The 72089-nt window shown below is 37.9% G+C and overlaps 1 long non-coding RNA gene across 1 annotated transcript; it reads right to left on the reverse strand.

The window, feature by feature from the left end:
- Positions 1–24523: 24523 nt before the first annotated feature.
- LOC148005201 (uncharacterized) lies at positions 24524–35223 on the reverse strand. Its single transcript, XR_015623464.1, has 3 exons — positions 35032–35223; positions 25640–25688; positions 24524–25108 (listed from the first exon to the last, which is right to left on the reverse strand). It is a non-coding gene; the product is annotated as an uncharacterized LOC148005201 (long non-coding RNA).
- Positions 35224–72089: the final 36866 nt, after the last annotated feature.

The raw sequence follows: 72089 nt of genomic DNA on the forward strand, positions 1-72089 counted from the left end.
GGATTGAAGCTTCCTCACTTGGGCCCTTCTTGAGTTCTGTGGATCGTATCCTGGGTATTTTGAAATTTTTGGCTAATATTCACTTATTAGTGAATACATACCATTCATGTCCTTTTGGACTTGAGCTACCTCATTCAGGATATTTCCTAGTTCCATTTTTGCCTGCAAAACTCATGATGCCCTCATTCTTAATAGCTAAATAGTGTTTCGTTGAGTAAATGAACCAAATTATTATATCCATTCATTTGTAGGACATCTGGGTTGTTTCAAGTATCTGGCTATTACAAATAAGGCCACTATAAGCATAGTGGAGCACATGTTCTTGTGGTATGGTGGGGCATCTTTTGGATATATGCCTAGGTCTCCCCTAGCTGAGTATTCAATTCTATTTCCAATTTTCTAAGGAACAGCCAGATTAATTTCCAGAGTTGTTGTAGCAGTTTGCAATCCCACCAGCAATGGAGGAGTGTTTCTCTTTCTCCACATTCTTGTCAGCATCTGCTGTCACCTGAGTTTTTTTATCTTAACCATTCTCATTGGTGTGAGGTGGAATCTCAGGGTTTTTTTTTTTTATTTGCATTCCCCTGAAGCCTAAGGACTTTGAACATTTCATTAAGTAGCAAAGACTTTCTAAGTACTAGAAATGTTTTCATTGGTGTGTGTGTGGGGGGGGGGTATTGTCTTTGCAGCATATTGATTTTTTCTTTTTCTGTGTTTTATTTTTTAATTGATTATCTTACTAATGTATCCTCAGAGATTAGTCATAAAACTTTCTCTGAGATAAAACAGCATTCATTTCTACATTTTTAGAGTTACTATTAATTTACTTATCCCTTTGTCACTTCCTCGTGAAATCATTACCCTCATCTCTGCTGCATCCTGGGGACCGGCTCTCTGGAAATGAGTGGTTTCCTTAAAGATCTGTGCATACCACACAGCTGCTGTCCCAACAAGACATTGGTATCACTGAGAAGAACTGCGAGCTGAAACCGGACTGCAGCAGAGGATGAAGTGAGGTCTGCATGGCAGTGTGTGTAGACCAGTGCAGGAAGTATCTGAGTGCTTTGTCACCCACTTCCCAGAGGAAAGCCTGGATGGAACTCAGGACCCTAATCTATAGGAAGTCCACGTTTCCTACTCTAGGCCACCCTACAGGCACATAGCACCCTCGAACTTCTCACACCATCTGCTCAATCCTGGTTTATATACATCTCAATTACTTCTCTACAGGAAGAGTATGGGTGAGAAGAAATTTTGTACAGGAATAAGGGCTGATGGATGTCTGGGCTAGCTCTCTATCCAGATGTGTACGATAAACCATCTGACTAATTAGTAGAAGCCATTACTGGGGCACATTGCACATCAGAACTCTCAGGCTAGCTGTCCCTCACTACATTTAGGTGAGATCAGTGAGTCTGACCTCCCACATCATTCTGAACATTGATAGGTATATCCACGGGAGGTATTCTCTACAAGTTCTATCTCCCCTTCACTGCACATTTCTGCTAAAGTCATCCCTGTTGGGTCCTGGGAGCCTCTCCCTTCCCTGGCATCTGGGACCTCCAGTGGTTATCCTCCACTGCCACATATTTTTACTCAATTTCCTGCCCCTCTGTATCTCTCTCCTGTCCCCTCCAGTACCTGATACTGCCCCTTATTTCTTTCCCTTCCTCTCTCCCTCCTGGATACCCCCTCCCTCCACTTCACAAGATCAGCTTGTTCTCAATGCAGAATTGAAGCATCCACACCCTGGTCTTGCTCCTAAGCTCCATATGGTCTGTGGGCTGTATCGTGGGCATTGTGATCTTTGTGGCTAATATTCACTTTTCAGTGAGTGCATACTGTGTGTGTTCTTTTGTGTCTGGGTTACCTCACTCAGGATGAAAATTTCTAGTTCCATCCATTTCTCTGTGAATTTCATGAAGTCAGGAGTCAATTTCACTCATCTCAAAGTTTTTAACCCAGAAATGTTCCTGTACAAAGGAAAGACGGGGACAAAAACTGGAGCAGGAACTGAAGGAAGGCCCATCCCAGGACCACCCCACCTGGGGAGCCATAATGTCTGTAGACAACAAACCAGGACACTGCTGCTATTGTCAAGAGGCACTTGCTGACAGGAATCTGGTGTGGCTGTTCCTTATGAGGTTCTGCCAGCAACTGACTGATACAGATGTGGATGCTTGGAGCTAACCATCAGACTGAGCTCAGGGACCCTGGTGGCAGAGACGGTAGAAGGACAGGAGGAGCAGAGGGAGATTACAATCCCATAGGAAGAACAAAGTTGGCTGGCCTGACCACGAAGTGCTCCCAGGGACTAGACTACCAACCAAGGAATGTACAGTGAGGGATACATGGATCCAGATAAACATGTAGCAGAGGATGGCCTTGCCTGACATCAATGGGAGGGGAGGCACTTGGTCCCATGCAGGTTTGATGACCCAGTCTTGGGGAATGCTGGAGAGGTGGTGTGGGAAAGGGCGGGTGGGGGAACATTCTCATAGAGGCCAAGGGGAGAGGGGAGAGGGCAGATGTGGGATGGGGAGTTTGTGGAGGGGTATCAGGGAAGGGGGATATCATTTGAGATGTGAATGAATGAAATTATTAATAAAGATAAATAAATCTTTTAAATGAGAAAACAGAATTTGTATAAATTATACTTTTTCTATTAGAAATTTGAAATATTAGACAATCATGCATTTTTCTACTCCTAGCTTCTTTATATATTTCTTTTGTTGAGAAAATGTCTCATGTATTCCAGGTTAAAAACTCATAGTTAAAAAGTTCCCCTGCAACAGTGAATAAAATGTCCCTTTCTCTTAGCATCCTCTATAATACTTGTAAATATCTTGATAGTAGCCATTTTGACTGAGGTGAAATGATATGTCAAGGTAGACAATTTAAAGATCTTTCATTATTCCAGGTTAACAGAATTAATTTTATGAAATAAATAATCAAAATGACTTACTTCTGAAAGCATGTCTCCTAGATCCAGAAATACAAACCAAGAATCCATATGCCAATAGAGGCCCAGGGCGACACTTTCTATTTTCTAGTGCCTTCTTTGATTGCCCCTTTCAATGTGATAAACTTTTCATTGTACATATATTTCTCTTCTTTTGTTAAGTTTCTTCCTAGATACTTAATATTCTGTAATCATTTTGAATGGTATATTTATCCTAATTTCTTGTCATAATGTATATGAGATTTACTGTTTGTGGTTTTTAACTTTGGTTTTATGTTCTAAAACTTGTGTTTATATACCTTAAATTAAAATTATTAAAATTAAAATATAATAATATGAAATACAAATTTAACATATCAATGAAGACTTTAAACATAACTGGATATTACAATATATAACCAATAGAACTGAGAAATCTAGGCAGGTTGACAATGACAGATACTAGTGGCATTGTGCTAGTGCGTAACTCACTTTAAATGAGGATATAATGACCTAATTGTTTATCAATCTGGAATGGCTAAAAGGGTGACATGCATATATTTAAATGCCAGTGCAGATGCATAAAATTATTAACTCCTGATGCGAACAACAGAGTTGATTCCCAATAGCACATTACTAAGATTGGGAAGTTTGTATAAGCACAGATTGTTCAGTTCTATCTACACAAATATTAGAATAGAAAAACTACTATTATAAAAGTCAAAACAGGATTGTGGTGAACATTCATGGAGATGGTTGGGCACCACATGAACCAACATTGTACAATGAAGGTCATAATTCACATGCATGTATCGAAGGCTAGAGTTTTTTGGAGAAGAGGAAAGAGTTTCTTGAGTTCAAGATATTTCCCTGGCAGTGGGAACCCTTGATTTTGAGTCTGTTGATTATAGGGATTCCTAAAATGTTGTACCAGAAGCATCAAGATGCTTGATAGCATTCTGATGCAGCCAGACACTGTTGCTTATATACTGTGGCCATGTACTCAAGTACAGATTTCGGGGTCTTCATTTGGGATAAGGGTAGCATTCCCCAAGGGGTCAATTGGTGTTGAGCAATAAGCACATAAAAACACACAAAAATTAACTGAGGACCAGAGAAGAAAGCCTAGATGATCAGTCCAACTTTAGTAAGTTTATGTGGTTCTTTGCATAACTAGAAAAGAGAGCATTGAAGTAAATGGGACTGAATTACAGTGTTTTTGTAAATGGAGACCAAATAGTTGGAGTCAGGACCTACTTCTCCCCCTTTAAACTTATATTAAACACTTAGTGCCTACCATGGGGAATTAGAGTGTAGGCTGGTTAGATGTGTATCCTGAACGGCAAACATCATGAGAAATGCATGAAACTTTTAATCAGTTGGTGTCAGTTCACTACAATGATTTAAGGGAGGTATTGAGTCAGCGAGGGTCATGTGTTTACCACCAGACATACATGCATGCTCAGGTCCACATAAAATTTGATATCTTCCTTGAAAAGCAATACATGGGAGTTGGAGATAACATTGGTAAAATGGACCCAGAGAGTGTTGCTACTGTAAACCTACGTAAACAGAATTCAGAATTCCTGGCTTCCTTTGGGTACATCTATAACCTCCAGAAACTTTATACCACTTAGTCTCTGAGGAATATTATCATGGGAATGTTTAATATCAGACTTACAAAAATCAGGCATTCAACCTGCAAACTTATTGACATTTCTTTGTTTTCTTGAGCACTCTACAGTGAACGTAAATGAGGAAATTTCATGAGGTAACTGCTACATTAAGTCAGTAGTAGAATTATGTCAGTTTACTACTCAGCACGGAGATCCTAATCCTCAGTTCCAGTAATCACATTGAAGGGCCCTAAGAAAAATTGAGTATATCCTTAACAGAAGTGAATGTGATAACTACACATAAGACAGAACACACAGATGCACAGACACACATACATATACAAACACAGACAAGACACAAGCACACACACACACAAATACAAATACATATTAACACATCTAGACATGAGACATGCACACACAGACACATGAACCTAAACATACATACATACAGAAGACAGATACACACACACACACACAGAGAGAGAGAGAGAGAGAGAGACAGACAGACAGACAGACAGACAGACAGACAGACACAGACATGGCCTCACAGGCACACATATAGACAACACTGATGATTTTCCTTGGGCAAGTTAGCCCATTAATCCAACATGGAGCCCGAATGAAGATTTAAAGCAATTAAATTGCAGTGACAAATACTCTGTAGTGTGGGATTCTGATGAATCTTATATTGAAAGTCTCAGTGCACCATTCCCAGGATATGTAATGTCTGTTAGGCTCTTTCAAGTGAACTAATTGTCACCAGGGTACAATTAAAGACACCACATGTGTTGATCACTTTACCCTGAAAGAACTTCAAGTAATTCATCAGAAACCTAAGAAAAAGTAATAGCAGCTTCATGAAGCAATGAGTCTTGTTTCCTGGAGTATAAAGAGTATACAATTGTTACAGTCTTTACAGTCCTCTCATCTTATTCTAACATTCCAAAATTATTTGCATCCAAATACATGTGTGTATATATATATATATATATATATGTGTGTGTGTGTGTGTGTGTGTGTGTGTGTGTGTGTGTGTGTGTGTGTGTGTGTAAAATTAGTGAAGGAATTAGAACTGCAAAAGGAATTCTCTTTTTATTCAGTTTCTCCTTTAGGCCAGCTTAAAGATTTCATAAGCAACTGAACACATAGTCATTTTTCATTAAGTTTTATAATAGGGACACCCACTACATTTCATACCGAAAACTATTTAAATCTTTCCTTAATATTATTCTCAGTTTTTGCGATTTTTTATAATAAATTTTATAGTTTTAGATTTTTCAATTTGGCAGGTAAGTGCAGATCACATTTTATATAAAATGGACAAAATTAAGGTATGAATCACCTCTCAACTCTTAATAAGATCTGTACTCACAGTCACCATGCTGCTGTCTCGAGTCTCTACAGCTCATTATTTCTGTGGCAACCTTTACTATTTGAAATATTACCAAAGCTACACATGAAATAACAACATCTTTTACCTTTGGGTTAAAATGTGAATTTTGGCATATCTAGCTAAGATTAAAAAGGCTACCTCATGGATGTTTATTATGTTCTTATAGCTTCAAAATACAAAATTAAGCAGGACAAATTCAACTACAGAATATAATGGGAAATAAGTGTTACAGACAAATGATGTTCTTGGTAAATCACCATTTCAATATAATTCAAATTGTTTCCATTTCACAGTGAAACAGGAGCAACTTCTTTTATGTGATAAAAAATGTATTATTCCAGAGAAGCAAACTTTTAATTATTCTAAGATGAGGTCAGTCTTCCATGTCCTTACTGATGATCCTGTTTACTGCCAATACCTGTATAAAACCAACAACAGACATACACTATTTTGTGATGTCATGTCTAGTGAAAATGTTAGAGAATTCTTATTTGTCAAGGCTTATGATATAGTTTCAATTTGGACAATTAGATAAGAGCCAAACCAATTGTTTCCTTTCTGGGTTTTGATCAATAGTCAATCCTTAATATCATTCCTATTTTAGTTTTCTTCATTTTTCTTTCAAAATTCTGAGTAAGATAGTTATCCTATTTATGTTTATATATCATTTTGTTAATATTTATTGATTGTTTCTCATATTATTATTATGAATAGGGTTGTGGAGTAGTGAGATGGCTCATCAGGTGAATGCTCTTAACTACCAAGTATGGCAGTATGAATTTGACCCTAGTAGTCAGCACGGAGGAAGGGATGAACCAGAACTTCTCTCTCTCTCTCTCTCTCTCTCTCTCTCTCTCTCTCTCTCTCTCTCTTCTCTCTGTCTCTCTCTTTCTCTCCCTCTCTCCCTCTCTCTTACATGTACACACACACACACGCACACATACACACACACACACACACACACACACACACACACACACACACACACCCCTACATACCTTGACACCCATACCAACACATATACTTAGAGAGAAAGACAGAAAGACACAAAAAGAGATAAAAAGATAATAAAAAAGGAAATATTTCAGTTAAAGGCAGGAAAGTTTTAAGGCCATTAAGTTTGTAAGAAATTACTACTTTATTATCTGATAGGAACATTTCAAAAACTCATTAGCAATGCATAAGTGAGTTCTAGCTGCTCTGTATCCTGGCTGAAAGTGTGTGTGTGTGTGTGTGTGTGTGTGTGTGTGTGTGTGTACAGCCAATTAACAAATTCAACAACTACTGATTTCCCATATTAAGATTTTTCTGTGAAGTCTTTCTTTCACTATTCCATGAAGTATAAAGACTGTTTACATAGCACTTGCATTATACTAGATGCTATAAATATTCAGAGATGATTTAACATATGTGGGTCATTATGTGCAAATTCCCTGCTTGCCAATGTGTATAAGCGACCTCTATGTCTTGGCTCTAGAATCATTTCCCTCTGTTAAGTAGTGACTGCATATAATTTTGTTAATTTTAGCATATTCATAGCACCATGTTATTGTGCTTATACACTTCATCCTTCATGCTGCGAACATGATCACCATGTATCTTTATAAAGTTGGTAGCTGGTGTGAAACTAACAGCTTTGATTAATTTTTGTGTGCTTGTTATCAAATGTTACTCACATTATTCCCTCACTCTCTTCATACCTATTCCCTGTCCCTTGCTTCAGTCAAATAAGAGCTCCCACCCTGCTTTCATGTGTACACAACCAATTCAAACCATCTGGATGCAATTATGAAAGAAAACATGCAATATCTTGTCTTTACCTCTTTCCCGTCTCCCATCCTTTCCCCTCAGTCCTTTTATATCCCTTTATCCTGAAACATATGCCACGATCTACTTTTATGTCACAGTTAAGCTTAGACCCCAGACATGCAGTGAATATGCTGTATTTATCTTTTGAATATTTCTCACTTTATTTAACATGTGAGTCTACACTTATATATCAGTTTTCCTGAAAATGATATAACTTTCTTCTTCTTATGCTTAATAAAACTCTATTTTGCATATATAACATTTTCCTCTATCAGTTTGCAATTTGTACTGGTTTTATAACTTGAGTGATATAAATAAGGCTGTATGTACTAAGCATGAAGAGTAACTGTGTGGTATGCTGTCTTAGACGCGATTGGATGAAGAGTAACTGTATGGTATGCTGTCTTAGACGCGATTGGATGGAGAGTAACTGTATGGTATGCTGTCTTAGACGCGATTGGATGAAGAGTAACTGTGTGGTATGCTGTCTTACACGCGATTGGATGAAGAGTTACTCTGTGGTATGCTATCTTAGACGCGACTGAGTATATGTTCAAAAGTTGATAAGCTGGATCATAAGGTTGTATTGCGTTTTCTGAGCCACACTCACACTTCTTTTCTTTTTTTTTTTATTTTTTATTTTTTTTTATTTTTTATTAACTTGAGTATTTCTTATATACATTTCGAGTGTTATTCCCTTTCCCGGTTTCCGGGCAAACATCCCCCTCCCCCCTCCCCTTCCTTATGGGTGTTCCCCTCCCAACCCTCCCCCCATTGCCGCCCTCCCCCCATAGACTAGTTCACTGGGGGTTCAGTCTTAGCAGGACCCAGGGCTTCCCCTTCCACTGGTGCTCTTACTAGGATATTCATTGCTACCTATGAGGTCAGAGTCCAGGGTCAGTCCATGTATAGTCTTTAGGTAGTGGCTTAGTCCCTGGAAGCTCTGGTTGCTTGGCATTGTTGTACTTTTGGGGTCTCGAGCCCCTTCAAGCTCTTCCAGTTCTTTCTCTGATTCCTTCAACAGGGGACCTATTCTCTTTTTTTTTTCTTTTTTTTTTTTTCGGAGCTGGGGACCGAACCCAGGGCCTTGCGCTTCCTAGGTAAGCGCTCTACCACTGAGCTAAATCCCCAGCCCCCTATTCTCAGTTCAGTGGTTTGCTGCTGGCATTCGCCTCTGTATTTGCTGTATTCTGGCTGTGTCTCTCAGGAGCGATCTACATCCGGCTCCTGTCGGTCTGCACTTCTTTGCTTCATCCATCTTGTCTAATTCGGTGGCTGTATATGTATGGGCCACATGTGGGGCCGGCTCTGAATGGGTGTTCCTTCAGTCTCTGTTTTAATCTTTGCCTCTCCCTTCCCTGCCAAGGGTATTCTTTTTCCTCATTTAAAGAAGGAGTGAAGCATTCACATTTTGATCATCCGTCTTGAGTTTCGTTTGTTCTAGGGATCTAGGGTAATTCATTTCATAGTGGCTGTATCAATTTACATTTTCATGAATAGTATAAAAGTGTTCATTTTTTTGCTAGTATTTCTTTATTTTATTTTATTTTATTTTTTTATTAACTTGAGTATTTCTTATATACATTTCGAGTGTTATTCCCTTTCCCGGTTTCTGGGCAAACATCCCCCTAATCCCTCCCCCCCTTCTTTATGGGTGTTCCCCTTCCCATCCTCCCCCCATTGCCGCCCTCCCCCCAACAATCTAGTGTTTCCTGATAATAGCCATTATTTTAGTGGGAAGACATGAAGATTGTACATAGCTTTGTTTTGCATTTTACTCGTGACTAATGGTGAGGAACACATTTTCAATTCATGCATTGCTCAATTTCACATTATTATTTGAGAACTATCTATTTAGGTCATTTGCCCATATATTGATAAGGTGATTGATTTGAGAATTACTGTATCAAATGTTAGATATTTGATCAGATCTTTACTTTTCCTTCATTCTGGTGATTGTCACTGTGCCGTGCAGAAGCCTTTTATGTTAATGTACCACTACATTCAGTTCTTGCAATATTCACTACAGTGCTATACGGGTGATTCTTGTCTATGATTATATGTTAAGTATTTTTCTTTCTTTGTTTAAAAATTTATATTTATTTATTTACATACCAAATGCTACCCCTCTGTGTTCGTACCCCCTCACAGAGACCTCTCTTATTCCTTTCCCCTTCTCCTCTGAGAAGGCACCCCCACTGGGGGTGGGGTGGGTTTCTAACCCAGGTGCATTAAGTCTCTGCCAGAGAAGGCCATTGAGGCCAGACAAGGCAGCTCAGTTGGGACTACAGTCAGGCTAGCTCTTTAGGGAGAGCCCTTTCCTTATTTCTCTTTAACAGTTTCAATTTTTAGCTCCTCATGAGAACCTTTATATCATTTTGAGACCAGGGTGACAGACAAGAATATAGTTTCTTTCTCTGTGTGCGTACCTAGTGTTTGAAGACAATTGGTGAAGAAGACTTATCTTTTCTTTTTTCCTTTCCTTCCCTTTCCTTTCCTTTCCTTTCCTCTTTCCTTTCCTCTTTCCTTTCCTTTCCTTTCCTTTCCTTTTCTTTCCTTTCCTTTCCTTTCCTTTCCTTTTTTTTGTTTCTTCCTTTGTCATTGCTTCAATCCTCTGTAGTACAATTCACAACTCTTGAACCTGAGTGTTTCCTTCTTGGAGCCAAGACCTCCCAAAAAGACTCCCTTGTTTCCCCCTTGCTTTCTCAAGTTTCTTCCTTTGTTGCAGAAACTTCAATGACTTTCTGTCTACCTATGAGAGGGACTTTCAGCTCAGAAGCTGTGGTTCTGTGGACCCTTGTAAGGACGTTGACCATCTTCTCCCTATTGTGCTGGCTCTCTTATCCATGTTTCTGACATTTACTTCCAGTATTGTCTTTTTTGTCTTCAACCCATGAACTGAATTATCTACTTTTTTCATCTATTTTTCAGATACCACCTTGATGTCACTCATCATTTTTAAAAAAATAAACGTTGGATGACCTGCTGTAGGCCTTAGAACTTCACTGTTTCTTACTCCCTTCATTTTGATCATCATCTACTTATCTACTTCAATAAAGAAGTTTCACACCACGCACTACCAACCAAGGCTCAGAAGTCATCATGGAAGAGAAGACCAAGAGATTGCAGGACACCAGAGACAGTAAATGACTACAAAGGGACAGTGTTCTTTAGTCACAAAGAATTGTGCACACAAACTTATAATGGTTCTTGTGACAGCATGCAAAGGACTTGTGCAAGACCAAAATAGACAAAATGCCCAGCCAGTAGCTGTGTGGTAGCATGGTGGTGATGATGAAGCCTCATTCCATCGTTAAGGCTCTATTGGCGACTGATGGCTACTAGGAAAGAGATGGTCAGCATTCTCAATGACACGGCTCATGGGAGATTGCTCACCTTCCTCTACTTTACCCACCACACAGAGAGTAATAAGTAGATTCAGAAAAAATAAACCATGAAATTAGGATGAAATTCTGGAGGTATATAAGGGAGGAACTAAAGGGAAGATAATGGCAGAGGACTCTCTCTCTCTCTCTCTCTCTCTCTCTCTCTATATATATATATATATATATATATATATATATATAATTTATATTGTAATTCTTAAACAATGAATATTAAAAATTATTTTGTGGGATTTTTCTAATTTTTCAGAATCTTTTGGAATTCAGAATTGGAGAAGTTATGAGCCTGGAATCAATCATGTTGTCTTGTGCTTTTGTATTCCCATGTTTCTGTGCTGAAGTTTGTTTGTATATTGAGATAAACACTTCCTTTAATTTTATTTCAGAGTCTTTTTGGGATGAAGCCCTCCCTTGAGGAATGAATTTCTATATCTCTCTCTCAGTAAGGAGAAAATTAAGATCTACAGCAGTGAATATACTTGAACCAAATAGATATAGAGATATATTGTTTATAAATTAAAGCCAACTGTCAGATCTCACCCAAGCACAGAAATAGGATGAAAATGTGAATAGAATTGAATAAAATAAGAATAGTACAGGGACAGGGTGAGAGGAAAGACAAATTCAGCTGTGACAAAGCAAGGCATGGGCAGAAGAAAGGAGACAACTTTCAGGAAGAAGGGGATCAAAGAACAAGAGGTAAAACATTCTCCACAATAAAGAAGCATAGAAGCAGAATATGTAGCTGAAAGGAAAACAAAAACCTTATATAAGTTGCTTTTTAAAACAAAATGAAAGTAATGAAGTCACTATTCTCTGCTCTCACACATGAAAGTAGTTTTGTCATTAACAAAAGATTCCCTTCCAAGATGATGCTTAACCACAGTCCTCCAAAAAGGTGGACCTCCTCTCTTTGGTGCCTCATGCTGATGGCACTGCTCTGTCACCAAAACCTGAGTGGAATAAAGGTTTACAAGAACAAAGGCTACCCTATGCTATGTCTGTCAGCCTTTTCTCACCAGGGATACCTGACTTAGAACTTAGATTTAGATGAGAATTTTGCTGCTTCTCAGTCTATGCCATGTGCCTTGAGTCATATGCCCTTGGTTTCTCTTTAACTGTGAGCCATCTTATCACCCTCTTGTGACTTCCATCTCTCTCTCTCTCTCTCTCTCTCTCTCTCTCTCTCTCTCTCTCTCTCTCTCTCTCTCTCTCTCACACACACACACACACACACACACACACCCTCCCCCTCTCCCCTGGAATAAATCTTGGTTTCCTTACTTTCTTTTCATTACACCACACAAATGCCGATTTCCCAACTTATTCCATAGTCAGGGAGTGATTATTAGAAGAAGAGACAGATACAAATGTGCACTGTAACATACCTTTTAGAAGTATCATTATTATTTCAGTTTTTCTCTCCATCTTTATTAAATTGGGTATTTCTTATTTACATTTCAAATGTTATTCCCTTTCCCGGTTTCCAGGCAAACATCCCCCTAGCCCCTCCCGCTCCCCTTCTGTATGGGTGTTCCCTTTCCCATCCTCCCCCCATTACCATGCTCACCTCAAGAATCCCGTTCAATGGGAGTCCAGCCTTGGCAGGACCAAGGGCTTCCCCTTCCACTTTCGTTTTTTAAAACATTAAATTTAAATGTTTCTAGTAGAGAACGGTTAGCCATGAGAACATACATAGAAGTAACATTATATGGACTGAGCAGGCTTTATTTAGAAACATATATGCATGTGTATATGCATAAATGTGTACCATAATAACTAGTGGACAAAAACATGAATGTGTAGAAGAGTGGAAGGTGTGTGTGGAAATGGAGAGGAATATGGAGAGGAAAGAAAAGGAAGAAATCTTGCAATATAATCTCAGAACTAAGTTGCAAACAAGTGTTTATAGCCTTACTGTACAGTTTATGAGTGGCCTAGATTTCCCAAGGTAGACAATGCCAGGCTTGAATTCGTAGCAATATTCTTGGCCCTGTGTCCCAAGTGCTTCGTTATAAGCATATGTCCCTATGCACAGCACCATGCCTGTTCTTTGCTTGTTTGTACCTTTGTTTTATCCTTCAAGTATGTATGACATTATCAAGATTTCTTTGGATATTTGGACTTTTTATATTAAAAATTTATAACAGTTTTTAATACACTGGAATCTTGCAGAAGTTGTGACTGGAACTATATTGAGTAGATAGATAACTCTGAGGAAGAACAAACATCTTTTTACCTATATTCGGTACTGTCCACTTTCTCCAGCGTGTTGTTTTTTCCAACAAAGAGGCTCTGTATATTTATTTCTAGCAATTTTGTGCTATTGTGAATGACACTGATTTTTAATTGGTTCAAGTCACATTTTTAATGACTATTGTTCCTCATTATAATTGAGCTAACTATATGGTTTTCATTGTTGATATTAAATACTCTCTTTCCTATTGCCAGGATACATATCCCATTTCATACTAAATTTTGGAAAGTTTGAGGAAACTTTTTCTCATTGTGTACTCGCTCTCAGTAAATATTTTTTATACCCTTATAAATTATAACTATGTTTTGAAGTTTTTATGTTCATAGATATGTAGTAGATGTATAACTATAATTCAATAAACATTTATTCACTTTAGAAATTCTGACCCACCAATATGGTGGTATTAACAAGTGGCTGTCTTAGGAAGGGAATCTGATCATAAGGGTAAAGCATTCATGAGCGTATTACTGCCCTCATAAGAGGACACCCAATACCTCATTAGCTCTTTCTATCGAGTGAGGGTACAGAAAATAACTAGTGTGTGACCTGGAAGAGAGCCAGAACACCACCATGATACAGCATGAAATCAAACTTTCAATTTGAGAACTTTGATAAATGAATATTTGGGGAAGGGGGAGAAAAATCACATTGATTAGTTAAGACAACCACAGGCTGGACACCACACACATGCTAAAAAGTGGACTGTCTTTTAAAACTTCGAATGTAGTTTTTCCAAGCACCACATCACTTCAATAATCATTTACAGAATAAAAGGCTCACATTAGGACGTTGAACAGTAAAATAGGTAATAAATGCTCCAATCTACAACTAAACTTAAAAATCATGAATTTGAGTAGCCATCGGAAACCATTCAGAGTACGAGGCAACGAACCAGTTTTCAGGTAACAACCTGGAAAGCACACCCGGCTCCCACCCCCAGCACATTCTAAATTGTTTTATATTTTATAAATAATTCACTAACAATAAAGCCCATTTTAAAAACCAAAATGTAAACAAACTTCCTTTAAAACTTTTGTCTTGGGAAAAAACACACCATTTTTCCTGGAAGACATTTAGACCTACTAGCCATTCTGAAATAAAGCTGTTTGTTGGTCAAGCCACTTAAATCTAAAGCTATCCCAATCTCTCTAACTGTAAGCCCATGTTGAACCTAACCTGAAAAACTTTTCACCAAAAGGGTATGTTGCTGACTGATGGTTAATTTTGAGATTACCTTCATTGTGACTAGCCTACAGTTTCAAGACCTCTAAAATCCCCTGATATAATGTGGAGACATTCCTGACTTATAACTAGGTGTGGTTACAGAACTCTGGCAAGTCTGCGAGGACCAGGAATCTAAAAGGTAACCTGCACTAAGGACAAAGTGCACAACTCTTGGGCTAACAGTCACTCAGCTCTGTGCATTTTAGCAGTTGACTATAAAGTCAAGAGATGGAATAAAATTTTGAAACAGCAAACTATGTCATCACTTAAAGCTATTTTGCAAAAGAAGTCATCATGTTATTTATATAAGTTCACTCTTAAGGAAAATAGGCTATTAAAGGACTTTTACTTCCCTCATGTTGAAAACTATTGGCAAAGCTTTTATGCAATTAATCTAGAATTACAAAATCTATTGTCTCTAAATTCTAAGGGCTTTCTGAGTTCTCCTCCTAAATCAAGGAATGGAAAGTAGTCGGTTTTAGTTGTGTGAAAAGAAATTATCTCCTTAATGCCACTGACCCAAGAACTAAATATTTCATGTATGTGCAAATTTTATATTATCATAAATACATGAATACTACTTTAAGCTTCATGTGTTTCTCATAAAGCATCACAATCTTCTTCCTGTTCTAAATGGTCTTTGTAAATGTTTTAGTGGCTTACACTATCTACAATGTAAATACAAAACAATTCATTTGAAAAAAATGAATAATAAATTTCTCCAGAAGTATCAGCATAAAAAAATGAACACCAAAACAAATTACAGGTTATGAGACTTTCCCCTATCAGTTTAAACTAAGACAAGAGAATTTTTAAATACTTACGTATGTTATTTTCATCTAGTTGTTTTCCTATTGGTCAGAAAGGGATTTTAGAATATGTAAAAGATTCTTTATGATTTGCAAATTTGGAAGATCTTTTAACTTTTGTAATTCTTTTGCTTCATAATTTAAAACTTTAAAAATTAGCATTTTATGTGGTCACTATCTGACTACTAGTTTATATTTAGTTGCATTTTGTGCATTTTGACTCACTTTAATATCAATACAGGTAAATAGGGTATCTGCTGGTTAGTAAATGCCTAATTTTCCAGTATTTTAATCACCACTTTGTGTATTAAAATTAAGCATATCTCTGGTAGATTATATAGTTACATATTTCTGAAATTTTTATTCTTGCATCCTCTTTCTTTAAAAAGAATTATTGATCCTTTTACATTTATTGTAGTTGCATTACTGCTGAATTTAGGTCTATTGACTACATTTTGCTGCTCAGATATATTGGAAGTATTGATATATTGTTTTAAGAATTAACACTAGGTGAGAAAGGAAGATAATTCTTGTAAGAGAAACCAAAATAACAGCTACTGGTCAGACTAAAGTTTCATTTATATTGTTTGGAATCAGGAAAAAGTATATAAATATGTTTTCTTAAAATGTGTTAAATTTTAGATGGTGACTGAGCATAAGAACTCATTTTTTCTCATCTTTTTAATGGATATTTTGTGTATTTACATTTCAAATGTTTTCCCCTTTGACATAGTAATTATAGAGTATATCTGAAGCTATTATAGGTTTGAAGGTAAGCTGTCTCCCATGGATGCAAAGTATATTAACTGCAATCTGTCTATGGCAAGTTTTTTCTTATATTTTATAAAGATAATGATAACCTACTGTTTACTTTTATTGCAACTCAGGTTGCAGTCAATGTCATAATAACGACCAGAAAGTCTTGAATCATCTGCTAAGGAGTCAGCCAGGAACAACTAATGTTTCTGTTTGTGCTCCTTCAAAGCAAACACAGGCCTGGCCTAAATTAAGCTGGGAGTGATTTTTGCAAAGCAGAGCAAGCTTTATGGGATTCCAAGCTCAGCATTTTAGGCACAATATTCCAAGCTAAATAACAAGAAGAAATTCACGACTATATTACTTCTTTTAACCAGTCCAGCATGGTACTTTTTTTTCATTTCAGAAATGAGATACACATGCTTCTTGAATCATGATTATATTTGAGGTAGTTTGGATAAACCGAGGCCTACCTGAGGAATACCACTGTTCAAATGTAAAAAGAAAAAAAATACAAATCTTACTAATTTAAACATTTTAGTAGAAGGGGCTTTGTGAAGAAAGGGACTCAAACAACTTTTTAATGCATATTCTTATTAGTTTTGAATTTGGCATCTTATTTCTGGGCCATTAGGAACAATTGAAATCAGATTTTTATTTGGTAGTGAAAGAATACTCTTTACTAAAAGGCATTCACACTGTGAGAAGAAAGGACTCCCTGAATTTATTCAAGGGTTTACACAATGCTTTTTACAACCGTGCACTTCTAAAATATTCTCTAATGTAAGAGGAGCTGAAAGTAAACTGCCAGCCAGCTCTTCTGCAGATATTTCACAGAAAATGGAACGTACGATTGTCTCCATGTGTATTTCTTATATATTGCTATCTGGAATATTTTTTGTCACTGTAAGAAAAATAGATACTATTACTATTTTTTCAAGCTAGTGAAGAAACATAGAAAGCAAATAGTTTAATGCTATTTGGATAAGAAATACACTATTAGACTCTTGATAAGTTTTAATTTCATTTTTCTATAATTGCATGTAAATACTAAATAGACCCATATTTACATGTACATGTACATAAATACATGTGTACATGTTTGATAAATTCAAGCATACAGTCTTTATATTCACTTTAAAATAGGTTTTAGAGGGGTTGGGGATTTAACTCAGTGGTAGAGTGCTTGCCTAGCAAGCACAAGGCTCTGGGTTCGGTCCCCAGCTCTGAAAAAAAGAAAAAAGAAAAAAAAAGAAAAGAAAAAGAAAAAAAAAGACTGTCCAAAGTAGGTTTTAGAAATATTTTGCGTATCTAAGTCCATGGAATCATAGAAGTCTTCCACTGACTCTGTTGCCTTCTGAGTTTATCACTTCTATTTCATTACGGAGTATTTCTTTTTAATTTTATTTTTCCTAGTTTTAATTGAAGATATATTTTATACAATATATTTTGATTATGTTTTTTTCTCCTTAACTCTTCCCAGAATGCTTCCACCTTCAATCATATCCAAATTCACACCAATTATTTTTCTCATTTATTTTTCTTAAGTCAAACAAACAGGCATCCTAAATTAATGACAAAATAAGATAAAATATAATGAAAACTAAACAAAATGGCATTTTAGGATTCCTTTTAAACCTCAATGGTCTTTTGTGGATATATTGTGGTTTCAAATTGTCTGTTTTTATGGGAATTTGAACATATGCCTCTGAACCTATGTGTATTTCTTATGCTTTTCTTTGGCTTTTTCCTCTGTTTATTTGGTGATGGCCATTACTGCTGGACATGAAGGTGAGTAGTGCTGCCCTTAAGAATGGTTGGCATACCCAGTGACACTCAGTTGGAGAAAATGAGTTTTTTATTTGTAAATTGTTATCAGTTGGAGATGCCTTTGGGGTTAGAGTTAGAAACTGGTGTTCATTTCTTGTCTCAGTTGCTGGGATCCCATCTAGCTTAGACTTGTACAGGCCCTGTGTGTGTTGTTGCCACATTCTCCCCCCACCCCCCCTTTTTTTTTTGGAGCTGGGACCGAATCCAGGGCCTTGCACTTGCTAGGCAAGCGCTCTACCACTGAGCTAAATCCCCAACCCCGTGTTGCCACATTCTTATGAGTTCATATATGTATTGGTCCTGCTGTGTTCAGAAGGCCTTGTTTCCTTGGTGTCTTCTATTCTCTCTGGCTCTTACAATTTTCCTACCTCCTCTTTCACATGGATCCTTCAGCCCTAATGGGAGAAATCTGATGGCAACATTTTATTTAGGAGCAAGTGCTTGAAGGTGTCTTCCTCTCTACACGTTTTCAGTGTGTGTTCTTTTTTTTTTTTTTTTTGGTTCTTTTTCGGAGCTGGGGACCGAACCCAGGGCCTTGCGCTTCCTAGGCAAGCGCTCTACCACTGAGCTATATCCCCAACCCCTCAGTGTGTGTTCTTATCTGTTGCAAGAGGAAGCTTCTCTGGTGATGGTTGAACAAGACACTTATCTGTGGGTATAGCAAAGTGCTCTTAGGAGTCATTTTTATAGCTATGTTCCTTTAGCAGAATGGTAATATCTGATTCTCACTTAGTGATTCTTTATTTTAGTTAATATTTGCATTGAGCTTTGAGCCTCACATCTTTCTTGTGTTATGAACTTTATCATATATCCTCATTTGATTCTCAAAGGTTCTCTTGTTTTCTTCTTCTGGTTGTTCTCTGTTCTGTTGATTGGCACATGATTGATTCTGTAGGCTCTATGCATTGAGATATTGTGCTCAGTATTAACATTGATTGGTTTTCTTTCTGCACTTACATTTACCCACTGCAATGCATTTAAATACATTCTACACAATGACATCACTAATTTATAGATTTCTACTCTGCTATTCTGTCATGAGTCTTTTGAATATTTTTTGAGAGTGCCTCCAGCTGACTATAAGGAATCTGTTTGTGGTGATGGGATATAGGTATCATACTATTTTTATATGCATAGAAGAAGGCATTGTGACTCATGATTCCGGCACTCATCATTATGACCTCCTCCATGTTGAAGCCTCAATACTTGGAGGTGAGTGAAAAACAGGAAAACACCCGTGTCGTGGCAGTAGTGAGGCAAAGAGAGAAATCACAAAAACGGCTGAAATATAAATGTTCCGTTCAAGGACTCACATCCAATAGACTTACCACCCTTAATTACACCTTAGTCTGTAATGTTCCACTATTTTCCAAAAGTAGCGCAGGACATAAGGATATGTTTGTGTTTAGAGGTCATATCTAAACTAAAGCACACTGGCTTTGACTTCAAAGGCTCATAGCTACCTAATAATGCAGAATACATCGAGTCTGTCTGTGAGTCTTTAACAGTTCTCAACATTCCTCAAATGTTTGAATCTAACATTTCCTGTGAGAATAAAGGCAAATTCAACTGAGCCCCATTCAAAGCCAACTGAACAAAATCCCTGGTCTTCAGGATGCTATAATTTTTCTGCTTTTTCTTCCTCAATGATCCCTGACACTCAGGTACTCTATTATAGATATTATAATATCTATAATATTATATAATTATAATTATATAATATTATAAATATTATAATATCTATAATAGAGATGGTACTGAGATCCACAACTTTGTATTTTGATTGTGGTTTTTTGTAACAGTCTTCATCTCCTGCAAAGAGGAGATGGAGAGTAAGGACTATACAATATAAATCAAATATATTATAGTTAGAGATTATGATGGCTTAGGAAAGTGGTAGTTGTAGGTTCTTTTCCAAGATTCATGACTTCTATGGCTCTGAGTAATTGACTGCATCTAGTACCAGACATGAATTTCTTTTCATTGATCTAGTCTTAAATCCAATTAGAGAGCTGTTGGTTCCTGACAACATATGTGTGCCACTGCAATAATAAATGATCAGACTTGAAAATATATACATACAAGCACTGAACAAGTTACATTTATATATTTTCAGATCTCTCTTTCTCTCTCTTGCTCTCCCTTTCTGTCTCCATCTCTGTCCCCTCCCCTTCTCTCCTCGCTCCCTTTCTCTCTCTTCTATCTGTCTCTCTCCCATCCCTCTCACACTGTGTAAAGGTTGTTTTATTACTCAAATGCTGGTTTCTGTACCAGCTGAGATGTGGACACAGGCAGGATTTTGGTTTTGTCATTTGTATGAAGCACCACCTGTCTCAGTGTTCTATAAACATATTCTCCATCACCTTCTGATTGGTTTAATAAGTAGCAGAGTGGCCTATAGCAAAGGGGGAGAGAAAAGGCAGAACTTTCAGACAGAGATAGGAACAAGGGGAAAGAACGAGAGGCAGGGATTTGCCAGCCAGACATGGAGGAAGCTGGACTTAACAGAACTTAGTGAAAGATAACTAGTGGGCCATGTGACAGAGCTTAGCCTAGAATAAATGAGTTAATTAAGTTATATGACCTAGTTGGGAAATAGCCTAAATTAAGGCTTAAGCTTTCATAGATAAACATGTTTCTGTGTCATTACTCGGGAGCTGGCAGATTGTGACTGTCCAGCAATAGGTATGGAGGAAGGACATGAAATATGAGAATGATCCTGAAAATGTTTTAAAAAATTAAAATTAAACACATGAGCTATATATATTTTTTTAACAATTAATCATGACATACCTGACAAATATTCCATTTCCAAAAGAGAGTTGTGTCAAATTTAATACTCAGACTTCAAAGTTCAAATATGATTTTTTTGTTTGTTATTCATGCTCTTTTCTAGCTTATTGAATTTAAAGACAATTTCATTTTTTCTGTTGGGCCAAAATCCCATGGGAATTTAAAAAAGAACTATTTTTAATCAATGATACATTTATTATGTTTTTTAAAGCCTGCTGACATTCAAAATAATCCAGGATCCTTACTGTCTATCACTTTCATTACTATAGCTCAGTCCAGGTACTGTTATTTCAAGTTCAGGTTATTGAAGAAATATTACAACTGACTGTTTCCTTCTCTTGTTAACTCTATTTTTAATGTACCAATAGAATTCATCTCCTTACAGTGTAGGCATAGCATATGGGTCCTGTTCTCCATCCTCTCCAAAGCCTTCCACAGCTCTTCTCTTCTCCGAACTCATTATCTATTGTTCACTTTTATGTTCAATATTCTGTGTCTTTGTTTTCCTCACAGACACCAAAAGTTTGTATCTCCTCTGTCTTGGATCCCATTTCTCCAGGTATCTGTATGCTATTACCCTTATCAACTGTGGAAATTGAACCAAATTAGACTTTCTCAGAGGACTCTTTTTCTGACATCCTATTTAAAGTTCCACCATCCAATTTCTTTTAGTTTTCTCTTTAATACTAGGACTATACACTACATATAATTAATAGGTGTTATATTTTACTCTTTCTCCACATACAGTGAGATCTCTAGGACAGTAGGTATTTGTCTGTTTTATTCACTTCTCTGTATCCAGAATATAGAAAAGTATCTAAACTACCTGGGGACATGGCTAAACATATGAGAGTCTGAGCTGGACACCAGTTCAATTCTGATAATCTACATGGTCCCTCTTAATTGTCCACCTGTGGGGAAAGTCTGATGACATCATCTGGCCTCTATGAGAACATCCATGCAGGTAGTACACAGAAATACATGCATTCAAAATACCCATTTACACAAAATAATATTGAACGAAAAAAACTAAACGTATTTAAAATAGACTTAACAATATAGCTTTGATGTTAATGGATGGAACTGTTGCTGTTTCGAACCAGTTCTATATTGATACTTGGCTAGGTTATCTGTGGTCATGGATTATTAATTTACCATAGCAACATCTCCTGGAAGTGGAGTCATTGTTTGAAGAATAGATGGCAATTTTCAGAGCAGAGTCAGGTGGCTAAGCAGCACATCCCATGAAGAAAGGTGCCTAGGCTAGAGTGAGTATTGGTTCCCATAATGCTTTCTCAGATGACATGAACATTTGGAATCCCATTGATGTTTATGTCAGGCAATGTCCCTTTCTCTTTCAGTCATCACATATTTGGACAGCTTTATTAGCAGCACTGTAGAGCCCGCTTGGATACCTAGGGACATTTCTAAGAATTCCCAGAAGCCAGTTGGTATTTTATATGTACTATATACAATATATTCTATTATACAAATGTTGATCGCCTAACACTCTGAGCAGCTACATCTCCTGATAATGTGGAGGGGAAAACACTGAGCTACCACGATTTGAATAATGATCACTTCATTCTAGTAAGAGGGTTCAGCGTAAAGGCACTTGTCACCATGCCTCATATTGCAAATTCAATTTCTGGGACATATATGATGGAAGGAGTGAACCAACTTCTGGACTTTGGCCTCTGGCATTTGCAGGTGACATTCTAGCATGGATGTTAATGGATCCTTTTAACACTCTGTCTTTATCTCTGTCTCTGTCTCTGTCTTTGCCTCTGCCTATGCGCCCTGAACTGTGATGGCCTAAGGACTAGCAAGAGCTGGGAGACGACAACCACATAATGGCTTGCCATATCACCTTTATCGTGTTATTATGAGAGGCCAACAAGACTTGTCCCAGTTTTCCTACTTGTGACGCCCTATCAAGATTATCTCACCTCTGAGTCCAAGCACTCCTCACCAGGCTGTAGAGCTGCCATTGCCTTGACCTTGGATATGCCAGACCCCCAGGAATTGTGAAAAGAAATACCTTTTATTAATAAACTACTAGACTGGGAGCACTTTGATTGTGGCTGCTTGAAGAGATCAAGGCAGCACCACAAAAAAATGATTATCTTTGCTGGAGGAAGATTTTTGTAGCTCCTCTGATATTCAGCATTTGGTGAATGTCCAGATAAGAGCAGGCTCTGCCGTCTCCCAGGAAGCTGTAGACTGTGGAGTGTGCTGCTCTTCAGCTAGTCTACCAAAAGCCTTTTGCACGGAAGACTATTTGCTTTGGCTCTGACACTGACAAGCCCCCTTCCTGTGCTCTTGTTGGACTTTTCTTGCTACATTCATAAAATAGGGAGTCTGTCTCGTGGTGGATATTAGGTTCCTCTGTGTGATAACTTATGATTTTAATGAAGTTTTGCTAATCTGTAAAGCATGTGTTCTCTGTGTCAAGTCCTTCTCATCTTCCTGGGCTATTTTTTTTCATCTAGACATTAAAATTTCCTTGTCAATGCAGTTCAGATTTCCTTTGTGCTCTATAAAATGATGATCATAGATAAATTTTAAATTATATTTAAAAAACTGTGCTTCTTTTATGCCTTGAGAAGTAAAACATTGTCTCTTGTTGTAATGAGCATTCTGATTGGGTCTAAGCAAGGAGCAGTCATGCTATGGAAATACGACTTGGTATGAACTCCCAATTTTATTTTTGTAGAGAAGAAACAGGCTTATATTAAAGCAGCTACCCCTGACATCTTAGGCTCTGCACAACCTTGCATGATTGGCAAGATCTCAGAGCATTTAATTTTATAGGTTACTTGTGATACTGAAAACTATAACATTTTAAGTTATAATCATGTGCATTTATATTAGAGTATAAGTAATCATGTGCATCATATAAGAAAAAATATTGTTTTAGATTTTTTAAATTGTGCTGGCTATCAAACACAGAGTCTGACACATGCCTGAGACGTACTTTAACATTGAATTCCATTCCAAGGTCAGGAAAACAATGTCCAAACTTCAAAATAATTTTAGCTAAAGGAGTGATTGTCTTTTAAATTACTTTAATATATGGGTCATTAAAGTATACTTAATATATGGATTCCAGGATAGATGCTAGATTCTTAAACTACTTCTGTATATATCCTGTTGCAAATCACATACCTTGTATCATATAGTTTTGAAAAATTCCACTGCACATTTGTGAGAGAAAAATATAACATCTCCCAATTATTATAAACATGGCTTTGGCCTCCTCAGTCAGATGCCGTACTGAGTAGTCTCAGTATATACTTTACTTGAATATGCAAAAGCTTATCAAAGAACAAAAATGGAAAGTGGATTTTATTAGTCTTGGGCCTTAGTTTCTCTTCCTGTTGTTGTATTAAAATATCCCAACCAAAGCAAGTCAAAGAAAGATTGTTTAGCTCAGAGTTCCAGATTACAATCCATTCTCTTGGGGAAGTCAATGGAATGGGAATGTAAAGAACATGTCACATCATATTTACAGTTGAGGTGGGATGATGGGGAGGTATTTATGCATGTATACATACTACTGTTTTTTCTACTTTTCCTCGATTCAGGAGCCCCTGCTTGTGAGCAGTGCTTCCCACAGTAGATGTGTTTTCTCATTTGAGTTAACATATTCAAGAGAATCTCACACATACATTCACAAAGGCAAAACTAATCTAGACAATTTTTTATTAACATTCCCATCCCAGGTGATTCTAGACTGATGGACATCTGAATGAAAGCAGATATTAATTCAAGATCCAGTAAAATAAGAACTCATTCCTTGGGACTGAATAAAACTCATTCATTGCAAATGAATATCATTGCAATTTTGAATGGTGCTGGTTTGACTAATGTTTTATTTTGGAAAAGTGAAGAATTCTTTTTCCCATTCATTTAAAATTATCTATGAGGCTTGTAAGTTTTTACAGTACATAAAGTTGTTTCACAAAGTGTTTGATTTTTAATGGCCACCTGTACTAGCTACCTAAGTGTTAGCATTACAAATCACTAGGAAAAAGAGTTTGAAACATTAGAAATGCATTCTGTGATACTGGTGACCAGAAGCTCACAACCAAGGGAGGTTCTAGAACAGTTGGTTCTTCCTGAAGGTTTTAAGGAATGGTCTAGTCCATGCCCCTCTCCATGACTTTGATGGTCTCAGAAAGCCATGGAATTTCCAGGGCTGTAGATATCTGTCCTCACCATTTGGCTTTTTCCTCAGTGTGTTTGTACCACAAATAGTCCTCTTCATTCTCTTAGAAGAATAAAAGGATTACATAGTCAATCATCCGCCCTAAATCTGATATCTCTTATCATAAAATGTTTAGTTACAAAGGTCAAAAGTCTATTTCCAAACAGGTCTCTTTTATAGATATAAAATGACATTTTTGGCAAGAGAGGCACAATTCAGTCCACTCCTCAGAATTCACATTATATATTCTTGCTTTCCATGGTAATATTTGCAGAAATACAATGTGAATGTCTTCTCTAATATTTTGTCTGAAGGGCTACAGTTGTTTTATTTCAGAATATTTATGAGTTTTAACTAGGTATTCCAAATCGTAGTGAATAAAAAATTTACTGAACGTATGCAGCCACTGCCTCTAATAAGTCAGGAAAGGTGGCCTACCACCTGGATTACAGAGCTAGCCACATCCTTAAAGATTACAAAGTCAATTGCTGCCAAACAAAGACCTTAAAAAACTCCAAGAAACTTCCATTTGGTAATAATTCACCCCCTAGTGATTCAGCCTGATGTAAGGATTTGGTATGAGAGCTATTATACCTTATGGTGAAATCTGATGGAGAGGAATTCTTGGACTTGGCTTCCTGGCCTGGGGATAGAAAAATAGAGGCTTTAAATAAACGTGTCATCTGAGATTCTTTATGAAAATATCCAGGCAGATGCTGCTCTGTGGCCTTGGTGACTCAGGGAACTGAAAACAAGGCCTAGCAGTCCCCATGGCAAAGACACACACTGACACACCTATGTAAATAACGAGCTCAACCTAATAGCCCTGTTTTATTACCAGTCGTATTCTTTAAGATTATTATGGTCACAAAGGGGTTAGGCTGTCAAAATTAATGTGAAATATTTTAAATAGGCGAGGAAGATTTGTTAGTGTCATGTGTAATCCTTTGGTTTGTGTTATCAGGACCTTTAATTGTCTTTGTGCTTTTTTTAAATTCTTTATTTAAAAACTGGGAGAAACACAATATTCTTAAAACAAAGAATTTACAATGTTTCAATGCTCAACAAAAAAGTCAGTATCGTATCTTTTATAGGCTCTTTAATATTTCCCATTGCATACATCTTTGGTCTTTGAGTTCTCTTTTGGGAATATAAGATTTTCTGAGTCCATCATTTATTAATAGTTAAATAGTTATATCCTATATTAAAGTGAATAAAATATAAAAATTCTCCTTTTTATATCTATTAAGTACTTGTAAAATACAAGGTATCAAGAAACATTAAATTGAGCTTCTCTGATTTGTCTTGGAGACACAATCTCATAGCCAAATTATTGGTCCCAGATTCTTAGAATCTTTTTGCCCTATCTTGTGGTGTTCCCTGAGACATTTGCCTGTCAATAATCAAATATGGAAGGTTAAAACAAGAATGAAATTTTAACTTATTTTTCCCAACACAGAAATTTTAATTGATTCTTTGAGGAGTTCACCATATACACCCCTGTTACCTTCACTTCCCAGTCCTTGTCTCTCCATGCCCTCTCCTTCCTATGATCTCTCCCCCTCCCATCAAAAAAAAATCAACATGTAAATTGACCCATTTTTATCTACTTGTATAAAGCTCAAGCCCAAGTGGAACAAAGACCTGCATATAAAACCAGATACAATGAATCCATTAAGAGAGAAATTGGGAAATAGCGGCGAACACATTGGCACAGAGGAAAATGTCCTGAACTGAACACAAATAGCCCAGGCACTAAGATCAACGATAGAGGAATGGGACCTCCTAAAATTGAAAAGCTTGTGTAAGACCAAGAACACTGTCGTTAGGACAAAATGGCAACCTACAGATTGGAAAAAGAACTTTACCAATCTTACATCTAATAGAAGGTTAATATCCAATATGTACAAAGAACTCAAGAAGTTAGAATCCAGAAAGTCAAATAACTCTATTAAAAATGGGGTACAGAGCTAAACAAAGAATTCTCAGCTGAGTAATATTGAATGGCTGAGGAGTACCTAAAGAAATGCCCAACATCCTTGTCATCAGGGAAATGCAAATCAAAACAACCCCAAGATTCCACTTCACACCACTCAGAATGGCTAAGATCAAAAACTCAGGTGACAACAGATCCTGGGGAGGATGTGGAGAAAGAGGAGCACTCCTCTATTGTTGGTGGGATTGCAGACTGGTACAACCATTCTGGAAATCAGTCTGGAAGTTCTTCAGAAAATTGGACATTCCACTACCTGAGGACCCAGCTATACCTCTCCTGTGCATATACCCAAAAGATGCTCCAACATACAACAAAGACACGTGCTCCACTATATTCATAGCAGCCTTATTTATAATAGCCAGAAGCTGGATAGAATCCATATGTCCTTCAACAGAGGCATGGGTACAGAAAATGTGGTACATCTACACAATGGAGTACTACTCAGCTATTAAAAACAATGACTTCATGAAATTCATAGGCAAATGGATGGAACTAGAAAATATCATCCTGAGTGAGGTAATCCAATTACAGAAAAACATACATGGTATGCACTCACTGAGAAGTGGATATTAGCCCAAATGCTCAAATTATCCAAGATACAATCCACAGACCACGTGAAGCTCAAGAAGAGGGATGACCGAAGTGCGGATGATTCACTCTTTTTTAAAAAGGGGGACAAAAATATTCATAGGAGGGGATAGAGAGGGAAGTTTAGAGCAGAGACTAAAGGAACAGCCATTCAGAGACTTCCCCACATGATATATATATACATACACACACACACACACACACACACACACACACACACACACATATATATATATATATATATATATATATATATATATATATATATGGTTGATGAAGCTAAGAAGTACATGCTGACAGGAACCGGATATAGATCTCTCCTGAGAGACACAACCAGACCATGTCAAATACAGAGGAATGTTAGCAGCACACCATTGAACTGAGAACAGGAACACTGTTGGAGGAATTAGAGAAACAATTGAAAGAGTTGAAGGGGCTTGTAACACCATAAGAACAAGCATGCCAACCAAACAGACCTCCCAGGAACTAAACTACTACCCAAAGACTGTACATGGACTAACCCAAGGCTCCAGCTGCATATGTAGTAGAGGATGACCTTGTTGGGCAACAATGGAAGGAGAAGCCGTAGGGCCTTCCAAGGTTGGACCCCCATTTTAGCAAAATGCCGGGGGAGTGGGAGGAGGGAGGGGGAAGGGAACACTCTTATAGAAGAAGGGGAGGAAATGGGATAGGAGGCTTATGTCCGGAAAACCAGGAAAGGGAATAACTTTTGAAATGTAAATAAAAAAATTATCCAATGAAAGGAAAAAAACCCCAAAAACTCTAAAAGAAAAATAGAGAGAATCACCATTAAAAAATATCTCCCATGCTCATGGATTGGCAGGATTAATATAGTAAAAATGGCCATTTTACCAAAAGCAATCTACAGATTCAATGCAATCCCCATCAAAATACCAATCCAATTCTTCAAAGAGTTAGACAGAACAATTTGCAAATTCATCTGGAATAACAAAAAACCCAGGATAGCTAAAACTATCCTCAACAATAAAAGGACTTCAGGGGGAATCACTATCCCTGAACTCAAGCAGTATTACAGAGCAATAGTGATAAAAACTGCATGGTATTGGTACAGAGACAGACAGATAGACCAATGGAATAGAATTGAAGACCCAGAAATGAACCCACACACCTATGGTCACTTGATTTTTGACAAAGGAGCCAAAACCATCCAATGGAAAAAAGATAGCATTTTCAGCAAATGGTGCTGGTTCAACTGGAGGTCAACATGTAGAAGAATGCAGATCGATCCATGCTTATCTCCCTGTACAAAGCTTAAGTCCAAGTGGATCAAGGACCTCCACATCAAACCAGACACACTCAAACTAATAGAAGAAAAACTAGGGAAGCATCTGGAACACATGGGCACTGGAAAAAATTTCCTAAACAAAACACCAATGGCTTACGCTCTAAGATCAAGAATCGACAAATGGGATCTCATAAAACTACAAAGCTTCTGTAAGGCAAAGGACACGGTGGTTAGGACAAAACGGCAACCAACAGATTGGGAAAAGATCTTTACCAATCCTACAACAGATAGAGGCCTTATATCCAAAAAATACAAAGAACTCAAGAAGTTAGACCGCAGGGAAACAAATAACCCTATTAAAAAATGGGGTTCAGAGCTAAACAAAGAATTCACAGCTGAGGAATGCCGAATGGCTGAGAAACACCTAAAGAAATGTTCAACATCTTTAGTCATAAGGGAAATGCAAATCAAAACAACCCTGAGATTTCACCTCACACCAGTGAGAATGGCTAAGATCAAAAACTCAGGTGACAGCAAATGCTGGCGAGGATGTGGAGAAAGAGGAACACTCCTCCATTGTTGGTGGGGTTGCAGACTGGTACAACCATTCTGGAAATCAGTCTGGAGGTTCCTCAGAAAATTGGACATTGAACTGCCTGAGGATCCAGCTATACCTCTCTTGGGCATATACCCAAAAGATGCCCCAACATATAAAAAAGACACGTGCTCCACTATGTTCATTGCAGCCTTATTTATAATAGCCAGAAGCTGGAAAGAACCCAGATGCCCTTCAACAGAGGAATGGATACAGAAAATGTGGTACATCTACACAATGGAATATTACTCAGCTATCAAAAACAACGACTTTATGAAATTCGTAGGCAAATGGTTGGAACTGGAAAACATCATCCTGAGTGAGCTAACCCAATCACAGAAAGACATACATGGTATGCACTCATTGATAAGTGGCTATTAGCCCAAATGCTTGAATTACCCTAGATGCCTAGAGCAAATGAAACTCAAGACGGATGATCAAAATGTGAATGCTTCACTCCTTCTTTAAAAGGGGAACAAGAATACCCTTGGCAGGGAAGAGAGAGGCAAAGATTAAATCAGAGACTGAAGGAACACCCATTCAGAGCCTGCCCCACATGTGGCCCATACATATATAGCCACCCAATTAGACAAGATGGATGAAGCAAAGAAGTGCAGACCGACAGGAGCCGGATGTAGATCGCTCCTAAGAGACACAGCCAGAATACAGCAAATACAGAGGCGAATGCCAGCAGCAAACCACTGAACTGAGAATAGGACCCCAGTTGAAGGAATCAGAGAAAGAACTGGAAGAGCTTGAAGGGGCTCGAGACTCCATATGTACAACAATGCCAAGCAACCAGAGCTTCCAGGGACTAAGCCCCTACCCAAAGACTATACATGGACTGACCCTGGACTCTGACCTCATAGGTAGCAATGCATATCCTAGTAAGAGCACCAGTGGAAGGGGAAGCCCTGGGTCCTGCTAAGACTGAACCCCCAGTGAACTAGACTGGTGGGGGGAGGGCGGCAATGGGGGGAGGGTTGGGAGGGGAACACCCATAAGGAAGGGGAGGGGGGAGGAGGATGTTTGCCCGGATACCGGGAAAGGGAATAACACTTGAAATGTATATAAGAAATACTCAAGTTAATAAAAATAAAAAATAAAAAAAATGTATGTATGCATTAATCTGCGTGTTTTTATGTACACTGAATGATAAATTATGCCCCTAGATGCCTGAGTTCAGCACCAAATCCTTGAGATTGAAGTCACAGCAAGTGTCTTTATCTCTTAGTCATTTTTTCATACCCTATGTTTGTATTTCTGATGCCCGTTTGTAATAAAAATAATATATAACCTGAGTATTATAGTTTTGAAAAACAAAAAAGAATTACAGATAACACTTATCTGTGCAAGTGGTCATTCTAATACTCAAATGCGATTATATTCCAAAGAAAAGAAAATAAAGCTAAAATTACAATATGGAAATTTTCAATTTAAGTCAATCCCATGAGGAATAATGTATTCCATATTTATGAAGAATTAGCATAATTATCCCTCCATTAAAAAAAGATTTAATCAAGGAAAATGATTCAACTTTATTGAAATGCATTGTCACATATAGCATTAATTTTTACATACATATCTAAGTATTCTTTTGTGAAAGATCATACAGAATTTATGAAATCTGTATTATATGTATTGCTTTTGCCAGGTTTTATAGAACTTTAAATAATTTAATTCCCAAAATAGGGTTTTTTCTTGGTTGTGAATATACTTACATAAAATAATTTTCCTAAGTATTTGATTCTATGTGTCACTTGGAATGTTTAATATATGTCCTGACATTACACTCCTTTTCTGTTTAAAGAAAAAACTCTTAACATTTTCTTTGTTCATTAATTCTCCATTTAATATTCTACTTCTTCCTTATGGAAAGTTTGTAGCCTTTTAGCTAGACCTCAGAATGTCAAATGCATATGCTATAATACAATCATCTGAGGCCCAGCTGCACATGGCATTGAGCTATTGTCCATACTGAGTGAGGTAGACATTGTAGAATTGATAGCATGTTTTTCCTGATCATAACTTGACCACCTGTGATGTGACATTAGGATTCTGTTTGATATCAACTAATCCTGCATAAAGGTATATTACTGTATCCAGAAATCAAAAGCAAATGTTATCTTCTGTTAAAGACTACAGCTTTTGAGATGATTATATCATTCTCAGAGAGGAGTAAATAAAAGCAAATATATGACTATTTTAGTACATATATTTTAAACTTAAAAAAAATGAAGAATGTTCATCTACTGTACGTGCAGGAAGGTCTATGGAATTCAGTTGGTTTCTTTTTTTTTTTTTCCCCCGGAGCTGGGACCGAACCCAGGGCTTTGCGCTTGTTAGGCAAACACTCTACCACTGAGCTAAATCCCCAACTGATTCAGTTGGTTTCTTTGTTGGTTAGTTTTAAGTTCTACCACAGGACAGCAGCAGAAAATGTTTACCACCATATCTTGATGCATTTGTAGGACTCTAGGTTATGATTCAAGTAGTATGTAAACTACAGCATGAACCTATTGACAAAGGGTGTTCACATGCAGACAACTCCATGTCTTAATACTTTGGAAAATCCCAGGAGATCTTCACGAAGTACACTGATGACGCGTTTGGGAAACTCAGTTACAGGCACGTGAAAGCAGCCATCACTAGCCATGCAAGACTCAGCCACACTTTCGTCAGGCTTGGAGAGATGAGCTTGCCCGCAGCACTGTGCAGACTGGTGAACAAATTCAATCTGCCACACTGTTGCTGCACTTACTAAAATGCTAGGCATTTGCACACCCACATTTTTGAGTTTTACCATTGTTGCTGCTGTTTGTGTTTTTGTTTTGTTTTGCTAGTTGACAAAAACTATTGTCTTCTTGGAAAAGAAAGAGGGAATGCCAATTGAGGAGTCACTTCCATTAGTCTGGTCTGTGGTGCATTTTCTGGACTGTTAGTTGGCGTGGGAGGGCCCATAAGATAGCCACGCCCATCATGGTTGGTGCAATGCCTGGGCAGGAAGGCCTAAGTTGTACAAGAAAAGGTAGCTGAGTGAGCCAGGGGAGCAAAGCAATAAAGCAACATTTTTCTGTGATCTCTGCTTCAGTTCCTGACTCCAATTCCCACTTGAGTTCATGCCTTGACTTCCCAATACTATGGAGTGTGAACTGAAGACAGGTAGGTTGATTTTGGTCAATTGTTTTGCTACAGCAAAACGAAGTTAGGTAGAATAGAGGCTCTGTAAAATATTCCCTACTTCTCAGGGTTCTTCTTAGGAAGTGTCTTGGGGTTTCATTGCTGCGAAAAGACAACATGACCGTGGCAACGCTTATAATGGAAAATAGTGAATGGGGGCTGGCTTACAGTTTCCAAGGTGTAGTCCATTATAATCACGGCAGGAATTATGGCAATATGCAGGCAGACATGGTGCTGGAGTTGGGGCTAGGAGTTCTACGTCTTACTCCAAAGGCAGCAGAAGGAAACTGTGTCCCACACTGTGTAGCATAAGCATACCTAAAAGCCCACATCCAAAGTGACATATTTCCTCCAACTAGGCCACCCCTACTTCAACAAGGCCATACTTTTCATTACTGTCTGTCCCTGTGGGCCAAGCATCCAAACACAAATCTATTGGGGGCCATTCCTATTCAAACCATCAAAGGAAGTAAACTGCATAGCAAAGGCTTAGTTACAATGCCTAGAAGATTAAAAAAAATAACATTGACTTATGTTTGCCATGCAGTGATTTATGAATATGTTGAGTTAATTCCACTTCTCAGTAATGTTATGAAAAAGCTGATTGGAAACCAAACGAAGAAGCTGGCTCTGGGTTAGAGGCAGAAAGCCTCTCATGTTAGGCATGGCACGGTGGCAGAGTGTAAGGTAGCTTCATCACATTTGCAGTCAGGAAGCAGAAAGACAACCTTCACCAGGCTTTTTAATTTACTTTCTTGCTGAGTCCGGGCTCCTAGCCTTGGAGGGGTGGCCCCTTGTATAAGGGGGTTTTTGTCTCATCAACCATAGCTTTTGGATGACCTTCACATACACAACCAGAAGTGTGTCTTCTAGAGGATTTTAAATAAAGTCAGGTTGACAATGAAGATGACGTATCATAAGTACTGAACACTGGGATTCATCTCTAATAAATCACAAATTTCCAGTCTGTGACTCTTTTCTCTTTAACTAATTCAATATCATTCAGGTATTTCTTGATTTTTATTTCATAGAAAATTATTCAAACCAATATGATACAAGATTTCTGTGGATTGTGCAGCAGGAGACAAAAAAAATCTCTTTGCTAACAGAGGTGAATAGAATTGAAAACTAATAAAATTATGGCTGATCGTTTGTAGCGATTTCCTATATTACCACTTGTAAGCATCTGAGGAGGAATAAAGGTTAGAGCTCAACTAATGCTAATACTTTTCATTACACTCCACTAGCCAGCCCCTCGGGCTAGAAATAGTTTCTACATACAAAATGTAATCAGGAGGTATTTGGTGTGGATAATTGATTGGTCGGATTAGAAATATAGATATAGGAAAGGAAATATGGTTGTAATGTTCATTTTAAAGGTCAAATTTTGTATTATTTTAATATTTGTAATTTAATAAAATTGTAAGTATATAAACCCACAAACCAACATATATATTTAGGTGTTCCACAGGTCTGTGAATATTTTAGTTTTAACTCCTCAGCATGAAATCAGTGATATTTTAACACATGTGTATGCATACATGCACACACAAAACTTAAGAAAATATTTTCTCCCAACAGACTTGTCAAATAATTATATCATGTATCAAATTATGTCTAAAAAATGTTACATTCACCTTTGGCTATTGATCAGGTCAATTATTTGCCTTTGACTTTATTCCGGGGGATTCGAGTTCCTGTGCCTAAATGCCCAATGAGAGAGTTGAGGCCTTTGCACATTTTCGAATGTGATAGGCATTGAGGTTTAATGTCTCTCAGAATACTTCTAATCCTCCAGAAGTTGGAGCTTAGCTAAAAGCGCAGAGCCAGGGGTATTTACTTGCTAGTCACAACACATACTACACCAGCTATTGGTTTTCACTTTAAGCTAGAATAAGCAGTCAAATGTAATCTAAAATTTAGTCTAATTAGCCTGCATACCAAGTCCTGAGGAAATATGATAAGGTGGTAGTACCTTCAGAAAGGAATTGCTAAACAGTTTGGATTGGCCCCTTTCCTCATGACCGTAGAAGTCTTGTAGTTCTCATCTTACTGTTCTGATTAGTAGCATTTGCAACACTCATTCAATCCTTCTTCATTGAAATGAACCTTTCTCTTGGCTTCTGGAGTGTGTACGTGTAGTGGTCTCTTGCTCGCTCTTTTACTTCAATGGCTCCTCTTCTGCTCTCTTTCCCTGATTTATGTTCATTTACCATCTGCTAAGCGTTAGCCAATTCAACAGTCAGTCTCTACCTGTCCTTATTCCAAGTGATTTTATCTTTAATGCAGCTTCTAATTCCTGTTCAGGTGACTTTCTGATAGAAATCTTATAAACTGGATCCCCATGTTAAAATACATACCAAGCCATTTACTCGGATTTCTTCATGGGTCTCTACAAATCTGATTTTTATCTGCTCATTCACTTCAAACTTTAACACTGTAAACTCCCAGTTTGAACTCCTATCCTTGCTGGAACTTGAAAGTAACACAGTCTTAGAAAAAAACTAATTTCTTCACATCATACACGATGGATGAGCTTCACGTCAATGTTCATGCCAGTTATGAGGATCTTCATGCCACAGTCACAGCTATTGTCATGTCACACACAATGATGTCACACATGGTAATTTGCATTTCAGAGTCACAGCAATCTACATGTCATGGTCACATGAAATCTCTGTTATCTTTAAGTCATGGCGTTCTGTGCCTTTCTCTTGTGCTGTTAGCCGATCTTTCAGGGTTTTGGTTCCTGGTTGACGCCTCACTTCAGTCTCATTAAGACACTTGCTTTTGCCTGAGTGTATCATCTTGCTGCTTTGTTGTATTGTCTGGTTTCTCACTCCAGTGAGCCTGACAAAGGGATACACTAAACTCTTGAGAAGAGGCAGATCCACAGGATTTCCCATCATTTATGCGTCCACTGTGTGTATCACAAGTATTGCATTTCTTATTTATTTTACAATCTTATACAGTTTATGAGGTCTAAAGCATTTGGTAAGTCTGTAAATCTGGTAGTTTATCAACTCAACAGCTTCAGAAAATACCTCTGTGTATGTCTTACTTTTCAATCGCTATGAGGAGATACCTGGACCAAGATAACTTGTATAAGGAAGGATTTAATTGGAGCCTTGGTTACAGTTTCAGCAGATGAATTTATCACCATCATGATGAGAAGGTACTCAGCAGTCAGGCATTCATTGGAGCAGTAACTGAGAGCTTACACTGAGAGAGAGAGAGAGAGAGAGAGAGAGAGAGAGAGAGAGAGAGAGAGAGAGAGAGAGAGAGAGACTGAGTCAGAGAGCCAGAGAGCCAGAGAGATACTGGACCTGATGTGGACTTTTGATACTTAAAGCCCACCCCCAGTAACACACCTCCTCCAATACGTCCACACCTCCTAATGATTCCCAATATTGTCCCACCATCTATGAACAAAGCCTTCAAATCTACAAGCCTATGAGATACAGTCTCACTTAATTCCTCACAGTGTCCTTTTCAAAGGACATGGGGGACAGGGGAAGGGAAGGGCCTGGGTAGGAGAGAGGAGGAAATAGGATCAAGAATGGGAGGGTGGCGGGGGACAGGAGAGAAATCCAGAAGGCCGGGAAAGTAAAAAGAAATATGCAATCTCTGGCAGAGAAAGGTAGGGGACTCTCTAGAAAGTCCCAGAAACCTGGAATGTGAGAGACTCTTAGGACGCCATGGGGATGACTTTAACCAAAGTGCCCAACAGTGGACAGAGGGAACTCAAAGAATCTACCTCTAGGAGACAGACAGAACTGCAAGTGGAGGGACAGAGTTACCAACCCACAGACAAAATTTCTGACTCAGAATTGCTCCTGTCTTAAACAACTTAAGGGAAAAATATGGAGCAGAGACTGAAGGAAAGGCAGTCCAGTGACCAGCCCAACTTGGGATCCATCTCATGGGGGAAGGGGTACAGCACCAAGGCCTGACACTATTACTGATGCTATGATAAGTTTAGAGATAGGAATCTAGCAGGGCTGTCCTCTGAGAGGCTCTACCAGCAGCTGACCGAGACAGATGCAGATACTTAGCCCCAACAACTGGACTGAAGTCAAAGACTGCTATGGAGGAATTAGGGAGAGGGTTGAAGGAACTGAAGAAGAGGGTGACCCTCATAGGAAGACCAGCAGTCTCAACTAACCCCACTCACTTGGAGCTCCCAGAGACTAAGCCACCAACCAGGCAACATGCACTGGCTGGTCCAATGCCCCTGGCACATATATAACAGGGGACAGCCTGGTCTGGCCTCAGTGGGAGAAGATGCACCTAATCCTCAAGAGACTTGAGACCCTAACGAAGGGGATTCCCAGGGAATCCCTCTCTGAGGCAACAAGGAGGAGGAGTAGAGTGAGGAACTGTGGGGAGGGCCCAGGAGGGGGACAACGGCTAGATTGTAAATAAAATAATTTTAAAATAAATGAAATAAAACATTAAAAAACAAACACCAAAGTGACACACTTCATCCAATAAGATCTTTCCACACCATCTTATTTTGTTCTCCGTACCAAGGGAAGACCAACAATGCCAGAACCCTGTGATTGCTTTGAGCACTACCTCCCGACATATTGTGATGCTATAGCAAGAGAGAAAAAAAAATATCCAATGTGTTCAGGCACTCAAAATTCTGGCACTAGCCTTGAACTTCAGCCAGTGTAAATGAATAGCTTTAAGATAGTAGCTATTTCACAAAATTAATTAATTGGAATCCACAAGCCAGATGACACCAGTGCCAGAATACACAAAACCGAGCAAAGCTGTAGGTCCGTCTCTGACCACACCAGGGAGGAGAACAGAGTAAATAAATAAAAAGCATGTCCAAGAACTGGGAGAACACCTTTTTTTTACTAGCTAATTTCTGTGTTTTTGAATCCTGTATAATATCTAATTATTTCATTATGTCTGCCTTCTCCTACATAACAGAACCCACTGTGCTTTTCTTGGTATCCTACACAGATCATGATAATCTGAGTGTAAGTTGCCTCCTGGAGTGCTGTGTAGCACCCAGTTACCCTTCAATGGAGCCAAGGTTCTGAATTCTTAAATTAGTGACTCCAGCCAGGTCTCCTCCCTCTGACTCCCACTCCTTCTCACCAAGCCACAACACTATGCTGACTTGTGCTGACTCTATGTGTACTTCTGGCTGTAAGTTCATATTTGGATCCAAACAGTGAGACCTGCTCAGACTCCACAGCATGATAAACCTCACCATCTTGAAGTTCACTGGCATAGTTACTATTTCCAAGAACCCTGAAAGTATGAAACATGCATTACACATTTATGGAGTATGGCATTCTTCCCTAGAAGAACATCCGTAGTCTGCATGCAAGTCTAGGCTTGGTATGCTTCACTGGGGGGAAAGGGGCAGTAGAAGTCTCCATTTCAGTTCAATAATAACATTTAATTTGATTTTCTCAAAATATTATTTTCAAAATGAAAACATATAAGAGTGAGGAGATAATATATCCCACTGAAATAAATTTAACACATCTTACCACGTCTTCACATTGGTTCCAAGTAACACAGGGAGGCTTCCAAAACAAATGTTGCATGTAAGAGCTATTGATGATAAAATTATGTCTTTTTTCTTTTTATTGTGTCTAACAGAACCAAGTAGAAAATACAAGTAGCAATGAATGCTTAAGCATCGGTTCCTAAGTGAGGAATAAACTCCTTAGAGCTCTGTGAACTTTGAGAACTGTAATACGGCTGTTATTGTAGATATGAATCTTGTGTTTACACCTTCAAAGCTGACATAGTAACCCAAAGAAAAACAAGAACTTCTATTCATCTGGACACACAACTCTCTGGGTAGTACTAAATAAAGTCAATGAACAAGTGTGGTAGGAAATTTCAAAGAGATTTTTAAATTTGATTTATTTCCATTCTCATGAGTGTTTTTTCCTTTTCTTTCCTCCTTGTAGCATGTCAATTCCCTTCTCTCCATTGTCAGATATTCACCCTTTGAGAGTGAAACTGTGACAGAAGTAAAGGGTGAAAAGATGTGCTTGTGTAATATCACTTGGGATCATTAAAAAAAAAGCATTTACTATTCAGAAGAAATTTTATCCATTGATGAACTGTGAAAATCATGGACTACAGAAGGGGAAACCAGCCTTGTCCCTTCACTTTCTTGTCTTTGAAAGAGAAATGGTTGCCAGGTCCCAGGAACCAGGAATGAGTGGAACCTTTGAGATGAGCAAAGGAAAGGAGGGGTCTCTGCCTCAGAAACTTCTGCCTCAGAACAAGAAATGGAGCTCTTTGCAAGAGAAATGAAGTTGCCTTTCCTGAGGGGCCACACAAAGAGCAGGAGAACAGACAAGAGACAGGATTTTGTTGTTGTTGATGTTGATGTTGTTGTTTTTGTTGTTAAATCTCCTAAGCCCTTGTCATATTGGTGTCAATACCAGGAATTCCCGCTGCTTTAAGCCATGGATTCTTTAGCTGAGGTGTCTAAACTGTATTCTCGGCAACTCAGTAACTTTAACATAGACCAAGTGCTTTCTTTACTAAAATTCTAAAGGCTCTCCTTGGAATATGTACTTTGTTACTGATTTTGACTAGAACACATGTGATTTTCCTTTGTAGAAGAGACTGTGCTATAGTTTTGGTTTTTTTTTTTTGTGGATTATATTTTGAAACTATCTAAAATAAGGACTGGCTAGTTACTGTCTTTCTTTAGTAAAGTTAGAGTTACCATTTGGCAAACATTCTAATAATGACAAACAAAAGATCAGATAGCCTAATTTTATGTAACATGAAAATATATCTCAATGCAGAAAAATAAAACTCTTAATAAACTGAGTCATACATGTTGTGATCATTGTAGTAAGAATGATACAGACAAGCGTTAGACTATCTTAGAAGGAGCAGAGCAGCGCATCTCATGCATTGTTCAAATATGTCCAGTCTTACTATGCATCTATCATTATATGCTACACAATCACACTTGCTAATGAATTAATTCCCCCTCAGACAGAATGGCACAATGGACAGTTTAATGTGTTTTGGTTCAAACACAATCTTGAAGGTTTCAGTTAGAAAATAATAGCATAAGACAAATTGTGTCTGATGAAGAAATAACTTGTGTATAAATCAGGATGAGACATTCTCTTTATTCCCCTTAATAGAAGAAAGACTAGATTTTCTTACATAACATTCACATGACCTACGGAATACCTATGGCCAGGCAGCAAAAACTAATTTGAATAAATAAACCCAGATGATAGTCTTCAGAGATTAATCTTTTAGACACAAAAGGGACATGGTTAGTTTTAAACATCCCCCAACATTTTAGCAACATTTCATAATCTGTTGCCTGTTGTTACTAACCATAAATACTCTTTTTCTCTATTTTTTCTTCCATTTTTATTAAATTGGGTATTTCTAATTTACATTTCAAATGTTATTCCCTTTCCCGGTTTCCAGGCCAACATCCCCCTAACCTCTCTTCCTCCCCTTCTATATCGGTGTTCCCCTCCCCATCTACCCCCCATTACCACCCCCCAACAATCCCATACACTGGGGTCCAGCCTTGGCAGGACCAAGGGCCTCCCCTTCCACTGGTGCTCTTACTAGGCTATTCATTGCTACCTATGGATTTGGAGTCCAGGGTCAGTTCATGTACAGTCTTTGGGTAGTGGCTTAGTCCCTGGAAACTCTGGTTGGTTGGCATTGTTGTACTTATAGGTTCTCAAGCCCCTTCAGCTCTTTCAGTCCTTTCTCTGATTCCTTCAATGGGGGTCCCGTTCTCAGTTCAGTGGTTTGCTGCTGGCATTTGCCTATGTATTTGCCATATTCTGGCTGTGTCTCTCAGGAGAGATCTACATCCGGTTCCTGTCAGACTGTACTTCTTAGCTTCATCCATCTTATCTAGTTTGGTGGCTGTTTATGTATGGGCCACATGTGGGGCAGGCTCTGAATGGCAGTTCCTTCAGTCTCTGTTCTAAACTTTGCCTCCCTATCCTCTCCTATGAGTATTTTTGTTCCCCTTTTAAAGAAGGAGTGAAGCATCCGCATTTTGGTCATCCTTCTTGAGTTTCATGTGGTCTGTGCATCCTGGGTAATTTGAGCATTTGGGCTAATATCCACTTATCAATGAGTGCATACCATGTGTGTTTTTCTGCAATTGGGTTACTTCACTCAAGATGATATTTTCTAGTTCCATCCATTTGCCTATGAATTTCATGACATCATTGTTTTTGACAGCTAAGCAGTACTCCATTATATAGATGTTCATATTAATTCCAATGGTCTGAACTCGAAGAATGACAAACTCAGAGGATAAGAAGGAAAGCACTTTTTGACTTTATTCATTAAAGATAAATAAATTTTCACTATGTGTGATGCACCTATTTATTTTTTTAGAAATTCTGTAAGATACAGAAAAATAATCGCAAGGAATTCTCAAGGCATGCTTAACTTACATCTATCTATCTGTCTATCTGTCATCTATCATTTATATATCTATAATCTATCTCCTGTCATATATTAATATTTAGAGCAAATTAACCTTTATGTTGCAACTAATCCATCAAAAATCCTCTTCGACATAGTGCAATGGTGTTTTTGAACAAAGTTTTTTCATCAAATCAACATTAGCCTTGTTTCAATTGACCTATTTCTTCATATTTCTTTTTTACATAGTTCTATAGGGTTCAATTAAATATTAATTTGAGACAACTTTTGAGATGTAAATATAGCCAATGCTAATTCAGTGTTCCTATGCATAGTTACTATTTATTTTTATAATTTAATCAAAGAAGACCAATGTCTCAGTTAGCCCTGAGACTAATTTTCACCATTATTTATGATCATAGTTTCCAATGTTTTGTGTAAAACCCCTAGCCAGACACATCAAATCTCAGTGCAGTCTCCATGTGCTGTATGACTTCCAGCAAGCCTCTTCCTTAGCAGAGTACCCGATGTGATACATAATGTGATAGCTTTTGTTTGCTTTTCAGAATATTTAATAGATAATATAAGCATCTATCTTAGCATGCAGTGCAAATTAGAAACAATATTAATGCCTTTCCTTCTTTCTCTTTTTTATTGAAATGCTTATACTACTTCACCAAAATGAGCTCTATTATTAATAAAATAGTACACTGGCTAGGATAGCGGTAGGTTAGTGACTGCCTAGCATGTGTCACGCCAGAAATTCAATTCTCAGCAGAAATACATAGCACAAAAAGCATTTTATTGTAAGAGAGGAGAATGTTAAGTCTAACCATAATGACTTGGATATTTTGGCTAAGTCAATTTTATTCTTTACTGTATCTCCCAGTTTGCATAAGGTGTCAAGACTACCCATTGAATCTAGTAGTTATTAGTTATTAAACAGCATGGCGCATTGGACATGGTGTAAGAATGCTCTAGAATGTGCGTTTAATGATTTAGCCACTTTGATGTGACAAGATTTACAGACATAAATTGCAAACTGTGAAGTGTTAGATAGTGGTTATACAATGTTGATGTCATAACTGGTGGTATTATGACAAGGCTTAAAGTTGCTATTTCACTTTAACTGCTGATTTATATGACTGGCTGTCCAATCATGAACACTTTGCAAGTGAATGAAGACATGCATGGTTGAAATGGCATGTATATACATGGGATGGGGATTGGCAAAGGAATTTAGGAAAACTTGGAGATAAGAAGAAGACAATAAGAACATTTATTAATTATGTTAATTATTAATTATGTTTGCAATTTCTTTATGATGTATTTAATGCAACCTATTCCCTAAACTTTTTAAATGCATTGTCTATTCAGTGTTTAACCCACACCGCTGAATCAGATATAATTTTGTTAATCTGTTTGCTACAGAATTTGGTTGTGATGAGCTCTGTGGCTTCCTTCCTATTCCCTCTAAGGAAGCATTGACCCTCATAAAGAGCCCTTGGCGTGAATATTGAGGAACAAGAAATTTGCAAGAAAGGATTTCCTCTTCCTTGCTTCATCCCCTACTTTTCTTCCCAACCCCCTTTTCAGGAGAGAAAGTAGAAGAGAAGGGAAGGAGTAAACAATGGATGGTCAATGATATATGAAGTGTGACAAGAAGAAAAATAGTCTGCAGCTGTGGATACAATCCGTGAAACCCTCAGTAAAGGAACCTAGGACTGGGGACAAGGGGAAGAGAAATAAAAAAGATAGAGATGGAAAGTGAGATAAGAGTCAGGCCATAAGACTTTTTTCTGCATAAGATCTCATCCAAGACCTTCTGATTTTGGTATTTTGTTTTGTTTTGCCTTTACCAATGAATGTGTAACATCAGCAAATATTTTTCCCCAAACTAATGGATCATGCAAGATCAACCCCAACCTGGCTCTCTTTTCATGTCTTCTCAGTTTCTTCATTATGCCACTAGGATGCTGGCTTTCATTACCTAAATCTGCTAACCTTTGTCCCACCTTTGGAAATCAGCTCTTGCTAAAAACCCTGGAACAGTCTTAGTGGAATGTTTTAGTTTGTTTACTCTGGTGGAAACTTTGTATGTATTGTTTTGTTAATTAGTGCATGGCAAGATGCTGAGGCAAAGATATCAATCTGCACTTAAAACCAATGTTCTTTACTTTTTTAAAAATATAACTCAATAAAGACGGTCAGTGAAAAGAAGCATCTATACAATTCACTTATTGAACTTGAAAGTAAAGTGGCACTTTCCCTTACTGTATTTACACTTAAAAAGTGCTAGTCTTTATTGGTAGAGTTTCCTTTCTTCGGCCTTTGACATTTCATTACTTTAAACACAAATGAAGAGATATAAATTGAGTTTAAAGAAGGAGTGCAGTGAAGAAGAAATGACATGAACTGAGCATGGGTGATAGACTAAGAATTCAGTGGGGATATATCACAGACCTCATCTGTGATTCCTCTCCAGGAACACATCCAGACAGCTGGAGTCTATGTAGGGGGCCTTTAAAATACAGTTTCAAAACTCTATCTTATTTTTTTGTACTTGGTTGAATTTAAACTTTAATGTCAGACCCTAATTCATCACAGCAAGTAAAAACCCATAGTGACCTGCTTTTCTGATTTTGGAGGCACACTGGAGACAAGATTCAAGAATACTAGCGAAGTAAACCTCTTTGAAACTTACTTATAACTGAAGAGTGCCTTAAAGGAAATATGCCAAGACATCTAAAGACATTTGCTACTGAAAAGAAATGAAAGTGTATGAAATGAAATTACTAATGATTACTGGTGTTTTAGTTCCCCTTGCTCCTTCTTTGCTATGGCCTTGATTAAAAGGAACAGGAAGGATTCCTGTAGTTGTTTGACCCCTCCCATCAAGTTTTTAGAATTATGTAAGGATAATAGCATTTCCCCACCCTTTCCCAGAGGAGCTTTTAAGACCAGCATCTGTGAGGTGCATTTCCTAGATAAATGCAAACTGCCCTTTGACTCTCTTCAAGATAAGAAAACACTGACCCTTCCCACCAAGTTATTTATGACATTCACATAATGTGAAACAGTGCCTGGTCCTGACAGATTGCCCAAAAGGACACACACTGAAGGCCTTTAAGGTCCCTCTCTGCTACTATTTAGAAGGGACCCCCCACACAAGTCGCCAATGCCCAAGGCTCATTAAAGAGTTTGATGAATTTAATACAATTCAAATTAAACAGGATCTCAAGAGAATATGTTTAGGCAGGAAAACCAGATGGGAGTTTGATGAGAGACACACAGAGACCAAGAGTGGGATGCCTGATAATCCAGGGGATGCTGGATACATGAGAAAATATGAGTTATCTTCTTGGCAAATTAACATGCAAAATACGTTGTTGGTGGTTTAATAGTGAGTTTTACATTTTATACTGTAATTTTCTGGATTTTGAATAAAAAATGTAACACAGGATATTGGAAAGGGTCACTTCTTCCCACAATGACACTTACCAAAGGAAGAGGAATACTGGAAGAGAAAAATGGCACTCACTACACCAATATTCTTTATCACGAGGAACAGTGAGAATTTATGTGCCACAGAGAAGGCTGGAAAAGTACGGATCTGGGAGACAGCTCAGCCAGCACTGTCCTTTGTAGTCTCAGTGTGGGAATAATAATGCTGTGTGATGCCTTGTGCTTGGACTGCAGACTGGAGGAGGCAGACAGTGCAGGGCAGAGAAAACAAAGAGTAGGTTTGTTATTTCACAAAATAGACACAACCCAGAAATGAACACATGAACTAGGAAGTTAGTGCAGTTCATTGAATAAATCAGTCACAATGCTCGTAAGTCTGCACTTCATCTGGACTTATCCATCTGATTTATGCACCATTTATGAAAAAAATCCTGGCTGCATTCAGGTACAAAAGGGGCCAAGTGTAGTCTAGTCAAGCAAGAGCTGCCAACCAGAGGAAATGGTGGAAGGTTTTTGGTTTCTTACATTTCTTTTTATAATATTTCATAAAAATATCCTTGAAATTCTAGGTTGGTGATTTATATGATTAAAATCTTGTTCTGGACATTTTTTGCAAAGCTCAAAAACAAAAGTATTCTCAAATCAAGAACGAGTAGTCTGAATTTTTAATATGTTCTTTGCTAGTGACTTACAAAGTAGTAAACATTGAGGGAAGGTCGTTGAAATGTTTAAAATATGTTGAAAACTTAAATTAAAAATTGCATTTTCTATATCTCACATAACATAGAGATTTTCATACCAAAATAGAATGACAGAATATTGTTTAATGGCAGTTTAGTCCCTTATCTGTTTATATCATGGTTGAGTCACTAAGAACCTTAGAGCATTTTCATTTACATTGTTTTCAATACTTAAAACATGGTGGGATAAAAACAGAGAAGCAAGGAACAAGTGCTACATACAGGTCCATGAAATCTATTCTGAATTCTTAAGAAATCCCCAACTAAATACATTAAAGGTAGACTTAATGGTTTTGATTTTTATGATATCACAGTGTATCATGCTTTAGAATTCCATTTTCTCCGTAACACTTCATTCTTTCATATGGGCATTAAGTGGTAGAGGAAATAAGAAGCACTTAGAGTGTGATTAGACCACAGGAAGCCTGGAGTCCTTGACAATGACCTTATTAGAAGCCTTAGGAAAAATGTGTGTCAAAAATGAAAAAGATGTAAAACCTCCACTGGAATTCACTTTGGCAAACTTGGATGAGAAAGGAGAGATAACCAGACAGTGTTGATGGGCAGCGTGAGTTCACTATTAAAGGGAAGCAGAGAATGAAGCAGGTTGGTATATTAAAGCAAAGTTGTATCAGGCAAATAGAGAGTATGTTCCATATTTAATTGACAGACTAGATATAAATAAGTCATGAGGGATCCTGAAAAAACCTTTGGCTTGAATGTGCAATCTGTCATGCTGAGCCTGCTTGTGGTAGCAAAGATGGATGGTTTCCAGTACATACTGTCCACTGGGAGGAAACTGGAAACAAACCTGGGAACATCCGAGTGGTAACTGGTATCCCCATGCCTGTCAGGATGGCAGTGGCTGGAAAGAATGATGGTATCACGGATTCCTAGAAAAATAAAACTTTGGGAGAAATATGTAACATGAGTTCCACACAGGGACAATGGTGCTGGAGTCACTCAATCAGAATTGCCAGTGCTATTGATTAAACCTGATGGACAATTTGTCTTGTCCCTTTCATATCCATGGTTGCCAGTCTAATGGCTCAAAAGACTGGACTAAACTTTTGGATGATTTGCAAACATATCTGCCTTCCCCAAAACATTACTGTCATTGAAATGTTTTTTTTTTTTTTTTTTGCACATCAGAGGAGTCAATCGTATACATACATTAACTCTTGGCTTCCTTACTCCCAATTACTCCATTACACAGCCTACCTTGTACAGAATAAATAGGAATTCTCCATGATAGTGAAGACCTCTGCACTAGGAAATTTCCTAGGTGTTTTTCAGTCACTCTACACCTGACATCCCTAAGAGCTATTTCTCCCCGCTTGCACACATGTATGTCAGACCTCTCATAAACCGTCCCTGTTTTCCCCAAGTAAGCTTACTATTCCTTTACTTCCAAGCGTCTTCGAAGATCTTGCAATCATCTACCTTGGGTAGACCTCCAAGGCCTCCACACGGACAATTACATCTGAGCACTCTGGTTTCTCATACTTCTTCTATGAAGCCTTTTAAGCACACACAGGCCCTTCTACGCATTAGGCTTTGACAGTGCTTCACACACAGCCAGCCTTCAGATTTTTTTTAGTTGTGTAAATAATGCTGAATTTCTTAAAGATGATATGAACAAACAGAGAAGGTCATTCTAGTTTTACTCCCAGCATGCTTTGAAAGAGTATATGTCATGTGTAGTTCAACAATTCCTGAAGAAAAAAAAAAACAACTTAGTTTCCTTGTTATTGTGCAAACTGTTTTGTCTCAAGTGCGGAAATACCTCAGTGACAGGAAGCAATGTGGAGGAATACATGAGGATTTCTCTACTCAGTGCAGTGTTTGTGACAGTGTTCCCTGGGGACTGGTGTTAGAATACACTCAAATAGTATGTGAGTAATATTACCTATAATACAAGGTAGGCAGAAAGCTTAGTGCTTCACTTCTCTTCTCTTGCCTCACAAAGGTGTCTGCGTAAATAAAATAAAATCTGTGCTGTCAGAGGAGCTCTTGGTGTATAGATGTGATTGTTAAAGGAGGAGTCAAGAGGAAGAGTGATTTGACATTGAGAACATATGAAAAGAAAGAAGCAACTGCTAATGTATCAGTGGCTCTCTCAATTCAGATTGAGTGTATCATAGCGTGTATTCAGAGTACCTGGTGCAGACCCACGTAGGCCCAGAATTTAACACAACAGACCAAAACAAACAAACAAACAAACAAACAAAAAACAATTTTAAAAGATTCAAGATGATATGCTGCTATAGTCATAGGTCAGGGCATTGTTCAATGATCAAGAAAGACTTCTTACTCTGTAGATGAGAAAGGGTGCAGAGAACCACAGCCAGAGACGCTGCAAAGAGAATCTGAATTGGAGTTTTCCACTGGGTCCTACCTCTCGTGGATCAAAGAACCCCTCAGAATAGGGAGGGGAAGGACTGTAGGAGTCAGAGGATGGAGAATACCAAAAGAACACAGTTAACTGACTCAACTAAGCAGTGCTCATATGGGCTCACAGAGACTGAAGCAGGATGTATGAATTTAAAGGAAATTTATTTTCTGATTCAGCACATTATCCCATATTGTGCACACTGGGAATTCTTCCATCCTGGTGCATTTCTTCTCAATTGCTCCTTACCTTCCTAGGACACAGTAAGGGGCCATGAATGTGTTAGTCACCACTTAAGGCCTAAGAAGGAATGCTTGAGATTTTGATGCTGATGATGGGTCAGTTTTCTCCTTCCTACAAGACATCTTTTGAGTTTTAACCATGAATGGGTGGGGACGGAGACTTTAGAAAAGTGAAATTCCATTAGTGGTAGATTACAACAGGCCAACCCCAAACACACTCTTGCTTCAATGGAACTTGATTCCTGGCTCATTTTGAATCCAAGCTTATGATTTATTCCTTTGCAATTCAGGTCCATTCACATATTCAACAAACATTTTAGTGTCTCCTGGGTGCCTTAGTTACAACTACTAGCTGCAGCTCAAGGAACAAGTCTAAATCCAAACTACAGTAATCTAAAGGCTCTGTCCTCGTGGATGATACAGAGAAATAAATGGTACAGGTAAGTACCTATAAAGTAAGTTAGAGAAGAGTTGATAGAGGACATAGTTTAACAAAGAGGGATGCTGGAGGTTTCATTGCAAGAGGAATTAAGTGATGATTTCCAAAGATGAGTAAGGACCTGCAGTTTTTGTAGGAAGTCAATTTCAAATAAAGAATAACCAACCTCTTCAGTTACTGCTGAATTAGTTAGTAAGGTGGTTTGTTCACAGTGACAGAGAGGAGCAATAACCAATCGACCCCAACCTCCCACCCCAAGTGTGACATATAAGACAGTTACTTGATATTTAGATCCATTGTTTTAATTTATCAGTGGAGAGAGTACATTGAATGTTACAGGACTTACTAAGTTTAGCATCTAAAGTTACTATAACTTATTTGCCAACTCTACATTGATTTATTTAATAGTTCTTTTTTCTTTTCTTTCCCTGAGAAAAAAAGACCAAGAAACTACATAATCAAAAGTAAACCATCATTACCAGAATATATATATATATATATATATATATATATATATATATATATATATATATATTGTGTGTGTGTATATATTAAATTTAGGCTTTTTTTTATTAAGGGGAAACAAGGTAAAAAAAATTTTGAGATTCTTCCAGTTTTTTAAAAGGGGAGGAAAGAAACTATTTATTTTTCATTAAACAAAACCCAAATGATTTAATATAAAAAAAATTGCACAGGGGTTGGAGAGATGGCTCCACGGTTGGGAAGGTCGTCTGCCTTTCAAGAGGACCCAGGTTCAATGGCAGTGGTCACATGGCAGCTCACAACTGTTGTGTCTCCAGATACATGAGATCTGACACCCTTACACAGGTGTACACACAGGAAAAATACCAGTCAATGCTCATAAAATAAGAAATAAATTATTAAAAATCACTGTACAAACGTCAGAATTGGGATTCCTCTGTCTAACTTACAAGTTTGTTCAGCTAAAAGAGAAAAAAAGCAAGGTCTGATTTCATCTAATCATTTTTTTTTTCGGAGCTGGGGACCGAATCCAGGGCCTTGCGTTTGCTAGGCAAGCGCTCTACCACTGAGCTAAATCCCCAAACCCGATTTCATCTAATCTTAAAGGAAGATTTCAGTATTATAAAATCAGCAGTTTGTTGTGACTATAGTGTAACTGTTACCACTCAAGGACTCTCCACAGCTGCTGAGATCTCCGTATTGGAGCACCTGGGAAGAATTCTGTACTCCTGAGCCGCACTGGTTGAAGTTAATGGGAACCCAGAAAAAGAGAGATTTTTGAATAAATTATAAGAGTAAAGGGTGTCTTTTTCTGGCTGATGCCTTCTGGAAGATCTATGTATCATTAAACAACTCCTGCTTTCAGCAAACTCCTGGGAAAAGGCTGAATGCAGGAGCGACTGCGTGCCTAAAAACCTTTATCAATTAAGAAAAAATAATACAGGGGTTGGGGATTTAGCTCAGTGGTAGATCACTTACCTAGGAAGCGCAAGGCCCTGGGTTCGGTCCCCAGCTCCGAAAAAAAGAACCAAAAAGAAAAAATAATACAAAAGCAAAAAATAAAAATAAACCAAACGAAGAGAAGGAAGAACAGGAATGAGGTGAAGAAGGACATAATCGGGGGAAGGTTGAATTGTGTGTGTGCGTGCGTGCGTGCGTGCGTGCGTGTATGTGTGCGTGTGTGTTTTGCCAAATTCCGAGAAGGCTCGACTGTATTTAGTACACAGCCACCAAACAATGTTCCTTGTGAAAAGCTGTGGAGCCCACGGCGCTGGGAGGAACATACAGCACTCTGCACTCTCACGTAATGGTTCTGATGAGGTGTCACCTATTTCCATCCAAAAGCTGTTGTAATATGATAACACCTTTGGGAAAGGCACTTTTCTGTCTATGAAATTATTGAATGCAGGCATTATTCCATCCTCTACATTGGGCTGACGGTCCCAATCTGACTTCAGGGCCTGTAGAAACGAAAGGAGACATCCCTCACCTAAAAAATTTCCATATGGAAAACTCTTTAATGGGAAGTAGATGAACTGGGTGATCTAACGGGGTCTTCCACGGTTTTAATTTCCATGATTCTGCTTGGGAAGTATTTGACAACTTTCCTAACCTCGGGCAGATTCCACTGAGTTTTAGGGGGTGAAGGGACAGTTATTGAGAAAAGGAACGGAACCGTCCTTGATTCCTGGAGAAAACTGGTGGGCCCAGGGAAGGGTAGAGTAAGCAGACTAGATCTCAGTCCACCTCGTGTTGGTGAGAGACCAAGGAGAGGAATGGAAGCCAGCTCTCCACTGAGTCTTCCTGCAGTGTCCTCACTGTCCCTAGTAATCTGTTGAGAGAGCCTCAGTGATTTCATTAAGGCCTGAGGATTTTTTTTTTAACTATTGTAGTTGCTTATTACTGTTAAATGTCCCAGGTTGATAACAGCTGGCCATAGAAGGATTTTCCCTGGGAGAAACCTGCAAAAGAATTCAAGTTTTGGCTGAAGAATGCATCTCTGTGGATACCAGGAGACACCGGTAGCTCTCCGTCATTTCTAACGTGGTATTTGAAATCACAGATGAAGTATTCCTGGTTACTACACACTTGAACTGAAGAGTGAATGGAAGCCTCTGCTTCTTCAGCTCCATAGCTGCCAAAGTCGCTGAATGCTAATGAAAGTACACAACAGAACCAGTACTTCAAGTTAGGTCTCTTGTATATTAGGGTCAAGTTTCTTAATTAACACATCTCATTTGGAATCGAAAATACAAGTTGTTTGTTAGGTCATTCATTTTATCAGAAATAAGGCAACTTTATATTTGAAAATTAATGTATTTTCTATTAAATTATTATTATTATAATTATTATTTTGTATGTGTGAGAGACAGAGACAGAGAGATATGGCACTTCTGTGTGTGGAAGGACAACTTATAGGAGTTTGCTCTCCTGTCTTGTATGACCAAACTCAGGCCATCAGGCTTGGTAACAAGAATCTTTGTCAGCTGAGCTATCGAACTGGCCCTATTTTATTTTTCCAAAGAGACCAAGTCTTGCTCTGTTGCAAAGTCTGGCCTTAAATTCTCTCACTCCAGTGGCCCACTTTTTAATGCTGTAACTACAGGCCTGTGCACCACACATAGTTTCCTGTTCATCTTTGTCCTAAGATTTGGTTCCTTCTCTCTTGAAATTTGCTGGAAGACTGGACGCTTATTTCAACTGCAGTCATGATTTTGTGTACAAGATAGACTCTTTCTGAATTCTAAGAATTTAGTTTGAATTCTAAATATTTGCCCATGCCATCAATATCTCTGTATCTCCAAAAGCGTTTCTTTTTTTCCCCAATATTTTATTTTGTTAAAAGTTGAGTGCTAGCCTAGGCATGGCATCACATCATTAAGGCTTGCAGAACTGACCATATTCATACACACTGAGTTTTCTCAAGATAATTCATCTCTGTGCCGGGTTATTCAGCCTCGTGACACTGTCCCAGAATAGCTTGAGGTACAGTACATTCAGGAACGATCCTTCGCAAAGGAGATGATCAGCATTTCAATAATATGCTTCCTGGAGGGATAGACGTAGTGTTTCAATGATAAAAACATGTCCTACAGAAATATTAAGGGAAAAGTCTTCTGTAATAAAGAAAACATGATCATAGTCTAGATTGATATTCTTACAGGAGTAAGAGGTGCTCTTTTAACTTCTGGAAATTATTTACTTGAGGGAAAGGGCTCCCAACTATTTGATTTCTATTCAAAATTTTAGGAAAAAAAAACATAATTTTTGTTTTGGCAGGGAACGAGATGGCTCAGTGAGTAAGGGATCTTGCCTCCAAGGTTCATGCCTGAGTTTGATCCTTTTAGCCCACAGGTAGAAAGAGTACCTACTTCCATAAGTTGTTCTCTTACTTCTGAAAATGCAGGGAATATTTCATAGTTGTATGAATGACTCCCAGAAAGTGGTAACTATGCAAACTTTGAAAATATTAGCATAAGCCCTTTGGTTTACCCCATTATGTGCAACAAAAGCTATTCTGATGGAGCCACGTTCTCATGCGTAGAAGCTTCTCTGTTCATTAAGGGACAACTAACTAGTTCTGAGTGTTGTTGGGTACATAGAAAGTGATTTTTTCCTTCTGAGAATTCAGACCACCTCATCGCCGTCTGAGATCTTTCTGCAGAATTCTTTGAACCTTCAGCTTTCTGCCTTGCATATAGAAAGGCTTAATAATCTTGCTGTTATTAAACATTGTCTGAATGTGTTAAACAAATCATTTAGTAATACATTGTTTCTGTGGAAACAGTATCATACTCCCATGCCCCTGACCACTTTGTCGACCACCAGCTGTTTGGAGAGCTTTGAGGGTAGGATCCTGTTAATATAAATCAACATGCTCTCCTATTAGTTATACGTGCGACCTTGTGACAGGGACTTCCCTCTCTACAGGCTGGTTTCCTCACCTATAAAGTGAAGGAATTAAACAAGATAATGTTCAAAGTCTCTTCCTGTTTTTTTCACAGTGACTCTTGTGTGATGACATGGGGCATGTTCCAGTATTATTTACAGTGCTGAGGGCTGTGGCCTTGTGTGCCACTCACTCCTCCTCAAAAAGGAAATGAGATGATTTTAATAGGCAACTTGGAAAGAATGCAAACGGATTCTCTCCTACGCACAGCCTGGTATGTTTATGTGTCTGTGTGCTCAAGGGCAATAGGTAGAACTAGAGCAGGAGAGAAGTCATTAATGCAGGGAAATATTTTATTTAAATCAATTCATAAGATGATGGTTGGTTTTATTCAAAAGAATGAAGACATTTTTCATATTCATAAAATATGAATGACTCCAGACCTATTTAATTCTACACATCTGTTAGACACAGGGAAAGAAAGAAAAGCTAATGAGCTAACAGAAAAGCACACTTAAAAATAACATTTGGTTTGCAGATATGGCATCCAGTTGCCAAAATGAAGTTAACTGGAGCTTTTGTAGTAATTGCTATTACTGGGCAGAGCACAGAGACTCTTGTACATGCATGCTGGCATGTATACACATGTATTTATGCTTCAGAACCCGTATTAGAACCTGCTATTCATTTCCGGGATAGAGCCTAAATGAGCTGGAGAGGGTAACTGAAGCCGCTGAGTAATGGATGAACAGCATGTCTTTGTGTAAACGAGAGAAGATGAAGAGAGTAACATAGGGCATGAAGTCACTACACCTCGATTTATTTCCTTTGTGCAATTCTTGCTGAAAGGTCCTTGAGAAGAACAAATACACGAAGAGAACTCATCCTCAGAGTCCACGGCTGTGTGTGTTTATCAAGAACTTGCTTGCTGAGCTGTGCACAATCTTTTGGTTTTAGAGGCCCCAGAAAGATTTATTTCTCTTTAAGGCCAGTCAGCCAGACTTCCTAATTTCCTTCATCGGAAAAATAGAGATAATGTAAACTATGGAGACCAATGAGATAGTAATGTTAGTGCATAAGGAAACAGTGAGAAAGGCCATGGAGTCACTACTAAATCCATATCTAGAAATCTATACCATTTATCCTAGATTTTGCAATCCCTGTGGCTTTCATAAGTAAACATTTAAAGAATCTTCTCATAGTAACCTCTATCACTCATGTCACATCACAATTCTACTCATAAATTTGTCACACCCAACCGGAGAACCTGCCTGTCTTTGTCTCTGATTAACAAAACTATGTCCATACTTATGTGGGAGAAGAAATTGTGTATTCTAAAATTATAGGGCATGAAATGCACAGTATATATAAAATCAACAATAATAGCATGTAAGTCATAATGTCAATATAACCCTACTTGCTTTGTAGAACTTAAGTCTAGTAACTGTCATCAGTACATTAATAAAACAAAATAAAGTGTGAATCTCATATTTTAGGGAAATCTATGACTTCCACAAAAGATTGTAATAGATTTGTTTTTTCCATTTTTCCTCCTCTGCTTCTAACATAGGAAAAGCTTTTGTTTTTCCTACATGTGCATCATACATTGTGGGAGAAGTTGCTATTTGTTCCCAGTGACATATGTTCTGTTTCTCAATGTCCTAGCTGGCCAGGAGATACACTTGGTGTGTGATGAGATCTGGTCAAACAACAGTAGAGCTCACTGTGCCCTCCCTTTCCTCATTGTTTATTACCCAATAAAGGATTTTAGAAAGATTCTGCACCCAAACAAGAATTAGACAGCATCTTATCATGCAATGTTCCTCCCAAAAGGCATGGAACCAACGATATGGATGCCATAGCAAAAGAACCAATGTTTTTTAAGTTTCATTTTAGTTATTAATATTTAAAGTTCTAATAAGCATTGATGTCTGATTTTTTATCTTCCATAATTTGATTTAAAATTTAGCTTCCAATGAAAATGTGTTCAATGACATTTACCATTCATACAAACAACTATTTAAAGTGTGACAAAAGAGAAAATAGAATTTTGTGCTCTCTGCCTTTTGGAAGCTTAAATGATTGACTTAAATAATAACCAATCACAGCTGAGAGACACTGCCTCTACCTCCCAATGCAGGTCTTTCCTTCTTTCATGGGGTACTTTCTGCTGTTCACTAAACCAGCAGGATCCACAGCCAGCTCTTATCCTTGCTGAACTCTCCTGGCCTGGCCCCGTCTTATCCACCTTGTGCTATACTGGGCTTTCTAGTGACTCCCTCTGAGTTACAGTCTCTCTCTGAACTTCCAGAGAGAAGTTCAAGAAGCTAAGTTTCTTCATCTTGTCATTAACCCTGGAGCATCTGAGGAAGTTTGCTAGAAGAAGATGGGGCTCTTCTAGGCACAAATATTACAACACATTACCTTCTTTTGGTGATTCATTTAATAGGATAGAACTATATGTCCTTGTCTGAAAGAACATTTGTTGCTTTGAATCTATACCAAGTCATTTTCCATACATATCTTCTCACATTTTTGAATTTTATAATCAACCATAAAAGATATAATTAGGAACAGAAGAAATAGTGGTATCAAGTACAACAAGCTTGACCTCATTATACAAGTCAAGAACAAAAGTCATTCAAGTTCATTGAGATCATACCCACTCTAATAGAAAAATGAAACTTCACCATAATTTTAGTGGTATGCTTAGCTATTCAAATTCAGTACTAGAAAATCAGACTATAGACTCTTTTAAAATAAAATTTATGTATAATGTGCAATATTTCGTTTTAAGAGTTGTCAGAATTATACAAAGCAAATTTCAGCATATATGTGCCTTTCATGTTTACTGTAATTTTCCTATTTATCCAAGGCAAGTGTAGGCCACATAATCAATAATACTTGAAAACCTCATTTTTAATTTATTGTTAAATAATCTTATGGCTGTGACTAATGCTTAGAAATAATAATTTAATTTTAAGCCTACCTGGTGCTGAGCAAGAAAACAAGCCAAATGCTGCTATTTCTTCATGCCTTACCTTTATGCAGTTACCTTAGTTGGTAAATTAAATATGTTTGCCAATAAATAATCTATATTTTGGTGGCATTTATCTTAGAAACTGAATTTTCTTATAGTTCTGATTCTTTCAGTTCATTTTAAAACATCTATTTAGTGTATTTATGTGTACGTGTATGTGTGTGTGCGTGCATGTGTATGTGTATGTGCATGCATGTGTGTGTGTTTTTGTGTATGTGTGTGTGTGTGTGTGTGTGTGTGTGTGTGACTCATGTGTTTGGAGGGTATGAGTGCTTGTCACAGTGTGGAGGTCAAAGAACAATCTCTGGGAGTTGATTTTTTCCATTTAGCATGTAAATCCTAGTGAGAGAACACACTGAGCTCCTCATGCTTTGCAGGCAGCATGTTTCCCGCCGAAGCTTCTCGCCATCGCTTCTTTCTTACTTTTCTTAAGCCCTTCACAGAAATGTTTATCTTGATATCTTGGAATTGCTCCTTAAGGACCTTGGGTCCAGCAGAGTTATTTTAACTTTAAAGATATCAGATTCACCCAACTAATTAGTCAGGATCCATAGGCTTCATCTCATTTCTCATAACAAACCCCACAAAACTAAACTATGGTGATGTAGGTCTATGAAGAATTTGAAGCAAATAAAAACCATTGTTGGATAGGGTCCCAAAAGAAATGCATATGTGTATATAAATTAATTTTTATTATAATTTTTGCTTGTGGCAATGTAAGACATTTTCTCCTTCACTCAATGAAGTAAATTATAATGCTTAAAATGGTTGGGTATGAAATTTCTATAAACTATACAGGTTATTTTTATACAATTATGTAAATTTGAAACAGTTTTATAGAAAACATTGTGTCACTAAGATCTTTCCAAATTGTCAGATGAACACTTTTATTGAGCTTTTCCTTCCTTTCTTCCTTTCTGGAAATATTGTCTTGTGTGTTCTTTACTAGTTTCTAAAAATACAAAACTCAAAGAAGAGCTGTGGTTCTTTTTGCTACATACTTTGATCAAGCCCTGTCGAGGATGAGGAGGAAGAGGAGCAGAAGGAGGAGGATAAGGATGATGGTGGTCTGTTTTTGGAAAGTAAAGGTCAAAACATCAACCTGAAAATTTAAAGAGAACTAGTTTAAGAACTCTTACTTTTCACCAGTGTGTGACAAAGAGATACATGGAAAGTTTCCTCAAATGAAACGGAAATTATCTCCCCTGCCTTCCTCCTAGGCCCCTTGAACCATGAAATATAGTTTACTAAATAACATTTTTGAGGTCATTCATTGGAAAAATTGTGAAGATCTTGTAACAGTCTAGAAATGGAAGTATACATTAATTTAGACTCTGTCCCAGTAAACATTGTCATAAGGAACCATTGGTCTTCAGGGAGGTTCCCTAATACCTGGAGTGGAGGTTGTCCCTGATTCTGTTTACCTGCCTATGGATCCTGTTTCCCTAACTGGTCTGCCTTATCTAGCCTCAGGGGGGTAGTATGCACCTAGTCCTCTAGTGAAGTCGTGTGCCAGGGTTGGTTGTTACTGGCAGGGGTGGGGGTGCGCCCTTTCTCAGAGGAGGAGAGAAAGTGGAAGGCAGGAGCAGCTGTGTGAACATCATTATATTGTCTCTAAAAACAGACCAAATGGAACCCAGCTCCTCCTGTCTTGGTGGTAACATTATTTAGTGTACTGATTCAAGGTAAATAAATTCTTGAAACAGTTTCCCTCATGGGAAATGGTGCCAGTCATAGCACTGATGGCAAGCTGTTACTGGTCTGGGTAGAATTTGGTTTCTCCTGTGATTTGCCTGCAGGTGAGGGAAATGCAGTCTGTCCAGGGAACTTGCTTTGCTCAATAATCATTTGCCGGTGTAAACTGGTGACTTGTTTTCTGGTCTTACTTGGCAATCTGTGCATTTGGTAATAACATTGCCTTTGCTTCTATAATGTTTGAAACAAATCAAGTTTCTGAAATTTAAAACCACAAAAGTTGACCCTGGACATGGCAGGAACATGATCAGACAAAAGAAGAGCATTAGCATTACGAAGGGTGCATTCTCCCACTCACCCCCAGTCCTTTAACACTTTTAAAATCCAGAGGCCCAGCTACAAGGACTAGGAAAATGTATTCATTTTCAAGAGTCTAAAAAATGTTCTATAGTCTCTACTTTGCAATTTTCAATGTGCTTATTAAAATGTTATCTTAATGTTTTAGGTTTACTTCAATACATTAATTTGGGATATTTTGTCTTACCTGACAAGGTAGCTACAGGGAAGAATGATATTTGGTTCACAGAGTTTTCAAAGCTTAATGCCTTTATAAAATTAGTTTATACTGATAGTGTCACATTGATTCAGTGCCAAAGAAACATTTCAAACTCAGACCAGTGGGGATATTTATTAACGCTTTCTTTCAGGTATCAAAATGTGCTTAAATTGAAGTATAAAATTTATGCTGAAATATGGCCACCATTCAATTAATTTGGTGGTAGATACTTATAGTTTATTTTCCTTAAGGTGTATTTTGTCTTTATTTTAATATACAAGGACAGAGCAGCTTCCCATTTGTACTTTTAATTACTAATAATATCATGGCTACATTGTTTATTCTGATATAATACTGCACAGGAATACTTCTTGAGTTTCTCCGTTCTTTTTAAGTTGCATAGTCTATATATTAGAATTTCTTTGTTCCTCTAGGCTGCCATCAGAAGTTAAATGAGACAGCAAACCTTATTGAAAAGTAAAGAGAGGGAACTTCGAAAATTGGAATCCTGTGATGTCTTTCTTCTCTAAGAAAAATGTTTTGCACCTATGTGCTTTGGGAGTTGACATTAGTCATTTAGTTGACCCCAGGAAAGGAAGTGAACACAGCCTTCATAAAGGAGATTATTTTTGTTTTTAAACTGTGCTGCATTCTTCGTGTAAAAACAGATTTAAAGAAGCCCATATATCCTGGCTGTTTTTCCATATATATATATATATATATATATATGTATATATATATATATATATATATATATATATATATTTAACGTTATCAATCCCTAGACCTATTCGGTGAATGTTTCTTTAAATGCATTTTCTCCAGATGTTGGATGAAAAGCGCCCTTGTTATTTTTTCCATTATCACTCTTCACTACTTTCCATAGGCTGCAGGTTGTGTGAGGCAAGGGCTGGAGGAAGTAACATACATGGAAGCCCCAAATTATAGGCACAAAAAATAACTTTTATAAGATACATTCCAAGTGACACTAACTTTCCCAAAAGCTGGCTCTAATTGACTCAAGCCTAGAAAGCAGTAACTGAGGAGCACATCAGACACACGTCCAGTGATCCCAGAATGTGCTCCACAGTATGACATTAGCAGGATGATGACATTCCCAGCTTGCTACCAGCACATTCCAAAAGTCAGGCAGGGTATTTTGGTACCGTCAGGCCAGTTTCCCTCAGAAGTATCCTCTAACAAGCAGAGACTGTTAGGTCATTTACTCCAGCTGCAGAGAACTCCACTGCTCACCTGCCGGCAGATAAAAGAAAGAAGAGTGAGGGAGACCTGAGGAGAGGGGTTTTCTTTATATACAGATGGCCCTTGCCCTGGTTTGAGGCTGCAGCAGTCCTGGCATCCTGCTGTTCACTGAATGTTACAGATGGCTGCGTGGGCAGGAAGCCCTCCCCTTTCCTAACAGTGCTCTGGGGACTACAGGGGGCCTGGAAGGAGCTCTCTTCTTCCTTCCAAGCTTCTTCTCCAAACCCCCAACTGAGAAGCAAGAGAGAGAGAGAGAGAGAGAGAGAGAGAGAGAGAGAGAGAGAGAGAGAGAGCGCAAAAAAATATTTTAAAACATTTGAAAATACTTCCCTAGAACCATTTCTGCCAGTATGATTTTTAGAGAAAATTTAGATTAACCTCAGTGTTCTTGATTGGAGTAGTGTTATGAGCCAAGGATGATAGTTCATTGAAGTAACATACAGCTTGTGTTGAATTATGTAACAGATTCACATAAGCAAAAGGAGGCTTGCGTTCTAAAACAATTAAAAGTCTCCTGGTCAAGCAAATATGGCATTGAAAGTGTTTTCCTCTTCCTTACCTAAAGTCACATTTTAAAGTTTAGCTTTCCCCATTATTTTTTTGTGGTGCTTTGATGTGTGTGTGTTTGCGTTGTATACACATGCCTGTGGCGGTCATGGTGGTGGTGGTGGTGGTAAATGTGTGTATACATGTATTTATAAGTCAGAAGTTGATGTCTACCATATTAGTCAATCTGCCTCCAACTTCATTCTCAGATTTGAGATCTCTGACTGAACCAGCTCCAAGCATCTTCCTGTGTCTGGTTCCTCAATACTAGGATCATAGCATGTGTTAAGGGCTCATAGTTTTTACATGAGATCTAGGATACAGAATTCAGGTTCTCTTGCTCTCACTACAAGCACTTTGCTGAGTGAGCCATCTTCCCTTCTAGATAGTATTGTTTTTCATAAACATAAATACTTAGCTGTTTTGAGCCTGCTAACAAAGGGTTAATGTCATATTTATAGAACTAAACCCAGCAATATATATTTAGTTCACACTAGATTTACTTATAATTTTGAGACGATGTCCTCAACAGTCTTCTATCTGTACAACTTAAAGACATATTATGCTTGGGCTGAAACATAATATTCAGCAAAATATCACCTTTATTTTGGACTGTTTAATATCAGGAAAGATATTATTTCATGCATTTGTACAAAAAGAAAATTGCACAAGAGTTAATTTTAATGGTTACATGTATTTCACTTAAAAAGAAACCAAACATATATAAGGCAGGGAAAACATATGAAAACTTCAGTGAAGGAGGATTTGACAAATGTTTTCCTTTAAGAAAAGCAGAGAATTGTTAAGAGAAAGCCTCAACTATCTTGTCTTAGATGTGCTGGGCTAAGGAAGTGGTATTATTACTCGACTCTCAGGAGAGAAGCCAGATGGTAATAGAGCTGCCCGGGAGCGCTGTGCACTTGGACTTGGACTGCCTTTCTTTTTCATCTCTCCTCTTTGGGACCGGTTTCCTTACATGATTTATCTTGATGGTTTCTTTGTTGAATCTACTTTTGATTTGAAAATTGCTTCACTGGAGTCAAAAGCAGCTGAGCTAAAAGAACATATTTAGAGGAAGTGAGATGACTTTTACTTCCTACAAATAAAAGTGGAATGCCTTTATTATACTCCAAACTGGGGACTGCATAATGTGTGTGTGTAGTTCATCTCAGTTTTCAGATCATAAACCCTGGGGTGGGGGAGCATTTCGAAGTTCATAATATTGAAATTCTAGAAGTTTTACTTTTTCAATACAAGGAGCCTTGTTCCATCCTTTTTGGATTTTCATCTTGCTTTAGGAACCGTGTTCAGGTGACTGTTAGTTTGTTGGATGCTGAGTCAGTAGTATGACCTGTGGTCATATTTCACAGTTTGACTGACCACAACACAGGACACTCACTAGAAAGACTGGCCAATGCATGCAAATAAGAGCTCAGGCTAAAATGCTAGAATTTTCACCTCGGTATTTAACTGTCATTGACTCTAAAAATAAATTTGAGAAAAAATACAGGCAACCATTCAAAATAGAACTCTTTTTTACTAGATTAGTAACATTTTAAAAGTCATTTATTAACATATATTTTGAACAAGACGAATAGAATAATCTAGAAACAAGACACATCGTGTATTCACTGCCTATTTTGTAAACCATATTAGTGCCTTCCTTTCTTATAATACATTTGTTTCCACTCACTATAAGACAATAATATTTGAGAAATATATACATTCATATGTGTTCATATAAATTTACTTATCTGTATACATGCAAACATATATGAATGTGAGGAATCTGTCCACTGATGATATGCAGTTAGTTGTTAAGCTATTGGATCTTAAGGGGTTTAAAAGGATTCACTGATGTCCCAAACTCAAAAGAAAATTCTTTAGACATCATTAATGAGAAACAAATATCCAAAGAAGCTATGCATGTGTCTGTGTAGGTATATATATATATGTGTGTGTATATATATATATATATATATGTGTGTGTATATATATATGTGTGTGTGTAAACCATCCATGTACATGCATGTACATATAATGTGTTTGAATGAACTCATTTATTATGGCATTTGGTGGACAGATGAATAGAACATATCATCATAAAGATGCGTGAAAATGGAGAAAGAATCTATGTTGCTTTAGCCTACTAGATAAAACATGAATGTACTTCAGGGGAAAAACCTCAAGTCACACTGGAAATGTCTTAAATGTCTACATGTGTAATGGTTCAGAAAGGCCCAATCCACTAATGACAGCCATTGCCGCACATTGTAGTGTTGCAAAGCAGAAACGTTCCTGTACACTGGCCCTATCCAAGTGCTTTAAGAAATAATGGTTCTAAGATGAAAGTCTTGTTAAGGTTTCAATGAAAATGTTTGGCACACCCTGATGAAAAGCCAACAATCTGCTTTTAACAAGAGACACTGGAAAAATGTCGGTTAACATACCACTAAAAATATTAATTCTCCTTAATGGCAGGATGCAACGTAGCTTTTTATAGTTTTTGATCCATGTCATAAATTTGGCTACGACAAAAGGGATACCCCAGCTTTAACTCACTGGCAAGAACATTAGCTATTTTCCAGTCTTAATAGGTTTGGCTGGATTTCGCTCCACAGAGAGATGGCTAGATTTGTATGTGTGCTGTGTTAGCACACATATGCATGCACTTATGTGCATGTGTGAGGGTGTAGTTTGTGTGTGTGTGTGTGTGTGTGTGTGTGTGTGTGTGTGTGTGTGTAGTCTGAGAAACTTTCTAAAGTCTTAAGTTCTAGGTTGACCATGATTGTCAGAATCCCAATTGAAAACTTGAGACATAGAGGACAGCTGTCTTACAAACTGTTGTGCTTGCCCCTCACATACCCATCTCAGGCTGCCTATCTCAAGCTGGCTGAATGAGAAAAAAAGTATGTTTTCCTACATCTTTTCTCCTATTGCATAGTGGGGAAATTTGGATATTAAGAATTAAGGAAAACATTAGGGGGAGAGAGGTTGTCTTTTGAGTATCTCAGAATGATTGACTTTATTTGGTCAATTACATTTTAAAATAGTATTGCCCTTGAGCAAAATTTCATGTACAGTCATCTCTATATGTGAAAAATAGTATATGGGTGTTGTTTAACTTCGGGGCAGACATCAACGTTTTATCTGAAACATCTTTTTTTTTTTAAATCTTTGTTCCTGAATGAAGATTTGTTTTTTTTTTCCTTCAATAGTTAAAAGGAAAAGGAGTGTTTGGATTTAGTGACCATAGGAAAATTCACTGAAGGAATACCTCCTTATTGCCGTAAGGAAGGCACACAATTGTAATCACAGTGTTTTAAGTATATTCCTAATGGCGTCTTTATGCTTCAACAAAGCACTATGTGCTTAAAATATGCTAATAGATTTCTGTTTCTTCTATTTTCAGTTTCAGGATGAATCTAATGTCCTAGAGCAACAACTGGGGAGAAGATGAAGTGTGAAGTTCTTATACAGAAAAAATAGCTTTTACCAGGATAACTCAAGTGTTTTTGACGAATGGGAATACTAACAGAGCAAATTACACATTAATGCTACTTTCTTGCAGCAGTGAGTTTTCATTAGCCCCCAAATCATGTCAAAGGGAGAATTACTTGTTCAAACTTCACGTTTCCAGGCAAATTTTCTAGAAGCAGTAGATTTGGCATGTAGTTGAAGAATTTGCTTTTAAATCAAATTTTCTTTTTTCATTTCTTTCATAGATTCTTTTCTCATTCAATATATCCTGATTATAGGTTTCCCTCCCTCCAGTTCTCTGAGTTCCCCTTCCCCTCCCCTCTTCTCTAGATCTACTCCCTTTCTGTTTCTGATAAGAACAGGCTTTTAAGGGATAACAACAGATATGACAAAACAAAATATAAGGTGAAGCAAAAACTCTCATAATAGCATTGGATATGGCACGTGAACAAGGGGAAAAAAGCCCCCATAAGTAGGCACAAGAACCAGAGACCAACAGCTTTCACAGTCAGGAGTACCATGAAAATACCTAGCTAATAGCTGTAATATATATTCAGAGGACTTGGGTCTCCAAGCTTGCTGCTTTAGCTTCTGTGAGCTCATATGTGATCTGTTTAGTTGTTTTCCATCCCCCTTTGTTTTTTTTACAATGGTTCTGTTTCTTCTTCTTCAGGATGCCCTGAGCTCTGAAGGGATGGATTTGATGAAGACCTCCAATTTAGACTCTTTCCATATAATATCTGGTTGTGGGTCTCTGTATCTGTTCCTATCTATGCTAGAGGAAGCCTTTCTTGTGATGATTGGATAAGGTAATGATCGACGAGTATAGTAGAATATCATTAGGAATCATTTTATTGACTATTTTTTCCAGCAATGTTTGGTTTATACCCTGGAATTCTGGGATATCTAGTCTATGCTTCTTGATTAACCATACAGTTCCAGCTATAGATTCCCGCTCATGACGTGAGACATAAGTCAAATCAGACATTGGTTAAGTACTCACATAAAGTGTGTGCCACCATTGAACTAGACTATATTGCAGGTAGGGCAGGTTACAGGTCAAAATTTTTGTGACTGGGCTGGGTTAGTGTCCACATTTCTCTTTCTATAGCCTTCAGAGTACTTTCTGCATCAAAGATCCTAGAACATAGGGGTGAAAGCTGCATGTAGGTGCCCGGTGGACTTCTCTATGTTCAATGTTTGTCTGGGTATTGTCCTTAGCAATGGCGTTCTCGTCTGTGTTTGCAGAGAGCAACTTTTTGTCTTAGCAACAGATGGGATTGCATGAAGATTTTCATGGGTAACCCTTGGCCAACATCTCAATAGAAAGCAACCTAATCTTGCGAGAAGTCTTGCCAAACTACAAGAGATGGACATTTGAGACTTGGTATCCACCATTACCAGGCGCGTTCATTAGAATCACCTTCATAGATTCCAGGAGGTGTCTGCTATATTAGGTTTTCACCCAATACCCAACACTTCTGTTCCCATCAACCCCCAGTATGCCAATAAAATCCACTGTGTTTCCTCCTCCAAGGGTGATGCATGGGTTTACCAGAGACTTTCTCTTTACCTCACTTCTCTGTGTTTGCTAACTGTAGCTCAGTAGTCATTTACTTAACATCTAAGATCCACTTATAAGTGAGTATGTATCATATTTTTCTTGCTGGTTATGGGTTACTTCCACTTTTCTTTTGTTCCATCCATTTGTCATGATGTCAGTTTTTGTTTTAAACCTGATTAAATGTGCTCATTTTGTAAATGTAGCGCATTTCTTTACCCATTCTTTTGTTGAGGGCGATCTAGGTTGTGTACACTTCCTGGCTATTATGAATGAAGCAGCAATGAACATGGTCAAGCAAGTGTCTTTGTGGTAGGATGGAGACATCTTTGGCTATGTGCCTAAGAGTGGTATAGCTGGGTCTTGAGCGACGCCTATCCCCAACTTTCTGAGGAATTGACATTGACTTTCATGGTGGCTATACGAGTCTGTATTCCTGCCATCAATGGAGGAGTGCCTCCCCTTGCTCCACATCCTCCCAAGAATGAGCTGTTACTTGTGTTATTGATCTCAGCCATTCTGACAGGTATATGACAGAATCTCAAAGTAGTATTGATTTGCATCTCCCTGATAGCTAATAATGTTGTATATTTCTTTAAATGTTTCTCCACCACTTAAGATTCCTCTGTTGAGACTTTTCTGTCAGAGCTACATCACTTTTTTTTTTTAAAGCAGTACATGTTGTTGTTTTTTTTTTTTTTTTCCGGAGCTGGGGACCGAACCCAGGGCCTTGTGCTTCCTAGGCAAGCACTCTACCACTGAGCTAAATCCCCAACCCCAGCTACACCACATTTTTAAAGTGGGCTATTTGTTTTTGTATGTACACTTGAAAACAAGTGTATTACTTGTTTTCTTTAGTTCTTTAAATATTTTGCATATTAATCTTCTATTGAAAGTGGCATTGGTAAACACTACTTACTAATCTGTAGGCTGTCATTTTGTCCTTCTGAACCTGTCTTTTGCCCTCTCCAGAAACTTCTCAGTTTCATGAGATCCCAGTAATTGTTGCACTTTTTGCCTGTCCTATTGCTGTTCTATCTAGGAAGATGTCTCCTGTGCCTACGCATTCCAGGCCATTCCACACTTTCTTTTCTATCAAATTCAGTTTCTTGTTTTATGCTGAGGTCATTGATTGACTTTGACTTGAGTTTTGTGCAAGGTTATGAATATGGATCTATTTGCATTTTTATACTTGCAGACGTCCAGCTAGAATACAACATTTGTTAAAGATGCTTTCTTTCATTTACAGTCTGTATTTCTACCTTGTTTATCAAAAATTGGGTTGTATGTGGAATTATGTCTGGGTCTTTGATTCAGTTCAATTGGTCAAAGTGTCTGTTTTTTTTAATACCAATTACATATTATTTTTACTATTATACCTCTGTAATACAACTTGTAATCAGAATTGGTGGGACCTCAAGAAGTTCTATTTTTGTTCAGGATTGGCTATCATGATTTGTTTTGTTTTGTGTTTTTTTTTTTCTTTTTACATGAAATTGAGATTGTCCTTTCAAATTCTTGTAAAGATTTGTGTTGGAATTTTGACTAAGATGTTATTGAATCTGTAGGTTGCTCACTGTAAGATGATCATTTTTACTATGTTAATTCTATTGATACATAAGCATAGGAGATATTTCCATATTTTGATATCTTCTTTTACGAAGATTTGAAAGATTTTGTATATTTTCTTCAATTTCTTTCTTCAAAGTATTGAAGGCTATATCATACAAATCTTTCATTTGCATGGTAAGAGTTACCCCAAGCAATTTCATATTATTTGAGGCTATTATGAGACTTGTAATTTCTACAATTTTTTCCAAATCTGTTTGTCATTCATATATAGGGGATTATGTTTTTGAGGTAATCTTATATCCAGCCACTTTGCTGAAAGTGTTAATCAGCTGTAAGAATTCCCTTGTAGAATTTTTAGGGTGATTTGTGTATATTATCATATCATCTAAAAACAATAATACATTAACTTATTTGTTTTCCTTTGATCTTCAGTTGTCTCTTGTTCTAGCTAAAACTCCAGGTACTATATTAAATAGTATACCATAAATGGACAACCTTAGCTCGTACATGATTTTAATGGAATTGCTTTGATTTTCTCTGCATTTATTTGACTTTGGCTTGCTGTAAATTGAATTTATTATATTTAGGAATGTCTCTTGGATTCCAAATCTCGTCATGAATTTTGTCATAAACGGTTTGGGATATTTTTCAAAGACCTTTAGGGCATCTAATGAGATAATCATGTGCTTTTTTTTTCTCTTTGTTTATATTGTTGGATTATATTTATTGATTTTTATATATAAAGCCATCCTTACATCTCTGGGATGGAAACTTCTTGATTATTATAGATGATTTTTTGTTGTGTTTTGGGATTTTGTTGCAAGTATTTTATTGAGAATTTTTGCACGCATGTTTATAACAAAATTTGTTCTATAATTCTGTTTCTTTGTTGAGACTTAATGTGGTTTGGGTATCAATGTAACTGCAGCTTCATAAAACAAGTTGTTCAGTTTGCTTCTGGTTTTGGAATAATATAAAGAATATTGGCACTATCTCTTCTTTGAAAATCTGGTAAAATTCAAAGCTAAATCCATCTGGTCCTGTGCTTCTTTTGGTTTGGTTTAATTTCTTTTATTTCACTATAGGATATAAGCCTATTTAAATTGTTTACCTGATTCTTTTCAGGTCACCAAGATCATATTTTGACAGATATAGGTAAATGCTTCCTACAACTTTAGTTAGAATTTTCTTTTTTTTTTTTTGGATCATACTTTCTTTTTTTTTTTTTAATTAACTTGAGTATTTCTTATATGCATTTCGAGTGTTATTCCCTTTCCCGGTTTCCGGGCAAACATCCCCCTCCCCCCTCCCCTTCCTTATGGGTGTTCCCCTCCCAACCCTCCCCCCATTGCCACCCTCCCCCCATAGACTAGTTCACTGGGGGTTCAGTCTTAGCAGGACCCAGGGCTTCCCCTTCCACTGGTGCTCTTACTAGGATATTCATTGCTACCTATGGGGTCAGAGTCCAGGGTCAGTCCATGTATAGTCTTTAGGTAGTGGCTTAGTCCCTGGAAGCTCTGGTTGCTTGGCATTGTTGTACTTTTGGGGTCTCGAGCCCCTTAAAGCTCTTCCAGTTCTTTCTCTGATTCCTTCAACGGGGGACCTATTCTCAGTTCAGTGGTTTGCTGCTGGCATTCGCCTCTGTATTTGCTGTATTCTGGCTGTGTCTCTCAGGAGCGATCTACATCCGGCTCCTGTCGGTCTGCACTTCTTTGCTTCATCCATCTTGTCTAATTGGGTGGCTGTATATGTATGGGCCACATGTGGGGCAGGCTCTGAATGGGTGTTCCTTCAGTCTCTGTTTTAATCTTTGCCTCTCCCTTCCTGGCCAAGGGTATTCTTTTTCCTCATTTAAAGAAGGAGTGAAGCATTCACATTTTGATCATGCGTCTTGAGTTTGGTTTGTTCTAGGGATCTAGGGTAATTCAAGTATTTGGGCTAATAGCCACTTATCAATGAGTGCATACCATGTATGTCTTTCTGTGATTGGGTTAGCTCACTCAGGATGATATTTTCCAGTTCCAACCATTTGCCTACGAATTTCATAAACTCGTTGTTTTTGATAGCTGAGTAATATTCCATTGTGTAGATGTACCACATTTTCTGTATCCATTCCTCTGTTGAAGGGCATCTGGGTTCTTTCCATTTTCTGGCTATTATAAATAAGGCTGCGATGAACATAGTGGAGCACGTGTCTCTTTTATATGTTGAGGCATCTTTTGGGTATATGCCCAAGAGAGGTATAGCTGGATCCTCAGGCAATTCAATGTCCAATTTTCTGAGGAACCTCCAGACTGATTTCCAGAATGGTTTTACCAGTCTGCAATCCCACCAACAATGGAGGAGTGTTCCTCTTTCTCCACATCCTCGCCAGCATCTGCTGTCACCTGAGTTTTTGATCTTAGCCATTCTCACTGGTGTGAGGTGAAATCTCAGGGTTGTTTTGATTTGCATTTCCCTTATGACTAAAGATGTTGAACATTTCTTTAGGTGTTTCTCAGCCATTCGGCATTCCTCAGCTGTGAATTCTTTGTTTAGCTCTGAACCCCAATTTTTAATAGGGTTATTTGTTTCCCTGCGGTCTAACTTCTTGAGTTCTTTGTATATTTTGGATATAAGGCCTCTATCTGTTGTAGGATTGGTAAAGATCTTTTCCCAATCTGTTGGTTGCCGTTTTGTCCTAACCACAGTGTCCTTTGCCTTACAGAAGCTTTGCAGTTTTATGAGATCCCATTTGTCGATTCTTGATCTTAGAGCATAAGCCATTGGTGTTTTGTTCAGGAAATTTTTTCCAGTGCCTATGTGTTCCAGATGCTTCCCTAGTTTTTCTTCTATTAGTTTGAGTGTGTCTGGTTTGATGTGGAGGTCCTTGATCCACTTGGACTTAAGCTTTGTACAGGGTGATAAGCATGGATCGATCTGCATTCTTCTACATGTTGCCCTCCAGTTGAACCAGCACCATTTGCTGAAAATGCTATCTTTTTTCCATTGGATGGTTTTGGCTCCTTTGTCAAAAATCAAGTGACCATAGGTGTGTGGGTTCATTTCTGGGTCTTCAATTCTATTCCATTGGTCTATCTGTCTGTCTCTGTACAAATACCATGCAGTTTTTATCACTATTGCTCTGTAATACTGCTTGAGTTCAGGGATAGTGATTCCCCCTGAAGTCCTTTTATTGTTGAGGATAGCTTTAGCTATCCTGGGTTTTTTGTTATTCCAGATGAATTTGCAAATTGTTCTGTCTAACTCTTTGAAGAATTGGATTGGTATTTTGATGGGGATTGCATTGAATCTGTAGATTGCTTTTGGTAAAATGGCCATTTTCACTATATTAATCCTGCCAATCCATGAGCATGGGAGATCTTTCCATCTTCTGAGGTCTTCTTCAATTTCTTTCCTCAGTGTCTTGAAGTTCTTATTGTACAGATCTTTTACTTGCTTGGTTAAAGTCACACCGAGGTACTTTATATTATTTGGGTCTATTATGAAGGGTGTCGTTTCCCTAATTTCTTTCTCGGCTTGTTTCTCTTTTGTATAGAGGAAGGCAACTGATTTATTTGAGTTAATTTTATACCCAGCCACTTTGCTGAAGTTGTTTATCAGCTTTAGTAGTTCTCTGGTGGAACTTTTGGGATCACTTAAATATACTGTCATGTCATCTGCAAATAGTGATATTTTGACCTCTTCTTTTCCGATCTGTATCCCCTTGATCTCCTTTTGTTGTCTGATTGCTCTGGCTAGAACTTCAAGAACTATATTGAATAAGTAGGGAGAGAGTGGGCAGCCTTGTCTAGTCCCTGATTTTAGTGGGATTGCTTCAAGTTTCTCTCCATTTAGTTTAATGTTAGCAACTGGTTTGCTGTATATGGCTTTTACTATGTTTAGGTATGGGCCTTGAATTCCTATTCTTTCCAGGACTTTTATCATGAAGGGGTGTTGAATTTTGTCAAATGCTTTCTCAGCATCTAATGAAATGATCATGTGGTTTTGTTCTTTCAGTTTGTTTATATAATGGATCACGTTGATGGTTTTCCGTATATTAAACCATCCCTGCATGCCTGGGATGAAGCCTACTTGATCATGGTGGATGATTGTTTTGATGTGCTCTTGAATTCGGTTTGCCAGAATTTTATTGAGTATTTTTGCGTCGATATTCATAAGGGAGATTGGTCTGAAGTTCTCTTTCTTTGTTGTGTCTTTGTGTGGTTTAGGTATAAGAGTAATTGTGGCTTCGTAGAAGGTGTTCGGTAGTGATCCATCTGTTTCAATTTTGTGGAATAGTTTGGATAATATTGGTATGAGGTCTTCTATGAAGGTTTGATAGAATTCTGCACTAAACCCATCTGGACCTGGGCTCTTTTTGGTTGGGAGACCTTTAATGACTGCTTCTATTTCCTTAGGAGTTATGGGGTTGTTTAACTGGTTTATCTGTTCCTGATTTAACTTCGATACCTGGTATCTGTCTAGGAAATTGTCCATTTCCTGAAGATTTTCAAATTTTGTTGAATATAGGTTTTTATAGTAAGATCTGATGATTTTTTGAATTTCCTCTGAATCTGTAGTTATGTCTCCCTTTTCATTTCTGATTTTGTTAATTTGGACGTACTCTCTGTGTCCTCTCGTTAGTCTGGCTAAGGGTTTATCTATCTTGTTGATTTTCTCAAAGAACCAACTTTTGGTTCTGTTGATTCTTTCTAAGAATTTTCTTTATTTCATTAGCTGTCTAGATGGACATTGAAGAGCTTCATCTGTAGAATGAGAGGTCATAATGCTAGCAGTTGTGCTATGATTTCCTGAAACATATACATCAACTTGTATTGAAGCTTATTTTCTGGTTCACTGTGATAAACTACATGTTACTTATTTCTTCATTTACCTTTTCTTTTTTTCTTTTTTTTCTTTTTTTTTTTACACTTCAGATTTTATTCTCCTCTTGGTCCACCCTCTAACTGTTCCACATCCCATATCTCTCCACCCCACTCCATTGCCAACTCCTCGAGGATGTCCCTGCCCCACCCACTCCACCCACTTCACCCACACCACTCACCCCACCAGACTTCTAAACTTCTTGGGGCCTCCAATCTTTTGAGGGTTTGGTACATCTTCTCTAACTAAACCCAGACCTGGCAGTCTCCTGCTGTATATGTGTTGGAGGCCTCATCTCAGCTGGTGTATGCTGCCTGGTTGATGATCCAGTGTCTGAGAGATTTCAGGGTCCAGGTTAATTGAGACTGCTGGTCCTCCTACAGGGTCATCCTCCTCCTCAGCTTCTTACAGCTTTTCCCTAATTCAACCACAGGGGTCAGCAGCTTCTGTTCATTGGTTGGTTGCAAATATCTGCATCTGACTCTTTCAAATACTTGTTGGGTCTTCCGGAGGGCAGCCGTTATAGGTCCCTTTTTGTGAGTGCTCCATAGCTTAGTAATAGTTTTCAGGCCTTGGGGCCTCCCCTTGAGCTGGATCCCACTGTGGGCCTGTTGCTGGACCTTCTTTTCCTCAGGCTTTTTTCCATTTCCATCCCTGCAGTTCTTTCAGACAGGAACAATTGTGGGTCAGAGTTTTGAGTGTGGGATCGCAACCCCATCCCTCACTTGTTGCCCTGTCCTGCCGGACAAATTCCCTCTCCCAAGTCTCTAA

Source organism: Rattus norvegicus, chromosome 6 (genome assembly GCF_021556685.1).
Source record: "Rattus norvegicus strain SHRSP/BbbUtx chromosome 6, alternate assembly SHRSP_T2T, whole genome shotgun sequence".
In the NCBI taxonomy this organism is placed as follows: Eukaryota; Metazoa; Chordata; class Mammalia; order Rodentia; family Muridae; genus Rattus; species Rattus norvegicus.